At 43.0% G+C, this 72,089-nt stretch overlaps 2 protein-coding genes across 3 annotated transcripts; both read left to right on the top strand.

Moving 5' to 3' along the window:
• The first annotated feature begins 31,513 nt into the window (after positions 1-31,513).
• On the top strand, positions 31,514-33,297 carry LOC129592579 (uncharacterized). The gene is made up of 4 exons (XM_055488646.1): positions 31,514-31,613; positions 31,800-31,958; positions 32,926-33,024; positions 33,083-33,297. The coding sequence occupies exons 1-4, from the start codon at positions 31,563-31,565 to the stop codon at positions 33,089-33,091; spliced, it is 318 nt and encodes a 105-aa protein (XP_055344621.1). The 5' UTR covers positions 31,514-31,562; the 3' UTR covers positions 33,092-33,297.
• Positions 33,298-34,887: 1,590 nt separating this feature from the next.
• Positions 34,888-40,307, top strand: LOC129592516 (uncharacterized). Of its 2 annotated transcripts, XM_055488573.1 has the most exons (3): positions 34,888-35,797; positions 38,832-39,665; positions 39,786-40,307. In XM_055488573.1, exons 1-3 carry the CDS (start codon positions 35,123-35,125, stop codon positions 39,876-39,878), a joined length of 1,602 nt encoding a protein of 533 aa, XP_055344548.1. In that variant the 5' UTR covers positions 34,888-35,122; the 3' UTR covers positions 39,879-40,307. The 2 variants fall into 2 exon arrangements, with proteins under 2 accessions (XP_055344548.1, XP_055344547.1); XM_055488572.1 differs by having other exon boundaries at positions 38,832-40,307.
• Positions 40,308-72,089: the final 31,782 nt, after the last annotated feature.

The raw sequence follows: 72,089 nt of genomic DNA, 5'->3' as shown, positions 1-72,089 counted from the left end.
CTGTCCGTGGCACGAAACTGGTACTAGATACGGCAGAAAGAATGGTCGGTCAATGTCTGTGCAAATGTATGACGGCGACGACGGCGCGCATCGTCTTAGCGAACGCTTCTCACAGCAGCTTCAATGGCTGTATAAAATTAATCCGCGCTTTAAGGAAAGGCCTGCCGCGAGATCTGGGGAGAAATTTGGTTTTGATTATGAAGAACTTCAGATGGATCCCAGTAACAAGTTTTGGCGAGGAGGTCGAGAGTGTTTCCTGCGCTTGCGCTGATGCTGTTGATGCAATTGATCTTCTCTTCTGGAGAAACTGTGCATTTCCAGCATCGTATCCGTATAATCTGAATGGTAAAAGCTTCTCTGGTGTGCTGGATTTAAAATCATTCCATCTGCAGAGTGATTTGTGGAGTCTGGTGGAAGCCGGTTCAGCGGCTTCGGCAATCGATTCAGGGGTTGTTGCTGTGTGGCTGTATGAAGTAGCGCGGGAGACAGATTACTGGCACACCCATGCGCGTATCAAAAGGGTACATAGTATTTATGCATTTTTTCTATAGAAATCAGCCAGTTCTTTTGGAGTGCGTTTATGCTGGCTGGCGCGAATGTAGCATTTAGGTGCTTTGTTAGTTTTTTATGAGCGCATTCAGTCAATTGTAAAGCTAATTTTTCCCCACAGAAACTCAAATCTATTTTCGCAGATCTTAAGCGCCATTCAGTTTTGTGATCCACGGATTCCCGAGCATCAACTAAGAATGATACCTAAATGGGCTGCGTATCCAAAGGTCGACCTGGACGTGTCGACGCTGAATGTACTGACATTAAGCGCCCTGAGCAGTTTGATGGTGGAAAGCCAAAGCAGCGAGCTGTATGCACTGGAACAAAGACATATGGAAGCTCAGAAAAGTCCATAAATTCCGTCAGCATGGTGTCTTTAAAGGGCGTTAACAAGTTTTTCAACGGAAATTATTTTGTAACCACTTTGCGTGGATCGTAAAGGTAATATTTTTGCCCGTTAATCAAGCGGTTCAGGGCTCAAATAAATGTCTTTATTAATTTTCTGGGCATGACAGAACATAAAATAATGAACATTATTCTGGACAAGAAATAATTTTTCTTGGCTTTTGTAAAATATTTAAGTGTGGTGTTACATCGTCGATAGTAGCGAAATGTGCTGCACACTGACAATTTTGTTCGAAGATCGAATCGGGCCGATTGGGCGTAATAAACCGACACATGTAGTTCCATATATTTATCCACATCAAACTTTTTGCTTCCGAAAATGTCTCAGCTCCGCACAACTTATGTACTAGAAGTATCTTATCAGTTGCATTTTTTGATTTATCTATGTAGACTTGTAACCAGATGTAGCCTACTGGTATCTTGAGGAAAGTTGATTACTGCGACGTTTCAGTATTTCGCTGTTGACATTTTTTATGATAACAGAGAAATATTATTAACATTTAAAGTGTTAACCAAGAGATGGCCGGCTATTAAAATCGGCTGAGGCCGACTAATGTGCTTATACCGTAGTCGGTTAACTCGGCGCAACTCGAAGTCTTAGCGGGATAAAGCGGCCATCCAGATTCTTAACCGACTGAGCCGTTTTACTGTAACAAAAATTCTACACTTTTGAGTTTCAAAACTTATTGTCGAAAGCCATATGTTCTGTTCACGCTATATATAAGTAACTTGTGGTGTCTGCATTGGTCACCCGTCAGAAAATGCCATACGGGCTGTGGAATTTGTCACCGCATGGACACATGCGCTGTGGTCGTATATGGACATGTACTCACACCGGATGTAAAATGCAATGGGCCGTTTATACTCAAGGCTTGTGGTATGCCGCTGTTGTCATTCTTTCGTACCGAAGCTCTTTGGTACCAGGGCAATATATTTTCTAACTGTAAGCATTGTCACCATGCAGATATTAATTCCGCTAAAAATACTTTTAAATACTTCAGCCACTGATAAAGCTCTCAAGTTTTCACTGGCTGCAATTCGCACCAGCTCTTCTGCCAAAGGTACTGTTTTACTGTGCTAGTACTACTAAGCTTATCATTGGCTCCTATCGCCAGGTTTCGCAAAATAAAAACAATGAAACGGACCTCTTGAAATGTTCGTTTATTTACGATAATATTAAAATATACAATCTAGTAAAATTACAGCAATATTTATGGCACAATCAAAAACCCGCAAAATACAACCAAACTTTGCCATTGTTTGATTCAGCTAGGGACAGTTGCCTCCAAAGTGGCTCGGTTTCCGTAATGCAAAATTTATTGGGTGTGGATGTTCCCAAAACCCCGCACTACCTTTTGGCTATTCGCACCACCTTTGAAAAATCAATTTTAACACCACCTTTTGGCTTTTGCCACCGCACCCTCTGCATACCTCTTTTGGCTATTCTCACCTCTTTATTGCATTTTTTTACACATAAAAGACTTTGTGACAAAAGGTCAAAGCTTCGCTGTTAGCGGCGCTTTTTTTACGGCAGGGGCCAACGCCGGCCAGAAAAGTATCTACGCGCATCTTCTCCGAGCTGCAGCTGCTTGCCAAATGTTCTCGCTGCTTCTTATTGCTGAATTTGGCTTCTTCCGGTAGCCGTTGGAAAATGATTTCCACCGCAAAAGCAAAGGCGAAAACGAAACAGCCGTATCCATTTCTTTGCTGCTGTACCCGAGGAAATGGAATGTCGATCGACTGGCCTTCTTGGAAATTCAATATAGCTTTTTTATAGCAGCAATATATCATATTATTTTGGCAATCTGCGCCAAATTTGCGAAGCTTCTGTATGCCCAAAAATTAACATACATTGCATGTAAGCCGCCCGGGCGAAACGTTCCGTTTCGCCTGGGCGGCTTACATGCCTTCCACCGTTGCTCCACCACGTCACACTCCAGTCGGACGACGGCAGCAGTACAGGGGAACGATGGAAGACGTTTAGCTTTCCCCTACATGTTATACATGGAAGGCTTCCGGTTGCCGGAAGTCGCTCCTTGTATGGCTAATAATTTGATTCAAGAAGCTTGTGTTTGCCGCGCTTGTACTTATGCTGATGGAAAGGGAAAATCAAATGACTAACACAAGTTCTCTGTAATGCTCCTTCAGCCGACGGGAGCCTGACGTTATATTGCACATGCGGCTAAATCTGGCGCGGTACATAAGAACCATGTGTACCCGCAACGAGATACTCCAGCCGGCTGCAGCAGTAGTACAAAGGAACGGTGTTAAAGGAGACACGAATACAAGTAGCTGGTCCGTTTGCCAGTTGATCGTTGAAACTTCCGGCACTCGTTTTTCGTTTACTTACATCTCCACGGGAGTTCTCAATCAACGTACCAGAAGAAGGACATAAAATTAATATGATCGCGACATGCTAAACGGCCACAGAAATATTTGCCCTCAAAAATTCGTAATTTGTTTGATTTTGAAACGGCCGTATACGGCTCACCAACCACGGCTCAGTCGGTGTCTCAGTGGGTATTCGAGCTTATTATTTGTTATCGAGCCTGTTATAAAGCAGACTTCAATGCAGGTTGGGTGCTCGACAGCATACATTTTATTTGACGGTTGGGTTATCTTTTATTTACATGCGCTAACATAGCGTTGTCATTCTAAAGGCTAATTGAAAATGGATTGTGCGACAAACGGCATGTATGAAGGCTGCCGTAACTCTTTCTCCCTACAGTTATGAGATGGGGCTTGAATTCTGAAATCGCATCGGCGCAATTTTCTATATTCCATTCCGAACGGTTATAAAAATAGGTCTGTCCGTTCAGCTTAACTACTGCTAAAATCACAAATGAAGCGACTCCGGCAGAGCAAAGGAACAACAGAATAATGAGACTGAGAGAATTCTTAAGAAGTAGACAGAAAATTCTAGGGAAAGCTCTAGTCCTCTGCTTCGACTCACTTTCTTCCTTCGGTACGAGTATACGATTGCTGCTGCTGATAGTGATATCCCTTTCAGTCCAAGCCATTATTGAGCAGGCAGGCTGATATTATGAGCTGGAGATGCGGGCCAACCGGTTGCCGATATTTTATGGCCGTAGCCGATATCAGGCCGGCAGGAACTTCAGCCAGCCGGCGGACGACTCGGCTTGAACGGCAGCATTCCTCTGCAACTTTTGGCGGTGATGATGGCGCTACCGAACACTGCGTGCCCGATTCTCTTCAGCTTGCGCTTGCTTTCGTCCGCGGTGTGGTTAAATATGGCTTTTATGGTACAATTTCCGTGGCACCGTCTTTAGAACCTAATGCAGTGCTGCACCCAATACCCCATTCAGTCAGAAGTTCTCGAAAACCGCTCATGTTTGCGCCAAATGTCTGAGACTTCCAGCCGCGTAGAGTTTGCCGGCTAAGGACTTCAGCCGGTCGTCAGCCGAATGGTCAGCCGTTTAGCCGGCCGTTGCCATTTCTATGACAATGTGATTATGTGAACCCCTGTCTCCCTTTGCATGTCTCGGTGGTATTTCATTCTAGGAAAAGTGGATAGTCTTAGCTCATAAAATATTTGCGTCTACCGTTATTGTATGCATGAGCAGCGCATAAGTGAATTGTGTTGCTGTATATCAACCAATGACAACCATCAACTGCACTTACTTCAAGGTGGAAATCAATAAGTCTGCCGAAAATCATTAGCAATTATTTGCTATTTTGCTGTAATTTGCCCCCAGATAATAATTTCCTGTTATTTTTATTTGCCCAAAGCCGAAATTGTGTGCTGAACTTTTGAAAATGCGCTTTATATTTAAAACATCCGGGATATACGGATTGAACAGCGTGGACGTACAGTCACCCGATGGCACACTCCGGCACGGAAGCGTCATTGATACCAATGATAACGGTCTGATTATCGACTTTGGCCGTGAACAGTATCGGGAGTTTGTGGAGTATGGAAAGGGCCGGAAGGTCTTCCACTGTTTGCAGTCAACAGGAGCATCATCTAACAACTACGATGCTGATGGTAGAAAACTAGATATATGGGGTTTTTATTACCAAGTGGTGGGGCGCACGTCTGCCGATGAACCGTGGAGGTGACACTCTGTAAGATTGCTGGTTCCCTGGAGATTCCACAACCGTTACGTTGCCGCTGAGGTGAAGGGTGGTCCAACCATCCTTCACCACGAGGTTATTCCGGTGCATTTGCTGCGTTCCGTGCCTTCATCCAGGGAATTGCACAAACGCCGGGTGCTACCAGGGACATTTTCTCCTGGGCGATGTTCAATGTTGGGACATCGCCCGCCTGTACACAACATCAACAAACCAGTTATGGCTGCATTGTGGAGCTGCTGGCAGGAGGAACTTAGCCACAGTAACATTGTGCCCGTCCGTGTGCTCGACGAGACGCTTGTTCTATATTATACACATAGTTCAACGGTCCACTGACGTCGCTAGTGCTACTCCTGAATTCCTGGTAAGCTTGGCATATGACGAATATGGAGTGAAAGTCAATAGCGCATTCATTACATGTACAGACTGACCAGATTGTTTCGTTTGTAAACTTGTATTCACACGACTATTATTCTGATCATTAAATACCAGAAAAATTAGAATTCCTTCTCTTCTTTTAAGCTGTAGTTGTGTCCTTCTGAACTGGAACAAGCGTTAACGTGAGTGTATAATAATAAGTTAACAACCAATGAATCACGAGCCATAAAGCATGTCGCTTATATATTGCATGCCATATTTTAATGTAGACCGGAAGTGGGCCTGTCGCTTGCCGTAATACTGTAGATTTCCACTGTCATTCGCGCACAGCGCACGTATTCAATGGAAAATAAACTACTATCATAGGCCATGCATAGTTAATGGTGTGACTTTACAGTTTTTGGGTATTATTTGTACAAGAAACAGACTCGGCTTCGCCTCCGCGTTTCTTGTGGTCTGTAGCCACTTTATTTGATTTCGAATGAATATTTGAATGAAAATTTATATCCGCATAACATCTTTTTTTTTACCGAACCAGAATCGGTACATCGCAATTGCGCAAAAACACGGATTTTATATAGAAATCTACTGATGATTCTCTCGAATCAGTATGAATTTTGCCAGCTGAATTCATGATTCTCAACCTCAACCTGCTAATTCGCAGTAAGAAAATTGGTAGTAGGCTGTAGGCCGGTCACCTGGCAGTCGATCACATTCTCGTAGTGGTAGGTCGGTTACCGGTACCCGCTCACCTGACGGGATCCGCACACGGGACAGTACCGGTAGCTCAGTCACTCGTTCACCTAATGGGCTCTGTGCTCTTGCCAGCATTGGTAGCTCGGTCACCCCCCAACCTGACGGGACCTGACGGGACCCCCAACCTGACGGGATCCGCACACGGGACAGTACCGGTAGCTCAGTCACTCGTTCACCTAATGGGCTCTGTGCTCTTGCCAGCATTGGTAGCTCGGTCACCCCCCAACCTGACGGGCTCCGCAAACTAGGAAGTGCTGGTATATGAGTCGGCGCTGGCGCAAAAAAATGCGACTGGCGCGGGCGCACTGGCGCTGGCGCAACGAAAATTACAATAGAAAAGCGTAGAAAAGTGGCTTTTTTGAGCCACTTTTCTACGTTTTCCTGAAATTTTCGGCCATTTCCCAACTAGCGCAGCTGGCTCGAGGTTTTGCGCACCCCCCTTCCAAAAAGCTAAAGACGGGCCTGGGTATATCGGTCACTATAATGTCATGTTCCGAAGCGACACCCGAAACTGTCTTTAATGAACTTTATCGTACTAAGTTCGAAACGGACAGCACTGCACGGTCGTGGTAGTTCGGCCACTCGTGCAGGTAACGGACTCTGTGTACTGCACATCAGTGGCACTTCAATTACTGTACTGTACTCGCTTATCTGCAGTGAAAACAAAAGGTTTCTTTTTTTGACTATAGACATTTTACGGACGTTTCGCAAATCGCACATTTGTTGTCAAAAGTCAAAATACTTCCTACGTTTTGTACCTATTCCAACTTAATGTACAGTATATCTCATTTACGATTAGTAGAATGTATTGTGTTAAAGGTAATTTTAGCTTAGGTGTTGTACTGTTAGATAGAAAATGGTAGTAGGGTTTGTAAATGGGGTATGAAGGGCCATAATCTTTTTAATTTAAATCTTCGATTACGAACATACTCGTAGCAACAGTTACCGGTACTTAATTTTATATTTCAGTAAAGTACTGATGCACTTTACTAAAGTATGGAATTACTTAGGTGGTTGAAGTTTGCCGAAATTATTTGTGTGCTCTGCCAGAAGGAGTTTTTCGAAAAAGTAAGACAATCTGGCCGGGTTTTGGAATATGGGCTTTCATATTAAGAAAATTGTTTTCGCTAATTCTGTACGGTTAAGCTGGGTTGGCGTATCCCTTTTTATTTTTTGTGGTAATAAAGATCCAGAGTCAAAATACTTATGATAAAACTTGTTTATAATTCATTATCGATAGCCAGGAAGGAAATGTACAGAGAATACTCGTACAGTACCGTACTGTAATCACAACAGACGAGCAGCAAACGTTTGCGTCTGCAACCTTTCTGTGCGGGAAACAAACAATTATTCTTTGTTAGAATTCTTAATGCGAACGGGAGTCCGCGACAAAACGTTTTTGCTGGCTACCAAGCTTCATGTTCCATTAAGACGAAGTTAAAAGGGAAGGACATTAAGACAGAGTTAGGTCGAGAGAAATCAACTGAGAATTTATTATTTCATGATTTTCTGAATGGTAAAATGAGCCACCCGGGTGCATAGAGAAGTGCCAAAAATTAAGATATGACGAGCAAAAGAAACATTTCCTGTAACTTACTAAGCAAAAACAAATATTCGTAAAGTTAACGCAAATATTATAAAAAGAATCGTTTGTTTGCGCAAGATATGTACGCTGAAAACGATGCATATGACCACAAGTTAATCTAACTATCCTATCTCAGTACTATTATAAACTTTCATTGCAGGTACGGAGTTTGAGAAATGCAAGGGACGATTTGGAAAAGCGCCTTTCTAAGGGGCTGACGTTCTCTGGCACTCATTGGCTGCCGCTAAAGGAGGCTATGGACGAAGCTTTCCAAGATCTCGCGACAGATCAAGATCTAACCGATTTTTAGCTGCTACCAGTAAATGTTCTCAAACAATTCTTCCAGTTTTTGGAAACCGTCTCCCGCATGCAGTACCGTCAAGTGTGCCCTGTGTGGAATACTTTAATAAATCAGGGAGAACACTCCAGAGAAATTCGGCTGTCGTTTCCTACCGGTGGCACGAAGGTAGCAATAAATGAAGCAGCGCTATTGGCCGGTCAGTGTTTGGCTAATTCATGACGGCGGCGACGGAACGCATCGTCATATCTAATGCTTCTCACAACAGCTTACGAGACTGCTTGTGATGGATTTCCGCTCTAAAGGAAAGCATGCCAAAACGATTTTTTTTGGCGGTGATGATCAAGAAGTTCGTGTGGGACTCGGTAACGACCTTTCGCGAGGAGGCTATCAATATCGCCACCGCTTGCACTGAAACTGCTCTTGTAGTCAACCCTATCTTGTGGAGAAGCTGTGTATTTTCACCATCTTACCCACACAGTCTGAATGGAAAAAGATTTTCCGGTGGGTTGGATATGACATCGCCCAGAAAGCATAGGCTGTTGTGTAATTCCGGTTTGCTTTCTATGGAACTGCCTTATAACTATACGCTGTTGTGTGATTTGTGGAGCATGGTGGAAGCAAGTTTACCGGCTCTGACAGTCAACTCTGGTAGTCTTTCTGTGTGGATTCGGGAGGAAGCGAAGTATTGTTTAACCAGAGCGCGTATCAATAAGGTAATTATGACGTGAATTGTTTTTGGAAAATTAAATAGATGTGCGCCAGTTCGTTGGGATACGGTTAAAGCTTGTGGGAGCGACCAGCCATTTCGTCGACGAAAACTTCTTGGAACAGATACGATATCGACCGGTCATAAAGTCGAGCTAGCTTTTTCCTAGTTCGTTTATGTTGCTTATGTTTTCTAGGGCTCTAATGTTTTCTCATATTCGAAGGTGTTCTTATATCTTGTGTCTTCATGATTTTTCTTAGTTTTCTTAGTCGTCGCGCTGAGGTCGTGCGATCACTGTGTGTCGGTCGACGAATGGTAGTCGACATAATGCCGGTATACTGATTGTGGGTGTCAGTGTGGCGCTGCAGCACCCTGAAGTGTGTCGCAAAAGATTTTTGTGAGCCGTTAGTCCTTGGCGTATTTCTAATATAGAAATCCACGGATGACGCTCGCGTATTCTACTATTGAAACTCAAACTTATTTTGCAGATTTTAAGCGACTTGCAGAAGTGTGATCCAAGAATTTGCAGCCGGGTTACATATCAAGTTTTCAATCTAGAAGTGTCGAAGCTGAACGTACTGACGTTAAACGCGCTCAGTGGTTTAATGGTGGAAAGTCATAGCACGGAGGTGCATAAACTGGAGCAAGAGCAGATGAAAATTCGGAAAGGATAATCGATGCCATCAGCATTCAGCAGGGTTTCTACAAAGATTGTCAGTTAATCTTTTGACGGAAATCAGTTTGTGACAGCTTGTCTCGGTCGCAAGGGTAACACAGTGCACCTGTACAATTTGTATTGCCTATATTTCTGGGCAAGGATAATGGCATTAACAGTGGAGTGAGTTTTTTGCCCTAATACTTAATTGTGGTTAACATAATTAACCTTACGTGTTGAATAATGCATAATGAATATTGTTCGAACATGGAATTTGGCGCGTAACCCGTCATTAACCAACAAATATAGGTATAGGGTATAGGTTCATTTATTTCAGCTGTACATTAAATTTGCTGCTTCCGAAGACGCCTAAGCTTCGTTTAATTTAAAAATCTTAAGTAAATACAGTACATTTTTTAGAATTTTCCGAAGGATTACTTTGGTAAAATACGAACCGGAAGTTACCTACTGGTGAATACTGTCTCTTACGAATAAGGACCAGTAATTACGGCGACGTGCCAAAATTTCGCTGTTTTAATAGTATATCCTTGAACGCGTAGCCATCCATTTACAGAGTACAAGTACCAATTTGTATTAGTAGCATGACGGTACTGCTCGAAGCAATTTCCAGTCCATCATCCCCATCCATGAAGCATTTTTAGGACTGAATGTGCAATTAAAGCGACAAAGCGCTATTGATAAATGATAATGCCAGTGTGCGACAGGGGGGAGCAGACCTGCCCTGAAGGGCAAATAATCTCCATGATTTACTGTGGCAAACGTATCGCTTCATCGTTGACCTAAGTGAACATCAGCTAGCTGCAGCAAAGAGCAAAAGAATTAGGTTTTTTACTTCAAAAGCTTTAATAATAAATGAAAAAAAAAATGTTGAAAAAATGGTACAGGTACATCAGGTACAGATACATCTTTTCGAAGGTACACCAGGCTGACATATTCATTCAATGCAACGGCCGGTTCCGACCGCAGACCATTGTCGCCATCCATCATACACAAAAAATCCTAGAATTTGTGTTTCGCTCTTTTGCGACTTAGCTTCTTTGTTCACACCTTCAATGAAATCCACAAGCATTACGCACAGCAATCTATGGAGCCTACGGACTATAAAGCACTGTGCTGCTGGATGGCTTGTCTCGTGCTGACGTCTGACGTAACACCGGAAGTATGCCTGTCGCTTTCTGCCTTTTTTATGATCTTTTAAGCGGCACCCGGCATGTTCCGTTAAATGCATCTGTGACCAGTGAATTGATTTTTGAGCCGCTCATGGAATGTTTTCTCGGTACTTCAGGTGACGGAGAACGTTTAGATTGGACATGAATCCGAATACAAGTGATTCTTCCGTTGTTTTATGGCAGCCAAATGCTTTACATAGAATTCTGCGGAAAACTGACTGGGAAATCTGCCCGAAATCAACAGACTGGAAGATACCAGTGATGAAGGATTTCCAAATTAAAAGTTTGCATGCCTTTAATCGTGACAACCTTTCAATATTAAGTGACCTCCTTCCAGTTTTGCACAAAAATGCACATAAAAAACAGTTCAGCATTTTTTTACAGTTTTATAAATTTTTAAGTTAAATAAATGGTCCGGGATAAAAAGCAACCTGCGCTGGTTGACTTTCCATAATTAAAATCAATCAGTCATTTTGGCATTTTGCTATCCAGTCGCAAGCAGCACAAAAGAAGCTCCTTATAGTGCGCTGTGATCACATACGTCTAATTTCGGTGCAAAACCATCTAGTATTGTTATGGTATAAGCGTTTAGTTTCTCCCTAACAGAAAACGTACCCGTCTCCTTGGCGTACACTTTAATTTTCAAACTGAATATCGTTCTCTAACAATACCAGCTAAGATTCACAACAACAATTGGAGTTACCGGTTAATACTTTTTGTAACAACGAAACCTTCTTATGCTCATTCGGTCTTTAATAAAATTGAAACCAAAAAACATTGCAGCGATATTTGTAAAAATTCAGCGCTGTGAAGTCATATTTTTCTCTGACAATTTTTTTAGTTTATAAAAAGAAACTCGAAGGAGACAACGTGGTAACCATGCAGTAACTACACACGTTTTCTGCGGTGTGTAAGTACTGTATAGGCAGATCAAAATTCATACATTATAGGTATGTGTTGGTACTACTAGAATAATTACCTACAGTGTACTCCACTCGCTAGGTTTCGAAAATAAAAACTACGAGACCGGACCTCTTAAAATGTTCATGTAATAACGATATTATTACAGACACACAATCTGGCAAAATTTCGGGAATATTTATGGCACAATTAAAAACCCGCAAAATACGGCCAAATTTTTTGATTGTTTAATGCAGTTTGAGATACTGTAGTTGTTTCGAAAGTTACCCAGGTATCCGTGGGCGAAATGTAACTGGCGATTTGCGCCAAATTTATATGTACAGATGTTACACATGCATATAAGGGATTGGGGCGAAACCAAACGCCTTCCAACGTTTCCCTGTAATACTGCCGTCATCCGACGGGAGCGCGACGTTGCGGCGGTACATATGGTTAATTCTGGCGCGGTACATCAGCGCCATGTTCATTCACAACGTCACACTCCCGTCTGGTGACGGCATCAGTACAGGGAAACGGTGGAAGGCGTTGGGCTTCGCCCCTTATATATTATACAAGCAAGGCTTCCGGTTACCCGAAATCGCTGCTTGTGTATGGCTCATTAACTTGTTTCAAGAAGCTTGTGTTTGACAGGCTTATACAATAATTATGCAGATGGAAAGAGGAAAACCAAATCGCTAACACAAGTTTCCTGTACTGCTGCTGCAGCCTGCTGGAGCCTATAAACGGCCACTGTAAAATATGCCTTCCAAAATTCGTACTGTAATTTGTTTGATTTTGAAACATCCGTATACGGCTAGCCAAGCTCTGCTTAGCCGGTGTCCCAGCGGGTCTTCGAGGTTACTATTGTCATCAAGCCTGTTATAAGGCAGACTTGGAACTTCGATGCAGGTTGGTTACTCGACAGCATACGTTTTATTTGGGTTATCTGTTATTTACGAGGGCTACCATACAGCATTGTCATTCTATGACTTACTGAAAATGGAATGTGCGGCAAATGGGATACATGAAGGCTGCTGTAACCCTTTCTCCATACAGTTATGAGATGAGGCTTGAATTCTGAAATCGCATCGGCGAAATCTTTTATACTCCATCCGGAACGGTTATAAAAATAGGTCTGTCTGTTTAGCTTGACTGCTAAAATCACATATGAAGCGATTCGGGCAGAGCAAAACGGACAAAGGAATAATGAGACTGAGAGAATTCTTAAGAAGAAGACAGAAAATACGAAAATCTTTATTCCTCTGCTTCGACTCACTTTCTTCCATTCGTTAAACGATTTCTGATGCTGATAGTGATATCCCTTTTAGTCCAAGCCGTTACTGAACAGGCAGGCTGATACTGTGAGGAAGAGATGGCAACGGCTTAGCCGCGTCCGGGCCAACCCTCTGACGATATTTTAAGGCCGTAGCCGACATCAGGCCGGCTTAAGCCGGCTGGTCAACTTCAGCCCGCTGGCGGCCGACTCGCTTTGAACGGCGGCATTCCTCTGCAACTTTTGGTGGAGATTATGGCGCTATTAATTAACTGCGTGCCAGAATTTTGTTCAGTTTGCGCTTGCTTTCGTCCGTGGTATGGATTAAACATAGTGTTATGGTTCAATTTACGTAACATCGCCTTCACAGCAGAGGTTGCCCATTTCTGCTTTTTCCATATCCCATCCATACCCCATTTTCTACAGCTTTCCCACCCATTCCCTCTCCATAACCTTTGGATCAGACCCATTTTCTTCCATCCCCATTTCAGCGTCCCATTTTTTAAAAATAAAATTTAAACATACGACCAAAAACTTGCTGACGCCGGGTAAGGGAAAACCTTGTTGGCAATCAGCTATCCACGCAAAGCGTGAATTCAGCGCTGTTTTTGTCGGAATTTTTGCGATCCTGCCATGTAAAAGTTATTAGGATTTCGCGCGAAGCGCGGAGGTGTCGGTGGTTTTTGTAAATTTTGCCAACCAAAATGGTTACGAAAATGCATTAATTTGTCATTTTCATCCTATTTTCTAATTTCCCGTTTCCGCCCATTTCTTCGTTTTTCCATCCATACCATTTTAGTATGGAAAAATGGTAATGGAGATGGGCAACCTCTGCTTCACAGCCTAATGCGTTCCTGCACCCATGCAGTCAGGAGTTCTCGGAAAACCGCTCATGTTTGCGCCAAAAGTTTTTTGAATGCCGTTTCTCGCAAAGTGAACACAGCAACTGGTAATGTTCTGTGATTTTATTCCCACTGATGTGAAGATGATTCTTTCAGTTCCGACGTTTTTAAAAAAAGAATTTAATTATTGGCAAAGTTTGCACGTAAACAGAATACGCCGTTCGGCGAAGCTTTCTAGAAAATCTGGTTAGCCGCACCAGCCGGTTAAGACTTTCAACCGCGTTACGCGTTGAGTAAGCCGGCTAAGAACTTCAGCCGGACGTCAGCCGTTTAGCCGGCCGTTGCCATCTCTATCAGACAATGTGGGTGTTTCATTCAAAGGAAAAATGGAACCGGTGGTCCAGGCTTAGCTTATAAAATATTTGCGTCCACCGTTATTGTATGCATGAGCAGCGCATAAGTGAATCGTGTTGCTGTAAATCAACGGCATTTGCTTGAAGCTGTAAATCAATAAGTCTGCTGGAAATCATTAGCAGCAATTTTGCTGTACAATTTTCCCCCAGTTAATGATTTGCTGTTATGCTTTAATTGTCAAGAGTCGAATTTGTTTTCTGAACAGTTGAAAATGCGCTTTATATTTAAAACATCCGGGATATACGGAGGGAACAGCGTGGACGTACAGTCAACCAATGGCACACTACAGCACGGAAACGTCATTGATGTCAAGGATAACGGTCTGATTATCGACTTTGGCGGCCGTGAACAGCACCGGGAGTTTGTGCAGTACGGAAAGAACCGGAAGATCTTTCACTGTTTGCAGTCAAAAGGAGCATCATTTAACGACTACAATACTGATAGGAGAGAACTAAAATTTAATACACTTGGTTATTATCACCAAGTCTTGGGGCGCACGTCTGCCGATGAACCGTGGAGGTGGTACTCTGTAAAATTACTGGTTCCCTGGAGGTTGCACGACCGTTATATTGCCGCTAAGGTGAAGGGCGGTTCAACCACCCTTCGCGAGGTTATTCCGACGCATTTGCTGCGTATCGTGCCTTCATCTAGCGAAATGCGCAAACGCCGGGTTCTACCCGGGACATTTTCTCCTGGGCGATGTTTAATGTTGGGATATTGCCCGCCTGCATTCAACAATCCAGTTATGGCTGCATTGTGGAGTTGCTGGCAGGAGGAACCTAGCCGCAGTAACATTGTGCCTGTCCGTGTGCTCGACGAGACGCTGTTCTATATTACACACATAGCTCAAGGGTCCTCTGACGTCGCTGGTGCTACTCCTGAATACCTGGTAAGCTTGGCATATGACGAATATGGAGGGTTATCAATAGCGCATCGTCACACACTGACAAGAGTCTTACGACTGTAATCACACGACTGTTATCCCGATCTAAGTTATCACAGTCACACGACTGCATGAACACTGTAAACAGGCATGACGCGAATTTTAAAATTTTGTTTTTATTTGGCAACTGCCTCTACTCAATGACAAGAAGCCTGCGCAAATTTAAACTAATTAAAATGATTGAATTTTAAAAATTGAAAAAACATCCAAAATCGTTAGTATCATTACGAGCGCGTAGCGTGCCCAAAACGGCCGCTGCATTTCCTCTGACTATAGCCAGGCTTAAACGTTGTCTCAAAAAGGCCGTAGATCGAGGTTCCCCGGTTACTTCGCGGATCTTCCGGCCGACGAATCGAATCAACTCCGCAAAAGACACTCCAAATGTCCCGAAAGTCTCGACTGCCAGAGGATAGAAGAGATATCCCAACTCTTCTACGAAATCGTATTTCCCGCGCTTACTGATTTCCGCCATTTGGGCTACGCTCCCGGCTTTTCTCGAGCTAGCGTTCACGTGAGACACGGCCACGGTGTCCCAGCATGTCGCATCCCACACCACCGCCTTGCCGTCACGCACCGGTATCAGGGTCATACCGTCAGGTCGCTTGCCGTGGAGATCTGACAGTCCGGAAGGCTCGCTTTTACACGGATAGCCCGCGGTCTCCAAACCACGCTTAATCTCGTTATTCAGCTCGACATGGCGCGACCACCTACCCTTGCTGCTTGAACAAGACAAGCCGTGATGACCGTTTATTTCTACATGGCTTCCGCAATTTACACAGTCGTGTTCCGCAATTTACACAGTTTACAATTTTAAAATTGATGGATATCTGGAGAAGTACCATACCAACTCGTATGGTCGTTTAAGTGAAACACCCGAAATAATAAATTCCATAAACCCATTTTCCTTCAGTTTTTTTCTTTGTCCAATGAAACAAGATATACCCTTTACAGAGTACTTGAAATTTTTTAAATAGCTTAAACCGTTTTTTTGCTATTGCGTCGTAAAGAAATCAGTGACGACAGCGCCTTAGCCACGCCAAATGAGCCACTGCACCACGGTCAGATAACTACCGTCAGAACCACCTGCGCGGCTGTTAATTCTGTTCAGTTAAATTTAAGTTTACTTCAATTTGTTTACTTCATTTCTTCGAAGCTGATGTCTTTGAACTGAATTCGATTTTGTCAAAATCAACTTCTGGCACGGTGATCCCGCAGCCGCCCATGTATGGTGGTTACTTAAATTATCTGAGCGTAGTGCGGTGGCTCATGTGGCGTGGCTAAAGCGCTTTCGTCACTGATTTCTTTACGACGCAATTGCAAAAGAACGGTTCAAGCTATTTTTAAAATTTAAAGTACTCTGTAAAGGGTACGTCCTGTTTAACTGGATGAGGAAAAAATCCGAAGGAAAATCGGTTTGTGCAAAATAATATTTCAGGTGTTTCACTTAAACGACCATCGTCCATTCACTTATCATAGTGTTTCACTTAAACGACCATACGGGAAGTACATGGTAAGCGTATAACGCACTATTGACTTTCCTTTACGCTGGACATCGCGGCTAATGCGAATATTTTTCGCGAAATTTCAGTTATGCGCGATAAATGCGAAACAAAAATTTTATAACGCTCCACACTGAGTCCAGAGTAAATCAAGTTACTAGAAAATTCAATGCAACGGTCAGCTAGGCCTCACTAACCTTGTATGCCAAGAGCACACAATTTCTCTTTTCTCAAACTTTTGATTTCTTCAGCAGTACTGCAATAACACACAAATTACACATGGAAAACCAGAAAAATTAGAATTTTTGCTCTTTCTTTTAAGCGGTAGTTTTGTCCTTCTGAACTGGAACAAACGTTAACGTGTGTACTGTGATGCAAGTTAGCAACCAGTGGATCCTAAAAGCCATAAAGCATGTCGCTTATGTATTGCATGCCATATGTTTATGTAGACCGGAAATGGGCCTGTCGCTTGCCGTAATAGATTTCCACTGTCATTCATGCACAACGCACTAAACGGAAGATAAACTACTATCATTGGCCATAGTTAATGGTTTGTATCAGATTGGTTACTTTAGTCGATAGTTTATAACTTTATGGGTATTATCGTAGTTGCATAAAGCATATTAATAGTCGCGTATTAATAACTCTTCTGTTAAGTCTCCTTCATATGCACTACGGTATGATTTGTGTAATTTACCTACACCCTGTCCATGGTAAGTTGGCGACATGGCATTCTGATTTTTTGCCGGACCGTGTCGTGCACTTTTTCCCGAACTTTTTTTAGTTTATGGTGTAGTTTTCTTTTGGGCATTTAACGAACAAAAACTCATTCGGTTTTCGATTGCGATGTCGCCAGAAACGCCTTCCTGAGCGAAGGCATTGATCAATGGGTCGGGGCAGTGCTGGAAAAGAATTTAATTCAAAAATCCAGGGATGACGTTTTGCGCTTGGAATTAGAGTCAGTTTAATGATGACCGAGCAAGTGTTTTGTGAGCAAAAACTAAAATTTAACGGCTGGAACAAACCCGCAAAACGCCTAGGGGAGCCAAATCGTTTTTTCGTCCAAACAAAGCACTGGTTGAAAAAAGTGATGGTGGTCACTGGAAACTGTTGCTTGGCGCATGTTTTGAGTACGAACCGACAAAAACTTGATCTGATTATGTGATAAAGAAAAACAGCCGAAATTGCATTCGCCCGTGTAATTCGAGACCCTTCATGGGCAATGATACTGGCACGCAACACAAGTTTTTGATGGACTGTGGTCTTCTGCTGTTCAACTTACAGAACCCGTGTTGGTCGATTTGAGAGAGAGAGCGTTGTTAATTGTACATTGTTGATTTATCTCCGGTTTAATTGTTCATCCACTAAATAGTCAATTACCAAGACCTACGAGAGCCTGGAAAATCCGAAATTAGCCATTTTCGCGCAACTGTCATTTGTAACTAACTTGAGATACAAGTTTAATTTATGTTTTTTCTGTTGCTTCTAAGTCACTTATTGCTAATTATGCTAACTGATATTCATTAGCTGTTCCCACTCACTGGGGAAAAAATTCGGAAAGCCATGTTGAGCCCTGACGTCAATGGCCGTCAACTGGTCAAGACGAAGTTTAAAGGGCACGTTAAGTCGGAGAAATCAACTGAGAATTAATTGTTCCACGATTTTCTGAATGGTAAAATGAGCCTTTGGATGCATAAAGAAGTGTTAAAAATTAAGACATGATTCGCAAAAGGAACATTCCCAATCACTTTCTAAGCAAAAACAAATATCTGAATAGTCAACACTAATATCAAACAAAGAATGGCTTGCTTGCGCAAGATACATTGAAAACAACGCATCTGCTCTGTACCTACCCTGTCTAAATACTATTTTAATCTTTCATTGCAGGTACGGAGTTTGAAAAATGCAAGGGATGATTTGGAAAACCGCCTTTCTAAGGGGTTGACGTTTTCTGGCACACATTGGCTGCCACTGGCGGAGACTATGGAAGATGCCTTCCAAGAGCTCGCGATAGAACAGGATTCTGCCAATTTTCAGCTGCTGCCCCTAAACATTCTCGAACAAGTCTTCCAGTTTCTGGACACTGTCCCCCGCATTCAGTGCCGTCGTGTGTGCCCTGTGTGGAATAATTTAATAAATCAGGGAGAGCACTCCAAAGAAATACGGCTATCGTTTGCTGCCCGTGGCACGAAGGTCGCAATGAATAAAGCAGCGCTATTGGCCGGTCTGTGTTTGGTCAAATTCATGACGGCGACGACGGAACGCATCATGATATCGAATGCTTCTCTCAAGAGTTTACAAGACTGCATGCGATGGATTTCCGCTCTAAAGGAAGGCATGCCAAAACGAAAGTATTTGGTGGTGGTGATCAAGAAGTTCGTGTGGGACTCTGTAACAACCTTTGGCGAGGAGGCTCTCAATATCGCCTCCGCTTGCACTGAAGCTGCTCTTCAAGCCAAACTCATCTTGTGGAGAAACTGTTTATTTTCAGCATCATACCCATACAGTCTGAATGAAAAAAACTTTTCTGGTGGGATGGATATGACAGAGCCCGCAAGGTGCAAGTATCTATATCGTTACTGTATGCTTGCTTCATCATCGTCCTGTAACTATACGCCGACTTGTGATTTATGGAGCATGGTGGAAGCAAGTTTACCGCCTCCGACAGTTGATTCTGGTGTTCTTGCTGTGTGGATTCGGAAGGTAGCGAAATCTTCTTTCACCAGAGGGCGTATCAATAAGGTAATTATGATTTGAACTGTTTTTGGAAAATTAAATAGATGTCTGCCAGTTCGTCGGGATACGGTTCCAGAGACCAGTCATTTCGTCGACGAAAATTCGTTTGCCTTCACTTCGTCGAAAAAATACGATGCCGACCAGTCTTGAAGTCGACCTTGCTTTTTGCTCGTCCGTCTTTTTTTCTTATGTTTTCTGGGGCTCTTATGTTTTCTCATATTGGAAGTTGCTCTTGTATCTTTCGTTTTCCTAATTTTTCTTAGTTATTTGAATCGCCGCCCTCGTGACGGCTGATGTCATGCAATCGATTTTGTGTCGGCCGACGAATGGTAGTCGACATAATAAATGCTGTGTGCCGATCGTGGCTATCAGTGTGCACTGCAGCATTTTGATTTTTGAATTACTTCGAAAGATTTTTGCGACCCGCTTAGTCCTTGGCGTATATCTACTATAGGAACCCGCAGATGACGCGCGCGTTCTCTACTATTGACACTTATTTTAACTTAACTTACTTATTTTTGCAGATTTTAAGCGAATTGCAACAGTGTGATCCACGAATTGGCAGCCGGGTTGTATATTCAGTGGCCAATCTGGACACGTCGAAGCTGAACGCACTAACGTTAAACGCGCTCAGTAGTTTAATGGTGGAAAGTCAAAGCACAGCTGCATAAACTGGAGCAAGAGCAGATGACAACTGGGACAGACTAATCGATGCCATCAGCATGGTTTCTCTAACGATCGTCAGTCAATGTTTTGGCGGAAATCAGTTTGTAACAACTTACCTTGGGTCGTAACGGTAACGCAGTGCACTTGAACAATTTGTATTGCCTATATTTCTGGGCAATGGTGACAGGATTTAACAGTGGACTGTGTTTTGTTGCCATAATACATAATTGTGGTTAACATAATTAACGTTACCTGCATAATGCACAATGAATATTTTTCGAGCATGGAATTTTGGGCGTAACGCATCATTAACCAACATATTTTCAGGTGTACAATAAATTTGTTGCTTCCGAAGACGCCTAAACTTCCTTTTAATTTAAAAATCTTTAATAAATACAGTACATTTTTGAGTGTTTTTCGAAGGATTACTTCGGTAAAATGGGAACCGGAAGTTACCTACTGGTCCCTTAGGAACAATGGCCAGTAATTACTGTGACGTGCCAAGATTTCGCTGCTTTAATATTATTTCTTTGAACGCATTGCATATACAGAGTACATGTACCAATTTCTTGTAGCATTACGGTACTACATACTGTAATCGAAACAATTTCCAGACCATCATTGTTCTCCATGAAGTATTTTTAGTACTGAATGTGCAATTAAAGCGACAAAGCGCTCTTGATAATGCCAGTGTCTGGCAAGGGGAGCAAACGTACTGCTTTAAAGGACTCGTAGGCTCCATGGGCTGCTGTGACAAACGTATCGCTTCATTGTTTACCAAAGTGAACCTAATATAACTGCCAGCGAAGAGCAAAAAAATTTTTGGTTTTTGGTTCACAAACTTCGATAACAAATGCAAAATCAGAATGTTTCCACAGAGGAACAGGTACATCAGGTGCAGGTCCAGATAAATGTTTTCGAAGCTACATAAGGTTAGCATACGTATTCAGTGCAACCATACTTGTAGAGGCAACAATGTATGAGCGGAGCAAAGTGAAGCGGCGTATGTTTGTTGCCTCCATGGTGCAACGGTCTGCGGTCGGTCCCGACCGCAGACCGTTGCCGCCATCCATTAAACATAAATCCTAGAATTTTTATTTCGTTTTTTTGCGACTTAGCATGTTTGTTCATACCTTCAACAAACCCACTAACGTTACGCACAGCAATCTATGGAGCCTACGAAGTACGGACCATAAAGCATTGTGCTGCTGGATGGCTGGTCTCGTGCTGACGTAACACCGGAAGTAGGATTCTAGCTTTCTGCCTCAACAGTATAATACTGAATTGACTGTGCTTTGTCTTATCCGGCGCAGCTGTGTATTTCAGCCGCCTTGTCTTTAAAGCGGCACCCGGCATGTTCCGTAAAATGCTTCTGTGACCAGTGATTTAATTTTAAGCTGCTTATATTTTCTTGGTACTTCAGCTGACGGAGAACGTTTTGATTGAACATGAACGTGTAAACAAGCGCCTTTTTCATTGTTTTATAACAGCCAAATGCTGTAATACATAGGTATTTGGCTGCTTACATACGAACGAGCCAAATAGCTACAGATATGTACTTGGCTCGTACGTATGTTTGTGCGTTTGTGGGAACGTTTGTGCGGAAAACTGCTGGGAAATCAACAGACTGGAAGATAAGAGTGAAGTAAAATTTCCAAATTCAAAGTTTATACCCTAGCGGGCGTGGCAATCTTGAACTATGAACTGACCTTCCAGTTTTGCCCAAAAATGCACATAAATAAAGAAATAGTTCAGCATTCTTCCAGTTTCTTACATTTTCAAGTTAAACAAATGGTAGAGCTTTAGTTCCGGTTTAAAATCAACCTTAATGTTTATGCGCGTTGGTCAACTTTCCATAATTAAAACAATCAATCCACAGCTGGACGGTTAATCCATAATAAGGCGTTTCGTAAACCTGTTTCTGATTACTTAAACCTTTTGAATGCTTTTTTACTTATGACTTCATCAATATCGAAAATTGCGCGAACAATGGATTTTGACCATTTGACGTTCCTGTATACAAGCGATTTGTTTTCACATGTGTAAAGTCACTTTAGCAATGCAAAAAGTATGTGGTAGGACGGAAATCCCAAGTTTTGGGAGACTGTGTGGAAATAGAGTACAAAAAATTGAGCTAGCGAAGGAATTTGTGCAAAAGCCTTACAGAAACCTCCATGATACATTTCACATTGTCTAATTCAACGCACCCATCAATTTGCTTGAATTCACAATGCATTGTGTGACGCTATCCAAAATTTGTAGCCGCATTAAATGCCAGCAGAAAGGTTAAAGCAGTTCGGCGGAAATGTTTATAGAATGTAAACCTTTTTGCGGGATTTCAGCAGAAAGTTTTAGGCGGCGTCTTTGATCGTAAACCATTAACCCGTAAACCTTTCTGCCGGTTACACGCGGGTACAACAGGTTCGTTTCCATTGAAATTAGCTACAGGTATTTTCTACTAGAACACACCATATTGCTTTACGTTTCAGCTTTCCCGCTGCCATGAACTCGAAGACACTTCGCACCAATAAATAGTGAAATTTCTAAGTTCCTTAGATAATCGTAGGTACCCATAAACTTTCGGTTACACCGACAAAAACAAAATTTTTCAATTTTCACGCCTGCTGCCGTTCGGCTGTTGAGAAGCTTTGCCTATTGGGAGATAGACCGTCAATTATTTCCCGAAAACAGACGTTTGAACTAGATCTTCTGTTTAATAATTCAGCATGGATGATAAGAAAATTTTGAACTCAAATGAGTTTTGTGCTTCACGAAAAGTAAGCGCGAACAAGGAAAAAAAATAATAAAAACTGTTCCAGTAAACCGCGAGAAAAAATGCCGACAACGTTAGTTCTCCTTTCCAGCAGTTTTTCTCAGTGTGATTGTAATCTACGTAATCCATTTGCTGTTTCGATTCATATGAACAAATGTAACGATATGGAAATTAGTGGCTGAATGCGCTTCTGACGGGAGATACAAATTAGGAAAAGTTACTTTTGGAATGTCCTTTGTAGTCTTGTAGATAAAGGCTGCCCTTTATTCACCAACCGGAAGCGGTTGGAATTCGTAGTTTCAAAGTTTTCAGTTTTCAATTTTTAAAGTTTTCAATACACCCACTCGTGCGAGAATAGGTGTATGATTTGACTTGTTGTCTATCTGTGAATGTTTTTGCTTTTTATGTTTACCTGCTGAATGCACACTGCCATGACGTTTGTGATTGTGAGTGATACCTCAAAGAATTGTTGCATAGAGCTGTCCTTTTTGTGACAGCTGATCTTGAATGGTTGTCTACAACAACGTGCAGGAACTATTCCTGATTGTTGTAGACGTTAAGCTGATCAAAAAAACAAACAAACAAACAAACAAGTTCATTTATTTTTACTAACTGTTTGAAGAAGTGAAAAGCAAACAAATTGTTTTATGAATTTAGGTTGCCAGTGTCAGCTGCCAATGTAACGTCCTACGAATTTCTCAATGATTAAATGTGCTTCTCAGGCACATAATCGAGCGTGAGTGTTAACTGTTAAGATATTAACAAGAGACTCGAAGGCGGCCGTAAAGGTTTCTTTTCAGATGTACTGCTTTTGTAGATTATATTAATAGATAGTTAATATGTGCTGGCAGAAATAAAAATATTAAAAAACTATTGTCGCTTTTGCGGCGCTATTGTACGGATGTGTTTTGAATAGATGTAATTTACGCATGCGACATGCAGATACACAAAATAATACTTTTTCCGGTTGCTGGAAGTGGGTTTACCGTTTGTGTTTTTAGCCGTATCGCGGCTACCAATAACATCGGCAGCTTTGCAATTCGGCTTTGGTCATTTCGGTTAATCTTTTTTCAGTCGCCGTTAACTTCGGCTGCCGTTGATTTCAGTCACATTAGATAATCGGATTATTATTATAATCATCAGGCGCACTTGTAATTCGGACAGCAAAATTGTAGAAAAACAAACTGCCGGTCAGCAAGTTGTGAATCAGCAACAAGTTGGAAAGTCGAGTCAGGCGCTTAACCCGTTGTAAACCGACATACAGATACATACGTAACACGTATTTTCAACTGGCCACATTCGCACTGAATTTTTCGCTTCCAAAAATTTCTCATCTTCGCGTAATTTAAAAAACTTCATTAATTACATTTTCGAGCTTCCTATGAGCGATCAAATTGTAATGTAGTGTGGTTGTGTAACCAGGCGTTGCCTGCTGGTATCCTGCGGAGAGTTGATTCCAGTAATAACTGCGACTAGCCTCAGGCGCCAGGCGGAGCACAGCGAACAACAGGGTAATCAGACCGAGAGTTCTTATGTAGCAAATAAAAAACGCTGACCTACTTTCTTCCAATTGAACGAATTGATACACAGACGATTGTTACTGCGGCTATTACAGGAATTTCAGTCCAAACCATCACTGAGGTGCCGGGCTTGTAAAATAATTCTCCATCTCTCGTGCCGGTCACAGTGTTGCATCATTCAAGGAAAATTGCTAACATACGCGTATTTTCCTGGCCACCTTTGTCCTTTTCTCCATTGTATGTACCCAGTAACCGGCCTCGTTATTTCTCGAAACCACAAAGATAATGATTTCACTTTCGCTTTGCCTAGCTGAAATCGCTCCACTGAGCAACGCATATAAGTATAGGCCGGCCTGAGATCTGCGGCCGATAGCTTATTCGTTCCTCATAAAATGTTCTGCAGACCACATTTTCATTTTATATGATTAGAGAAAGAAGTGAATCTCGTTGCTGCGTATCAGTGACATTTGGTTAACTCTGGAAATAATTAGTGCTTATACTGACTTTGAAATTTTTCTTGTTATTGAGTCACTGGATTTATTTTACCAAGAGTAGGAATTTGAATTTGTAGAACGGTTGAAAATGAGCCTTATCTTTAAAACGCCTGGAGTGGACGGAGGGACCTGTGTGGACGTACAGTCATCCGACGGTATTCTGCTGCATGGAAACGTCATTGATTTTAAGAACAACGGTCTGGTTATCGACTTCGGAGGCCGTGAACAGCACTGCGAGTTTGTGGAGTATGGAACGGACCGGAAGGTCTTCCACTGCCTGAAATCAGCAGAATTATCATCAAAGGACTTTGAGGCTGCGGAATGGAAACTGGATACACCTGGCTTCCAAGTGGTGGGGCGCTCGTCCGCCGATAAGCCGTGGAGATGGTACTCCGTAAACTTGCTGCTTCCCGGCTTGTTCTGCAACCGTTATGTTGCCGTCGAGGTGCAGGATGGTCCGACCATCTTTCAGGTGGTTATTCCGGCGCATCTGCTACGTGAGATACCTTCGTCGTACGAATTGGAGAGGCGCCGCGCTCTACCCGAGCATTTCTCTTCTGGCCGCTGCTCAGTGTTGGGACAACGCGTGCCTGTACACAATAATCCAGCTATGGCTCCATTGTGGAACTGCTGGCAGGATGAACTTCGCCGCAGTGATATAGCTCCTGTCCGTGTGTTCAACGATACGCTGTTCTACATGCACATACCGGTAGACCCGGAACAGTCTCTTGAGGCCATTACTACTGATTTCTTGGTAAGCTTGACACGTTTTACTAATACTGGGGAAGACAATAGCGCATTATATATACACAGACAACACAGTACACTTACTCTGCACTGCACCATATACACACTTACGCTGCAATGCACCAGTATGGTGTGTTAGCTGAATATCGCTCGACTGCATAGTCGCTATTCGCGGCTATGCCCAAATCTCTGGGCTGACTGGGCGGATAACTGGAGCACTACAGGATAAAGTTTGTAATACGTCATTAACCTTCTTCTACGTTGTACAAGCTTGTCCGGTAATTTCTGACGAATCCATACAGCGAAATACACAAATTTGCGTGTTACGCCAAACTCCATACTACGGCGCGCCACCCCACGCTGCCTAAGCACGTAACCTTCATTTCGCTGGCTGGGCTTGGTGCACACCAGATAATTTAATGAGAATAATAGTAATTGCCTGGCGAAAGGTGGCTAGGAAATGGTCGGTGCAGTAAGCGACAACCTAACTGCTGTGCGCATTTACGAAATTCAATGAACGTAGCGAAGCGGCCATCGCTATAAGCGCAAACTTCACGTTATCTGTACCTTTACGTAGGAAATTACCGGACAAGCTTGTACATGCGTCGCTAGACTTGCCACTCACGCAAATATTGCTTGCGAAATTTTGACTTTAAACTTGCCAGTTTTGTGCCGCCATCTTTCGGGGCGTCCGCAGTCGGTTGCACGCAACTAACTCGCACAATTTAAGTAGGGAATGGTTTATTATAGCTTAACAGCTACACTGAACCACCCCCCCCCCCCTTGTTTACAGCCATGGCAGTCACTAATAAGACGATAAATCGCTGTACAGGGGGTGCTTCCGCTAAGTTGAGCCAGCACTAAAAATAATTCCTAATAAATTTGAAATTAATAGTTATTATTTATCCGCCACTATGGTATCGCTATACTGTAGCCGCGCGAAGTTTGCACCACAGAGTCTGGTATACGGAAATCCTCATACACCTGCAGCACATTCTAACTGGCGCTAAGTTTGATGAGCTACGGTTTCAGGTTTGCTAACCCTGAGTTTTCTTACTTCGACAAGTAGTGTACAAACTGGTTTCAAAATTTGTCCACTTAGTTATGCCTTTCCGCTAATGAAGAAAACAGAAAGAGTAGCTTTTAGCTCGGCAGAATGAATTTGAAAAGAACTAAATTGCTTCAGGAAAATATTTACAGCAAAGTCTAACTACTGTACATACATACATAACGACACGCAACTGGATCACTTTCAATAAGCATAAATAAATGTTAGTAGAACTAGACTCTACGCAGATTTCCTACAGAGAAGCGTTTCTTTGCGCAAGACCTGTGGAAAACCATGCATTTTACTATCCATGTAATTCTTGAATCGTCATTGTAGGTACGGAGTTTGACAAATGCTAGGGAAAATTTGAAAAGTCGCATTTCGGATGGGTTGACGTTTTGTGGCACTCATTGGATGCCACTGACAGAGGCTATGGAAGAAGCAATTCAAGATCCCGCGACAGCACAGGATCCAACCGAAATTCAGCTGCTGCCGTCAAAAATTCTCGAACTTGTCCTCCAGCTTTTGGACACCGTTCCCCGCTTGCAGTACCGTCGTGTATGTTCTTTGTGGGATTCTTTGATAAATAAGGACGGGCACTTCGAAGAAATTCGGGTATCGTTTGCTGCTGGTGGCAAGAACAGTGCAATAAAGAAAGCAAATCTAATGGTCGGTCGATGTTTGTGCAAATGCATGACGGCAGCCACAGAGCGCATCGTCATAACGAATGCTTCTCACACCAATTTACCCGATTGTGTACGATGGATCCGTGCTTTAAAGGAAGGCGTGTTACCAGAGTCGGAGATGCCCTTGGTAGTGATTGTCAATAAGTTCGTGTGGAATGTGGTAGCGACATTTGCCGAGGAGATTGTGATTATCACATCCGTTTGTGCTGATGCTGCAAATGCGATCGATCTTTTGTTATGGACAAACTGTGAATTTTCAGCATCCTACCCATATGATCTGAATGAAAAATGCTTCTCTGGTGTGCTCAATTTAAAATCTTCCAGTCTGCTGTGTGATTGTTGGAGCATGCTGGAAGCAAGTGTAGCGACTTCGGCTGTCGATTCAGATGTTCTTGGTTTGTGGCTTCCGGAGGCAGCAGGATCTTATTTCGTCTGGCAGCGTGTCAAAAAGGTAATTGTGACCGCTCCGTACACTTCATTTCACTACCTGTGCACTACCTTTTCGCGCTATCTTGTATTAGGTACACTATCTTTTCGAGCAATATTTATGACCCGGGGCATTGACCCCGTACACTACCATGCGACACAACCTTTGTCTGTGTGGAGGATGATTTCGTAATGAAGTTTTTTTCGGGAATTACCTTTTTTTCTGGAATTACCGCCGTTAACAACCATGATTGCTGCTTATTTTAAAGTATCGTCAGCAGTTAAAATGTCGAATTTCCGTGAGTAAGTAACTCTAGGCGTCCGTGCGCCGGTTATTCTTCACAGGATTTAAACAGTGCCGTTTCGGAACACATTTTCGGCCCGGTTTCGCAGTTTCTTATGTGGATGTTAAAGATTTAATTACTCCAGATTACCAAAAGTTCACATAACATTTATTACAGGGTTTAAAGGACGTACTGCAGTAAAAGCTTAATAAGACTTTTGCCTATTGATCGTGGGCTGTATCTGAACAGTTCTATCCGGATGGTATAGGATTCATTTCCTCTGAAGTTTTGTTGTGTGGCGTTTTGTCCATGCTCAAATGCGTACTTTTAATACAGAAACGAGACTTTTTTCAGATCTTAAACGACTTACAATACCCTGATCCCCGAATTCCTGAAGATCATGATCAACCAGAAATACAATTCAGCTGGAAAGGAGATCCAGATGTGTCGACGCTGACCACACTGACGTTGAGCGCTCTGAATAGTTTGATGGTGGAAACTCAAACGGAACTGTATGAGCTGGAACTAGGGCAGATGTGAGCTCGGAGAGGCCAATAGGCACCATCAGTGTCGTTTCTGTAAAGGTTTTCAGCTAACTGTTCAATGGAAATTATCTTGTGACAGCTAACTTGGGTTGCGAAAATGACACAGTGCGCGAAAATGACACAGTGAAATGAAGCGATCCAACGCGCAGTGAGGGTTCCAGAAGTCAGCAAGACTCCACAGCACAGATCCTCGTTCTTCGGCCGCATTTACCACAAAAGCAGGGTTTAGGGGATTACCGAATGCCGCGCTGATGAGATCACTGGTTAAATGGGATTGTGAGTTGTCACATAATGACAGCTGATTAATTATGACACTGACACAAATAATTGTTGCAGAACGATAATCTGGCGCTTATCCCGTTGTTAGAATTTATATTATGAGATTATTATAGTCACGGGAACAGAAACCGGAAGCATCGCACACACTGGTGTTGTTCTGTTCATCAACGTTATACAAGCAGGTTTCTTATATAGCACTAGGTACATTCACGATATTAGTAAGTTACTGCACCTAAACATCTGATAAACAAGGGGATTGGTGACCTGGGTGCACCGTACACTCATAGATCAGTTAGTAGGACAATGGTCATAGTTCACAAGTAGATGACACATTATGAGTGTATATTATATTGGTAATATATTTTCTAACACCCGTAATGAACCGGAATATTTTCATCTTTTCGTATCTACATTAAAGTTTTGCTTCCAAAAATGGCAGCTTTGCGTAGTTGAAATTAGGATAGTAGGTCATACAACCGTGGGCGACATATTGATGTTGAACAGCATTGCCAGTACCCGCAGATAATGTACGAGTTTATATACTCGCAGTTCCACACCTCCTCGGTCTCTTTCAGTGACGGAAACCTAATACGAAAGCACCACAGAAAAACCATTGATAATTTACCCAATGATGATTTTTGCAATTTAAACTCATCAGCTGCCTGAATCACAAAACATTGCGTATTTAACTGGATGTAATTGTTTGCAGCATGCCAATTTTATTGACAACTTTGAGAATTTGTTGTGCGCCTTTGGTTGGTCTGTTTTCGAAGTGCAAAGATTCATTAGAAACCTTATAAATTGCACTTTTTAACATATAAGTTTTTAAAATGAAGCCTAAAAGTGCAAACGGGATATAGAATTTTATGTTGTAGTTGCCCCAAAAAAACTGCGCTGAAGCACCCAATGGGGCAACTTCAAGTTTGCTGTTTCTAAATATAACGTATAATTTTTTTACATATTGGATTTATTTTGAAAAAATCTTGTGTAAAAAACAGTAAAGATATAAATTTTTAAACATGAAACTAATTCCCCTAACTGAGAAAACCACTGATCGTTGGAATTCGAATGAATGGCTGAATTCCAAAACCAAAAAAACTTAGTATGTAAAATAATTTTGTCTTTCCAACGGTACCAAGAACAGCCAATTCCATTGCGGCAATGGATTATAAGGCGCGTAGAACTGTCCAAACTTTAATTCTAGTAAATATGGGTTTTTGTTTTTCGAAAATGGTCCTCTGCATCGGCGCAGAAAAGTAAACATACCACCACGCTACCTGCAGGCTGCATATAGCGTTCATCAAATCGCAGTCTGCGCGCGGTAGCAGCGCAACGCAGACACGCAGCCCGCGTGCGGTTGTTTGCGGTTCGGTTTGAGAGGAGTTGGCAGTTAAGTGAATGGAACGTACTGCTGGACCCGAGCGTCGTTTTAGACCCACGGTACCTTTTGATCTTTTACACAGTTGTGCTTTTATTTGGATCTTCGACTTTCGAAAAAACATCCATTTTAAAGAGCATTTTTTTCTATCTGGGAAACTGTAGCTATTGTAACTCCTCTGAAAATGAAGGCAAAACAATTACCTCGCCCTAACTGAATTTGAGCGCCTTCGTGGCTTGTAAGTGTCTGCGCAATTGCTTTCCCTTGTGTGATGTGCTAATTCCAGAAAAGGTGCTAGCAGTATTCGAGAGAAAAAACCTGGGGGCACGTTGCATTCTTATTTTACCAAACGACTGTACATACAGAGATGATGCTCGCCAGTTGGCACACATCATCATGCATTTTGACAAGTAAAATAGTCGTGCTGTCGAGTGTCGATCAGGTATCAATTTCATAGCCCGTTTAGCAAGTGGCATGACAATGCCTAAACTGGCTAAACACATGTCATTCCGCAGTTCTTCCAAAAATATTGGCCTTTCGGAGAAGTGCCGGTAAAATGGCTTCCTTAAACAAGAAATGGGATTTACAACATGAATCACCAACTAAAAGCATTCACGGGAAAAGTGTGCACCATGGTTTAATGTGGAAGAGCGTCATGATTTGGATTATATTACTGCAGATCTGTGGCTATGCTTTCTTCCCGCTAGAATGCCGCACTATTCCGGCTGGGTTGTTACGGTGTTTTATGTGTTTTTACTGCGCGCTTCTAATAATCATTAATTCATTCTTCTTGTACGAAAGTACCACGTTCTTTTCGTCAAACTTGTCGAACTGGTTCACCTCCGTAGTCATGCAAGTGATCAACGCCTCGAATAGTGTCATCTCCTTTTTGTGCTTGATTCTCGTGTGGTTATCCAGCAGAAAATTTCTAGATTTGTTAAAAATGTTGGATCAATTTTCGTTCGCCTCCGTAAACAGAAGACGAGCTTATGCAATTATTGTCGGTATAGTCTTTTATGTCTTCCTAACTATTGCAAGAAACGTTTATCGCACAAAAACCGAACAATCTGACGCTGCCATACTTCTTAACGGAAATGACCTTCAGCGTCTGTATTTCTCGCATCTGCCGACATCTTCTGTGCAAGCTCTTGCTCGCTTGTATTCGGCTGGTCTCGGTATCGCGGTTATTGGTCGAGAAATTTTATTGGGTTGGATGCTGACGGTTATGCTTTTTACCAGTGAAACGGTGCGTGCAACTGCGTTGAACTTCAACACGCAGCTGCTGGCGACAGGAACTGTCAGCTTGGATGATTACAACCATCAGCTTCAACTGATCCAGATCGTTAAGGGTTTAAACAGCTACTTCTCGGTGTTGCTGGGCATTCTGAGTTTTTCCGCGTTAACCGGTACAATCAGTGTCACCTTCGCATGCGGTCAGTACACTGCTGATCAGCAGCCTCCCGTTGATGCGATTATAACATTGGTCAAGTATATGTTCTCGTTTTGCCTGATAACGGCTGTCTGCATCTATTCCACCGAACAGGTAATCATTAATCAGCAGGAATGTACATTATAATGGTTATGTATCTTGGTACTTCCACAAAAACTGCAATAATCAGATGTAATAGTTATTGCGTATCTATCTGCTGCACAGCTTGTTCTTTGAGTGATGCTCGCCTTCGAATAGAAATTAATATCATTTTTAAATATCCTTTATCGGTGCAACAAGGGTCAAAGATTGCGGGAGGTTGCCGATATATGTCTGAGCATCGGAGAAAAAAACTGGAAGAGGGATGAATGGAATGCGGTGTTTGTTCGCAGCAAGACGAACGGTCCAGGTTGCTTTACATTGGCCGGCGTTGTCATCACACGCGAAAGTGCCATGCAGGTACACGGTACTCGACAATATCCGTTAAGGGAAGTGGCCCGGTACATGGTACCAAATTCGTGTACATGCACGAAATCATTCACTTTCGCGCACTCCCAAACCCTTTTTTCCCTTGTTTTATGACAATCTGTAGTAAATGATTTGTATACACAGGCCTGAAAACCGTTTGCGCGCGCAACATCCGGTTCGCGAGTTATGGCTGTTAGAAAATTCCAAAAAGTTTATAATCATTCAGGTGTACCAAAAGTCTCATTATGGACCGATCTCTTTCAGATTTTGCACGTAAATGCACATATCCACGAAGAACGTTTTTACACCGATCCACTGTTCTAGCATGTTTTTCAAATTTTAAAATGAATTTCAAAAATTTTAAAATTCATTTTAAAATTTGAAAAAAATCGTGGAAGTCTGGATCGGTGTAAAAACGATCTTCGTGGCCGTATGCATTCACATGCAAAATTTGAAGGAGATCGGTCCATAATGAGACTTTTGGTACACCTGAAAGCATTTAAACTTTTGGGAATTTTCTTACAGCCATAACTCCCGAACCGGATGTTGCGCGCGCAAACGGTTTTAAGGCCTGTGTATACAAATCATTTGACTACAGAATGTCATAAAACAAAAGAAAAAAGGGTTTGGGAGTGCGCGAAAGTGAAAGATTTCGTGAATGTACACGAATTTGGTACCATGTACCGGGCCACTACCTTTAACAGCCGCTTAAAGTTGGGACGTCCTATTGACCTGCAGCAGGTTTTTTAGTTCACGGTGTTTGTAGCGAGTGCTATGTAGCCGAACTTTAACATAGTCATAACAGAACAATTTTATTCGGCTACTTCTACAGAGAATTCATTGTAAACAGAAGCGCTACCGAAAGTACTGTATACGTGACTTTTACTACTACGACTTTTACTTTCACGTGAAGTAATGCAAAATACCTGAACGAATTAACCTCTATTGATTACAACAGGCTTGGGCAGCTTTGGTCAGCGCATTATTAGTTTTCGCGGAGTTGGCTCGGAGCTCGAAAAACGCAGAACTGGATTTAGGCGCGATCAATACAACCCAGGTTTGTATGTAATAATCATTTTTAAGCACAGGATATGCAATGTTAATTGGCATTACAGATCCGCTGACCACCGGGAAGAAATCAGCTAAGGTGCTTACTTCCTTCCAAATAGGATTCCAGCATCTAAGAGTAAGAGCCTGCTTGATCAACCATGGAGCAGTGAAGTTTCATTACTAATTGGTGTTTACAAGATTTGCGAAAACAGTCATAGAAAAATAACTTTTGTTTAAAAAATAACAGTCATAGAAAAATAACCAGTACGAACTGGCCATGAAAAAGATGCTAGCGCACAACTGACGTAAAAAAATAAATGATTATTAAACTTGCGTCGTAGCTGTTGTTTTTAAAAGACACCACTGACGTAAGAGAACACCGATATTAAAAAAGTTAGGAAAGTAACTTTTCTTGTGACTCAGTATACCAGTACCGTAAAATAATTGGATGCCGTGGTTACGTTACAAATACGCTGCACGGTCCAGAGTTATGGCCGTCTATGAGGTGATTTAATGGTTTCTGACCACACCGGCAAACCAGCTGCTTTGGCTTTTCCGGTTTACCGACATGCAACCAAGACGTCCTGCAAGTACAGCCTGCAGCCACTGTTGCACTGTCAGAATTTCAGGATCAGCTAGTAACAGGAAAAACTGAGGAATTCCACTGCGGGCATCAAGTATGACGGCCCTTTAACTCTGAATTGAAAGATATCAGACTGCCTAGTAAAAACTTAAAAATTTAAAGTACAGTACGTTCTCCACTGTATCTGTATGCCTGAAGTTTCCGATTATCGTTGCATTTTATCATTTGTATCAATTGTATGTATACCGTGCGATTATTTCTTCTGTAAAGGAACAGAATTATGTGTTACGCCAAACTCCAAATCACGGCCGGTCACGTTGTTTTCGCGATACGTGCAAGTCAAATATTTACATCGTATAAACATATTTATCGTAAAATCGAAGAATTTATTAAATGAACTTTTTTGTAAAGTAATAATTCATTCATATTAATTCATAAACATTAACTGCGCGATAGTTGTAGTGGGTGGCTGCTTTCTACTTAAGCGCCAATCTGCAGCCTACACCTCTACGCAAGAAAGTAATCACTCGGCTTGTACATTGCTACACGTATTGATGAACATATATATGTAATAATGATGATGTAATTAATTATTTAGGTTCTGTCGGTTCAAGTATATAGAATTTAATCTGCTAACGGGTTTCGCATGTACATCCGGTATGGTTTTACTGTCGTAGCTGTTTACTCGGCTGCTCTGTTGCAAGAAAGTACAGCAAAGTGACATAATAAATAGCAATTCTATGATTAGTATCCCATCGTTTTGTTTTCGCATTATGGGAATTTAAATGGTGATCATTGCGTATTGAACAATGTAAAGCAAGAGTTCAGTTAATACAAATTCTTCATTAATTTTGCATTTCCGTTCAGCTAACTGAAAGGCAAAGTACACTTTCTCCTTCTCTACCATGTCGCAAAATGTACCGAACTGAAACTGAAACTGAAACTAGAACTGAAACTGTATTTCGACGCTGAATCTGGATACCACCTTTTTGGCGTAAAAACTTTCCTGAGCGAGGTCTGATCGTGGCCTTCCATGTTCGACTTGTATCTGGCTATAAACAAAGACCAGCGTAATCATAATCATACGCACAAAGCATGTGCAAGAAAACGAAAAGACAGTTTTGGCGGTCAACACTCAACAGCGCATCCTGAAAGCCATCTGAATTTCATCGAATTACGGTGAGTGCCGACTCAAGTTGCGTAGCAACTAGCAACACTCTTCTAAACTTTGCCTGCTGCAATCGAACGCACATTGACACTGCGGCAGAGAAGTCTCGTATTCGGCTGTCATTTGCCAACCAAATTTACAACCTAGTGTTCAAACTTCAAATGGTTTGCCTTGGCTTGGCTGGCTTTATAATCTTCAAAAACCATTTGACTGAATAGAATTAATTCTGTTTGCTAGCTCGTGAATGTGGCTGATGCTATAATTTGCTGAGTGCAGGCCAGTAGAGCGAAATAAAAGTACTCATAGTCTTTGGTTGATTTAGCTGGTTTTGTGGGAAATTTTCTGCGGTGTAAAATGCCTTTACTCTTCAAGACCTCGGGAGTTTATGAATGGAACAGCGTGGACGTCCAGGGACCCGCTGGTCTCCTGCAGCATGGCAAAATCATCAATGTTGTGGATAACGGGCTCATTGTGGATTTCGGCTGCCGTGGACGGCGTTCGCAGCTTATAGAGTACGACAAGGTTTTCGAATGCCTTAATTCAGCGGGTGAAACCTACGAGAGGGACGTCGAAGCTGATTTGGATACTATTGAGGAGCTGAAAAAGTTATTACGCAAGCGTGGTACATCCCAGATCCAAGTGTTAGCGCGAACCTCTCACGACGAACCATGGACGTGGTACCCAGCGAAATTCGCCGTTCGCCATCTCTTCCATGACAGCTACGTGGGCATTACGGTGCAGTGTGGTTCGACGGTCTTCCAGGAGTTCCTTCAGGTCCATCCAGTCCGCACCGTGCCGTCACCAGGGAACTTGCAGGAGCGATGTATTCGGGCAGGTCAGTTTTCTTTGCGATCCTTCGCGTTGCCGGAGGAATACTGGAACGCCAACGAAGATCCCGCAACAACTGCTTTACTGAGTGTTCTACAGGAGAAATCACCGTCATGGCATGTGTTTCCAGTCTGTCTGCTTGGTGATGCGCTGCTATATTTGACGAAGTCGGATTACGGAATCCTAAAGCAGGATGGTTGGGTGAGTGGAGAACTGAAGAAGCCAATTATTTACACTTGAAAAAAAATTCTCGTTTCCACTAATTTATCTGAATCTGTACTGCACTCGGTTCTGCCGCAGTTTGCAAATCCAAATAGCTTATTTCCATGAATTTTACCATTTTCTTCTTAAAATAAAATTGAAACCATCTGCGCAAAAAATTCTCATTTCTTGTCATTATTTTGGCTTTTTCTCCATTTTGTCTTATTTTTTTATTATCGTTGAAGTGTTGTTTCAGATTTGCTTAGCATTACAGTTACTGTAACAGATGGTCCAAAAAACGGTGGTTTCGTCTAGCTTGTATCTCGAGAATTTCTGGTCGCATCGTAAATTGTTTGTGCTAGATCGATAAACAATTTTATAAGCTTTTAGAAACAATAGGACATTTTTTCAAAACTAACTGTGCTGGTTACATGGATGCCAAACGCAAACATGTCAGTATTAATTCAGGCCCAGCTCGCAAAATCCGAATTCTCGGGACATTTCTTTCCCGTAATAATTACTACATTTTTTTCAGTTGCTTATTTAGAGCAGGGATTCTGTTTTAATAGCCAAAGAAAAGATCGTTGACGTGATGTATAAACTGCAAAGGTACTCGTAATTCAGTCCGCGAAATGTGTGACTTTCCGGAATAAATGTCCTTTTTTTTATTTTGTTTAGTGGTTTAGTCGCAGTTTTTTGCTGCAGAACAAGCTGCAGCGAAAAATATTGTTTCCACTGGAAATGTAGGTAAAACATTGCTCTTGCATATCCAGTTTGGAATCCGATAAGTTCCTTGTGTGTCGATAAGAAACTAATTTTCGAAACCCATTCGTGTTGATTTCATGAGGTTTAAAACTTGAAAGTGTTGACAAATTAAATAAAACTTACATAGTCCCAATCAAACACTGGACGTGCCCAGCGCACCGTAGCAAAACAGACCGCCATTCTGTTGGGCCTCCGGGAAGCTCTGCCGGAAAGTATACGGGCCACGAAAATTTAAAGGGCATAAATTAAGCGTTAACCCGTTCCCGACCATCCCTGTCAAATGGCAGGGTGGCGGACTTAATTCCTGTAGCGGCCCACAATGCAGTAAACTCGTTATTAGTGATTCTATTCTAGAGTAGGAATGTTTCTGGTCATTTTAAAATTTGGCCATCGAATTCAACATTTTTGTGGCCACACAGCAAGTGACCAAAGAATACCAAAATGACACCTTTGGGGTTCGCGGAGGTCTTGGCTGTACATACGGCCTCCCCAGCACCCGATAATTCACATATAATTCACTGAAACCCACCCTGTGGCACACATTGCAAAAGCATTGCATGGCCCAAAAAATAGCTGGACAGTGGACAAAGATGGTCATTCGAAAATTTCCTGCCACGTTTGACAGGGATGGGCATGGTGCAACTTTAACAATAAATCTCATAAATTCCATATCAAATCTTAGAAACATAATGAAAAACCAAGCTTAGATTCAATAAATCAAGAAAAAAGAGTAGTTCCAACTTTAGTGTTCTGATGGTCATTCAGATGACCAGTGGTCAGCAAATCAAAAAAATGCTGGAAAATTCACTTTTTTGTATGATAAAACTTGTACAATTATACAATAATAAAGTGTAAACTGTAAAAACGAACGTTAATTACTGAGAGATAAGTGTTTTCGTATTTCGGCAACGAAATTTTGGAGACTTATCCCTAATGTACATTCTGAAAACAATGATATACTTATTATATCTAGTCCGGGCCTGTCCGGCATATGGCGGAACGGTACCATTTGAATTATTGTGAACGTGATTTATGTAAAACGTAGTTATACAGCTTCTCACAAATTGCATATGGTTGCTGCGTTCAGCCGCTGTGTCACCTTAGAGAGTTGCCGAGCTCTAGCGGAAATGACCAGGTGGAAATAAATTATAAAGTACCAGTGCGCCGTAAACCGCACACTGTTGGTAGTACCAAGGCATAACACTACACTACGTGGTAGCAGCGCTGTTTAATCAACCGCCTGAAAATGATGACCGCCAGTCGTAATTGGAAGAGCAAACAAAGCTGTCTTCCGTCCGTTTCTGCACATATGCTCAGCCAGCCGCGTGCACCTGCGCGACTGCTCGATGCCCATTGCCGCTACGTCAAAACTTCCCTGGTCAGCGCTAGTGCTGCGCATCGGCCGTTCACAGTTGCACACAGTGAAACGGACGGAGGGCAGCGATGTTTACCTACTTCGTTAAGGATTGAAGCGTACATCGGTTGCAGGTTGAAAGAGTACAGAGAGAGAATTTCATTGCTATCACGTAGTGTATATTTTGCCATGGTAGTACTGTGCGGGTTGTCGCTTGGGTGTTCGGCTCAAAGACTGCTTATACAGACTGTAGGCTGCTTAGAGTGTTAGTAGTGTACCATTTACGCACTGATAAGTCCACAAAAAGTCCACGAATAAACGGAAGCGGGAACACCGAAGGGGGGCAACACTGTTCTTAACACGCAGTTAAGCACGGGCTTCGGAGACAAACACCGTACATTCACTGGAAACGATGCAAATTGCCGCTCTTGTCTGACTCAGGATAATTTTGTACGTTTCTTTATTTAAGCAAAGTGCACATCGTATCTTTTTTAACAAGTTGCCGCTCAGAAATGCATTTATTAACATTTTTTGGTATTGCTGACCACTGGTCATCTTGATGACCATTCTAAAGTTTGAGAACTGTAGGAATTTTCTAAACCTTTCGTTTAAGTGGTTGTTCTCCGCAGTGCCATCTTTCTGTAATTTTCTAGAAATTTCGCCGTGTTACCTGCCAAATGACAGGATGCCCATCCCTGTCAGTTTGGCAGGCTATCGCCGTGCTTGACCTATGGTCACGAAAATTCCCAAAAAATTAATTTTCCTTAATCAAATTATTTCGTTACGAAACACCAATTTTCAAATCGCTATTCGCACTCCTTCAGGTAGCTGACTTTGGTGGGTTAAGCGCATAATTTTTTTATGAGGATCAAATTAGCCATGTCATAAAGATTCATTTCAGCCTTCCAATATTAGGTGCATTTATTACAAGACGCGGAATTGGATATCAAACGGCGCCTTTCTGAAGGCTGGACGTTCTTCGGCCTAAGTTGGTTTCCACCGGATGACTACTCCGACGAAGAGCTGGAGGATGTGGAGACAGAACAAGATCCGACTGATCAAGAATCCCTGGATACGTTACCCGTGGAGATTCTCGAAGGCGTTTTCGAATTTCTGGACAGCGTCGACCGCGTACTATACCGACGTGTATGCTCGCTCTGGAATGAGGCACTCAGTCAGAAGAGAGCTTCGCGGGATATTTGGGTATCTTATGCGGTTTGTGGAGCAAGGCCAACTGCCAAGCAGACACCGGCCGTGATTGGCGCAACTCTCTGGAAATGCTTTACCGCGGCGACCCAACAGATCACCATAGCCAACGCCTACCAATGCGACGATGAAATCGCGCTGGGAGACTGCTTGCGTTTCATCCGCGCCATCTGGGACTCGTTGCCGCACACGGCGGGACACAAGCTGCTGGTGGTGGTCGATCGGTTCGTCTGGAATATGGCGCGGGATTTCGGGTGGGAGATATCGAATATCGCCGAGCCTTGTGTCAATGCTGCTTTTGCGATTGATCGGATCATCTGGAGGGACTGTAAATTTTCACCACCCTTCCCATATATGTGGGAAGACCGAATACCGTTCTCTGGCGTCCTTGGTTTGAAACCAGACAATCAGCGAAAGGGGTTACGCGATCTGCTGGAGGAAAATTTACCGGCTGTGCCAGTCAATCTGGCGGCCCTGAAAGAGTGGATACGGGAATCAGCTCAGCATGAGGATCACGAATCCAAATGTTTGCATATTATAGAGGTGCGTGAGTCAGCGTTAAAATTCCCACTACGTTTTTCTACAATCTCGACAATTCTGTCAGACGATAGGTTGACTAGTTTTCCTTTTTATTTTTACAAACGAGAGCGTTGATTGCCCTAGATGTTTGTCCGTTACGGTAACCCCGCTCTTGTTGATTTTGCTGGATTTACAATCTGGGAACGAGCAGCGGCAGTTCTTTTGGACACAAGATGAACTGAGCAGTCTGGATGTGTCCCAGCTCAACAAATTAACTGTTATTGCGCTGAATCGGCTAATGATCGAAACCAAGCGCGGTGAGGAGCGTGCAGCGGAGTACAGCCAGAGGAAAAAGTTGAAAATGCAATGACTTAACTAAATGCACTAAGCTATCGCGTTTTCGTTGACTTTAGCGGTACTATTGATACTTGTATTTTTCGATTACTAGAAAATAGTAATTACCCATTCTTTGCATTTTAAAGCAGTTATTAGGTATTCTCATGGCCTGCCTAAGTTTTCCTGGAGCGAAATGTTGCTTTGCTTTTTTAACATTATTCTGTTCTTAACAGTGCGCATTTGACTCGGTATCTTTCTGATGTTTATCGCGAGTACCGCTCACTAGTTTAGTTTGTGTTTTGCCGCTAACCAGCCGTACGTCGTAGTTTGTTTTTGTACAGCACTTTTCTAATTAAAATGTTTCCTGATCTGTTTTAACTGAATGATATTTAAAGCTGAGAATTTCGAACACATTTGATATTTTATTCATGGATTTTGCTGACCATGCGGTCGATTCGCAACCGACCGTAGGAACTTCTTTCCGCTGCGATAGATTTAACGTCGGTAGATTTCCGCTGTGATCCAAAAATACTTCACGTGAAAAATTAGATTTGGCACTGACGTAAAAATGCTTCTACTGCGGTGAGGGTACAATATTTTGACTTGAAGCTTCCCCGTTCCGTAACACTTAGTAATCGCTGGCTCTGCAAGAAGAAGGATATGTTCTTCCATTGGAACTAGAACAGGACACTTGAAATTGTGTCGCAACACAGTACGGTTACGCCTTGCAGTCAGTACAGGTACACAGCATTTAAAACATTCCAGAGCCATGCTTACAGAGACAGTATCAACAAAATCAACTTGGGAAAACGTTCCGACTATGAGAAAGGACCGGCATAAACACAAGCATGCGACATCCGACCGCATAAAATTAGAAAAGGGAAGAGGTATGTAACACGAGTGCATTGCACAACACAAACCGACAGACTGGTCACAGAATCTAGAAATTATAAAGTTAAAAAACGTGCACGATGCCAACATTCGAAACGCGAGTATTGCTTCATTTATGAGTATTACATCCGAGGAAAGGGCCAAATGGGGTCGGTTTGTCCCATATAGCAGCGGACACCGGTAACCAAGCGCAAGCACTTGTCCAGTTCTCCGACGACGCTAGTTAACTTTGATTGACAAATATGCTCTTCCAAAGTTACAAACTCGTTGTGGAACAGCTGTTTGTGGAGACGGAGAGCAGTAGTGCGGGAAATTTTCCCGACAACTGAGATGATGAAAATGATACTTCACGTGAAAAATTAGATTTGGCACTGACGTAAAAATGCTTCTACTGCGGTGAGGGTACAATATTTTGACTTGAAGCTTTCCCCGTTTGTGGAGACGGAGAGCAGTAGTGCGGGAAATTTTCCCGACAACTGAGATGATGAAAATGATACTTCACGTGAAAAATTAGATTTGGCATTGACGTAAGTTGCTTCTACTGCGGTGAGGGTGCAATATTTTGACTTGAAGCTTTCCCCGTTCCGAAAGGTAATACCGTGCAAGGTAATACGTGCAAGGTAATACCGAAAACGGTAAAAATAACACGAGCAGACCATTCCACTACAATGTTAGGGATCGGAATATTGAGAATAACAGCGATTTTCCTTTCGTCCGTGTAATCTTGTGGATTCCATTGCTCCACGATAAACCAATAAGCGTTTTTAAACACCGCGGAAGCGATATAGACTACTGTTCCGGCAATGCTGATACGAATTTCTTTTTGCGTCAGCACTGAGCCGTGCATTCGGTCCAAGTTACCAATCAGTTCCAAAAAGCGTTGGTTGCAGGACCACATGAAGAGCATACATAACAGATCGGCAATCCGCTCTGACGCGTCCATCATCTGGATTAAGATCGCGGTGAACCAGTTGGATGACTGTGGCAGTTCGTCGTAATACGCCCAATCATCGTACAGTATATAACAATTAGCGGATAAAATAAGCGCTATATAAATGTACATTACACAGCGCAGGAAAACTGACCATAGCGAACGTTTGTTCACCATGATAGGAAGGTAACCGCACATCTGCAGTAACGCCACCCAAATGGTAGTGACCTTCCAGATAAAACCCTGCTTAATATGCAGAGCGGCCATTCTGTCGATGGCTTTCGTGCAATCCGGTCGTTTATGTAAATGTTCACAACGCTTACAGCCTGCTGACTTCGCTGTGATTAGAAATGTTTCTAGTTTCTACACATCAGCTTTATGTACTGTAGAAGCTCACAGTCAAAGAGGTACAACATTGTGACGACACATTTGCCAAGAATCCACGTCACTCATGTTTGGAGTGCTCGTGGTCAGTTAGGCCCTGTATTTATTTTCAGATTTGACCTATCTGCATTTCCTTGCCGCCTTTCCGTAATTTGCTCTCTAAACCCGACAGTGAATGGAAACCTCTTGGACAGCGTAGCCTTTGTTTGGTACTATGACTACGGAGCATTCTTCCTAAAGGTTAGATTCTGCTGCTGTAAATAATCATCCACCGGCACACACCCACTAACTCAAGTGATTAAGGAACGTTTTGGCCCGGGCTACAACCATACTGCAAGTGCAGGTTAAAGTGGCGATCAAAATAAAACGGAGGACACCTTCGCAGAAAACAATTACAGGCAGACGACGGCGTCCTGCACATAAAATAATAATATGCAATACGTTTTCATCTTGCGCTAGGTGAAGACACGAGAAGTACTGTTTTGGGTACAACTGACACTGTTTTCGAAATAGGGTAAACTTCTTCGCCAAAAGATATTATTTTTTCTCAAGCTTAAGGATAGTAAGAGATTATACATGTATATACGTACTAGTTGCTAAATGACCGCTTCTGTCCGCGCAATAGTGTAAACAATGGAAGAATTTCAGGATTCTGTTATCTACAGTAACATCTTTGCTGTTTTCTTACACGAAAGCGCAGACATGATCACGGCAATACTATAGGGGGAAAAAGTAACTTGTTCCACCGTTCCCCTGTATTTGCTGCCGTCATCCGATTGGAGTGTGACGTTGTGCCTGAACATGGCGCTTATGTACCGCGCCAGATTTAGCCATATGTATTGCCGTAACGTCACACTCCAGGCGGGTGACGGCAGCAATACAGGGGAACGGTGAAACGCGTTTACTTTTTCTCCCTATATAATTTGATGCAGTAGTAATTAATCCCACCCTGCACAGAGCATTTTTCTATATTATTTTTATGCAAACAACAAATCAAAAAGGTGTGTCGAAAATTCGGGCATACAAAATGGTACTATGCTACTGTATTTAAAGAAAACTGCTTGATGCCTGGCTGTTAAGCAGTTTTCCTGAAAATATTTTGATATTGAGCGTTTATTGAGCGGGGTAACCAGGAAACGAGGTGTGGCTTCACCCAGGAAATTTATTGGTTCATACTTCGACAGGAACAGTGAACAGAATCGATGGCCTAAAGCTCTCATGGCAGTCTGACCGAGATTTAAAATGTACAGTAAAATCGCAGAGCAACGGATTGCGGTGTCAGCGAAATCCAGGGGATGACGCCAGCAACGTAAAATGGTTCTTACACACACACTTTGCAAAGTTGAAAAAATGTTTATTCTGCTGTTTTTGTTAGAATAAATGAGTGTAACCGTTACTAATGTCTGTTACTCATGTTGGCACCCAGCCCCTTTGTCATACACCGGCCTTAAAGGCGAAGTTGTTACTCAGAAGTTTAGTCAATCTGACTGTTTTACTGAGTATATAGGATGCTACAATTACAATGTTAACGACACTTGAATTACTCTTCATTAAAGCAAACTACCAAAACCACCTTAATTGTATCAGATTATGAGACCTGCTTGTCTCTAAGCAGTGTTTAGTTTGTTTTATCATTGTTGTGTGGATACTACAATGGCGCAGTTGAAGAGTATTAAGGTCACCGAGTTGAACGACTCCAATTACTCGCGGTGGCGGGTACAGGTGGAGGATGTGTTGACTGGTGAGTCCTTGTGGTCTGTTGTGAATGGGACACTGACGATGCCCCTAGATTCGGCAACGGATAAAGCGGCGCATGAGCACCACCTGAAGTGGATAGCTGCCGATAGAAAAGCCAGAAGCATTTTGCGTGCTACCGTGGATGATACCACCTTCAGTCAGTGTCGGGACTGCAAGACGTCCGCTGAGATTCTGAAGAGGATCCAGGAGCTGAAAGAGCCGAAGACTGACAACGACTTGATGTCGGCGATGACCGAATTTTTCGAAGTCAAGTGGAAGGAGGTAGACGACGCAAATTCGTTCATGGCATCATTGTATGTTCTAGCGGCGAAGATAGACGCGTGCGGGAAGCCGGAAAAGGTTACCGACACCTGGTTGATCGGTAAGACGCTGGCCAGCTTGCCCAAACAGTACGCCTCATTTGTGTCGTCGTGGAACATGATGGCCGGTCCTAATCCTGAGATGTCCAAGTTCCGGGAGAAGTTGCTCCTAGCGGAAAAGATGATGAAGGGACAGGGAGAAGGAAGCAAGTCCAGTCCAGCTGGTGAGTCGCTGTACGCAAAAGGTAAGCGACTACCAACTGGAGCGAAGAAGAAATTCACCGTAAGCTGCCACAACTGCGGCAAAGCGGGCCATAAGGAGGCCGATTGCTGGTCGAAGCCAAAAGGGGAAACAGTCACCAACAGGCGACAGGACAAGTCCGGTCACGGTTACAAAAAGGAATCCATGATGGTATCAGCCATGCATGCGACTGGAAGTGAGGATGTGATCATCGCCGATAGTGGGGCAAGTGACCATATCACGAATGAATGCAACTGGTTTAAAACTCTAGTTAAGCTAGATGTTCCCAAATCGTTCGTGGTTGGCAACAATCAGAGCATCAAGGCCACCCATATTGGCACGATTGACGTTGAAGTGTCCGTCGATGGGAAACAGTGGCGGGAAGTGGATTGGAAGAATGTCTTCTATGCACCCGATGCATGTGACACTACGCTGCTGTCCACGGTGACCTTGGAGCGAGAAGGATTCGCATTTTCCCACGCTGAAGGCAAGATGACAATCAGCAGAGATGGCAAGCCGTTCCTGGGTGGAGTGCGAGGTGACGGTGCAACGTACCGACCTTTCATACGTGTGGTGCCGCCAAGTGGAGGTGCGCTGAAGGCGCAGCCCGTAGGAATTTGGCACCAACGACTTGGACACGTCAGCGACGCATTGGTCGACTCCATGGTCCGCAACAAGGTGGTGGACGGCCTGGAGGTGGTGACCTCGAGCGCGGTGACTGTGAAGCGTGTCATATGGGAAAGCAAACGGCTAACACCCATGACAGCAGTGCTGGAAGGAAATGTCTACCAGGTGAGAGGTTCTATAGTGATGTGTGTCATATGGGCGCAGACTCCTGGGAAGGACATCGATATCTCTTGACGTTCAAAGATGAAAGCAGCGGATACAGAATGGTTCGAACACTACCAAGTAAGCACTCTGTGGGTAATGCATTCAAAGAGTTAATTATCACAGCAGAAAGGGAAACTGGTAGAAAGGTGTTGTCGATTCGCACGGACAACGGGACTGAATACATCAACCAGGAGGTTGAAACGCTGTTTCAGAACAGAGGGATAAAGCACGAAAGAAGTCCGGCGTACGTGAAGCAAGCAAACGGCATGGCAGAACGGGAAAACCGCACGCTCTGTGACAGTGCGCGAACGCTGCTCTACGATGCGGACATCACAAAAAGTGAGAAAAATCTTCTGTGGAATGAAGCCATCTCAACCGCTGCCTACCTACGGAACATTGTGCCAAATCGGGGAAAGCTGGAAATTACTCCGTATGAATTGTGGCACCGCCGGAAGCCAACAGTTGACCACCTGAGGGTATTCGGATCAACTGCCTACGTGAAAGTTCCGGAGGATCAGAGACGGAAGCTGGATCCCAAGTCGGTAAAAACGCTGTTTGTAGGTTACGATTGGGATACCACGAAAGTGTTCCGGGTGTTCAACCGGGAAACGAAAAAGGTGGAGCGGGTTGGAGATGTGGTTGTCGCAGATGGTGGCGACGAGATTCCCGAAGTTGCTCTACGGTATCCTGCCTCAAGGGGGGATGAGAACGAGCGGGATGATGACGAAGAGTGGGAAGATGCGGAGGATGAGCCGGGAAGCGAGACTGCTGTAGAAAAGGCAGCAGTTGAGAAGCGACGGCCAGGGCGACCACCGGGATCGAAGAATCTGGTGAAGGATCCGCCTCTTCCGCATCCCATGGAAACCAGAGCCAAGGGAGCTGCGTTGAGCGCAATGGCCACGGCCGCAGATCCAGTTGATGTCCAGGATGCGCTGTCGAGAGCAGACGGGCACCTGTGGAAGCAAGCAATGGATGCTGAAATTGAAGCGCTGTATAAAACGGGCACTTGGACTTTGGAACAGCTACCAGCAGACCGGCGCACTGTGAAGTGTAAGTGGGTTTTCAAATCGAAACTGCTTCCAGATGGCGAGCTGGATAAGCGGAAAGCGCGGCTTGTGGCATGCGGCTACTCACAAGCGCAAGGCATTGACTATGGCGAAACCTTTGCCCCCGTCGTACGACACGAATCGGTGCGCTGTGTGTTAGCGGTGGCTGCTGCACGCAACCTGGAAATGGTACAGTTTGACGTAAAGACTGCATTTCTGAATGGTGACTTGGATAAAGTCATATATATGGACCAGCCGGCAACGTACGACGACGGTAGTGGACGTGTATGCCGGTTGAAGCGTTCAATATATGGCTTGAAGCAAAGTCCAAGATTGTGGAACGAGCGAGTGAACGCAGTACTCACTGGACATGGATTTGTTGCATGCAGTGAAGATCCATGCGTCTATGTGAAGAAAGGTACGAGTAAAGAGTACATGGTACTGTGTCTGTATGTTGATGATGGGCTGGTATGTGGTGCGACGCGAAAAGTGGTGGATGATTTCCTGAAGAAACTGAAAGAAGATTTCGAACTGACGGTTCATGAGCCAGACTGTTATGTGGGCATGGAGATCGGTCGGAACAGGAAGATCGGCACCATCAGCATCAACCAGCAGGGATACATCAATCGCATGCTGCAACGATTTGGACTACAGGAGAGTAAAACCTATACGTCTCCTCTGGATCCGAATGTCAAGCTGATGAAATCTGAGGATGGAGAAGAGCCATATGACTGTCCATACATGGAAGCGATTGGCTGCCTCATCTACATCTCTTCCATATCACGACCAGATATCACTTACGCAGTGAACCGCCTGGCGTCGTTTGGGAAGAAACCGGGATTCAACCACTGGACAGCTGTTAAACGGGTAATGCGCTATTTGAAAGGCACATTAACTATGGCTTTGACGTTTGGCACAGCAAGTATGGAGTTGACCGGATACTGTGACTCGGATTGGGGAGGTGATCCGGATGAGCGGAAGTCAACTTCCGGATATGTATTCACCCTGGGAGGCGGACCTGTTGCCTGGAGTTCCCAGCTGCAGAAAGTGACAGCATTCTCCGCAACGGAAGCTGAATACATGTCACTGGCCGAGGCGGTAAAACAGAACGAATGGTGTAGACCGTTTGTAGGTGCACTCGGAGTGGACATAACAAAAGCCACTGAGATGTACGTGGACAACCAAGGAGCGATTGCGTTGTCAAAGAATCCGGAATTCCATAAGCGATCGAAGCATGTCGGAATTCGCTACCACCGGATCCGCCAGGAGGCACAGGCCGGGACCATCGAAGTGAGCTACATTCCCACGGATCAAAATCCAGCGGACATGCTAACGAAGGCGCTTGGAGGGATCAAGGTCAAGTTCATCACCGGACTGATCGGGATGCATGGACTGAATGACCGCGGACTGGGTGAAGGGGGGTGTTAGAATAAATGAGTGTAACCGTTACTAATGTCTGTTACTCATGTTGGCACCCAGCCCCTTTGTCATACACCGGCCTTAAAGGCGAAGTTGTTACTCAGAAGTTTAGTCAATCTGACTGTTTTACTGAGTATATAGGATGCTACAATTACAATGTTAACGACACTTGAATTACTCTTCATTAAAGCAAACTACCAAAACCACCTTAATTGTATCAGTTTTAGCCGAACTCATTGGGTTTCAGTTGTTGTATGTGGTTAAGAAAAGCTCGGTACTTTTTCTGGCAAGGATCATTCGGCGCGGAATAATACGTTAAATGCAGTTTGGCCAAGTTTTCTGGATTCGCTTCGGATATTACAGTTCTTCCGCGTTGGCAAACACCAACAACAGCCTTTTGAGCATTACTATACCTTGCTTCATCCTGTACCACGGACCCTTCAACTTCAGTTAAGTATTTGTGACTAGTGATAACGAATTCTCGGCAACGAAATGACGAATCGCCTCGGATACGAAGGATGGTTGATCTGGTTTGGTTTAACTGTCTCTGCGACAGCACCACTTTTCCTTTTGTGCAGTTGATACTCGTAAATAAGGGGGCACCAAGCGGACAAGTTAAGTGGCTCCTGATCCAGGTCTTAACAGGGATTATCGGGCTGGATACTGGCGGTGTCACGCTGGTGGCTTCCTCGGTCAGGATATCATTGCGGACAAACTGCAAAAAGGTCATACGGACGTTGTGGCAGGGTGGCGTGAGATCCTTGTCAACAATGACCTTTAGCGGATTGGTCATTTCGGGATTAGGACCCCACTCGGCGGCCAGATTGTCGCGGCAGTACAGCGTTACTGCAGCGGACGAGCCCGGTTGCGGTTGCGAAACGTTCACCAGCTCCAATATTTTGTGGTAAAGGTCGTGAAAAACGTGGCTGCATCGCAGTGTGGTGTCGCTTGTGAAACGGATCAGTAAAGCGTCTGTTTGCTCCAAATAAGGGTTTGATAACGAGATGGATCCCTTCTCGCACCGGATATCCAACGGATCCGGTTTTACACATTTCGGGCCTGTAATTTCAGGAAACCAACTAAGATGACTGCGTTGATTCGTAAAGTTAAACCGATTTGTTTGTTAATAACTTCACTTTTTCTTTTTAATTATTGGTATAATTGTTAGATTGGTTTATTTTTTATTGATAAGTCTGGGCTTAGATGTTAGATCTCGAAGTCTGGGCATCGACTGTGCGAATTCAGCTGGCATCCCAGTGATATCGTTGCCTTCCATGGTAAGGACTTCCAGGGCGGTAAATTCAAAGCTGCTGCTGCTCGCATGCAGCATACGCATTGGAGGGATTTGCCATGCGAGATTTAGCCGATGCTGCAAACAGGCAACCTTTAAACTTTTAAATTTAATAAAAGTTGACAAACAAATGTAGCAACACTAAAATCATACTGTGCGTTGTCGGAGTGGTTTGAACACCTGGAAATCGAGGTCCAGTAAAGCGTTTCCTTGTAGGTTTAGATACAATTTGCCTTGTATTGTTTCCATTTGCTGGAACGTATCCAGAGAAATATCATAAATATCGTTATGCGACAAATCGAGCTGGCGCAGTTTCTTGAAGGGCCAAAGGAAATCAGAATCAAGCTAGCCAATCCTGCAGTAATTAATTGAAAGATCCGTGATTGTGTGTTGCAAGTATTTCAGGAAATGCTTAAAGGGCGGTCTTTCACTGCCTGTGCCAGTGAATCCCAGTAGCACTAATTTGGTTAAGTAGTTCCTGAATGGAATACTCTTGTGGTCATCTCCCAGTATATAGCAATACGCAGGAGCACTTGAGTCTGTGTGTGGTGCATCATGGTCCGTTTGCTGAAATTCAAACAGCAATTCTCTGACGTCATTGGGTATTTTATCAACATCGAATGAACGGGAAAACTCAATGTATTTGGTCGAATTGCATACACAAGTAAAATCCGAATAAGATTTCACACATGTTTGACCGGAACTGCTTCCAACAGTGGCAATCCAGTAGATAAGCAAAAGCGTTTTGATAAGACTAATACATATTCCAATCGAGGCGGTCATGGTGCTTAATAAAGGTGTGCAACCGTTGTAATTTGCCCAACGCCGAGTCTTTAAGTTCTCAACTGCGGTAACACAAAGAAACGCTCAACTGGAAATTAGACTATACTTTTGTCATCGAAGAACGTTTGTACTCGTACACATGTTGCACAAATGTTTGGTTTAGAAACGTTGGTGTTAAAGCTTGTGTTTTGCGTTAATAGTTAATGGGGACAGCAAATACAACGACCTGTCAGAAAATTCAACGCAATAACAAGCAAAAGATACCGATCGCGCTTTGGTTGTTGTTGACCTGCTTCCGTTGCAGTAGCATGAGTCATGCATGACGGGATATCCGGCCACTCCTGCGTATGTTGCTGATTTATTGCTAACATCCCAAATTTTTCTGTTTCTTGTGTGATACAACAAAATTCAAGCGAAATTTTTGAAACAGGTTTTGTGCAAAACTGTGCGATATACTCTGTACAAAAAAAGTTGGATTTTGTTTTCATGAATCTCCTCAAATTTCTAGATTCCATCCATGAAACTGAATGGGTAGGAATGAGGTCTTTACGGTAGAATAATACACGCGCTTACTGCGGAGATGGATTAGGGCTTCTCCTCGTACCCAAATTAGATAGGGCACGCTTTGTACACGACTATTTTCTGGGTTGCATATAAAAAATTTTGAGTTGAGCTGAAGTAGCGAATTGTCTAGCCTCTGCAGACTTTGTATTTCCCTGGCATCTCCTGTGGTAACTTTAAAAGAGTGAAATATTGCGAGTAGAGTGACTAACAAATTATATTGCGGTATGCCGGTACCACCTCTCTCGATCCAAAATTCATAATTAGCATCAGCGAAAAAACGGGTAATTTCGTAGTTTTGTTCGCATTAGCTTATTTTGGTTTCAGCAGACGTGCGTTGCTTCGATCAACATGTTACTGATTTCATGGAGTCAGCTCGCGGTTTTAAAAACGAACAACTAGATCAAGCGAGATCAACGATGCAGCATTAAGTATTAAGGAGAATAATTTTCGTACAACCAGATGTATCGTTCTTCAGTAGTACATAGACTCAGTTAGACTGCAAGCAAAACATGTTTTTGCTGCAGTATAGAATTACAATGCGCGCAAGTACGCGTGAATCTTGAATCTTTCTCGCTTTTCATCCGTCTAAGCACTCGTTTTATGACAACGTGATGGTGCAATTTCCAGTGTTGCGGAGTACACAGCGTCATCGGCAGTTTCAGAGTGCCTTTTGCCTAATTGTCGCCACACATGCTCGCCCAGTATCCGGTTAGAGTACAAGGACGGATTACACTCGTTACAAATAAATCTATAGTAGATACGAATACGATTCGATTCTGTATAAGCTAGGTTCATAATGGGTTGCGTAAAGGTACAGCGAAAATACAGGTTCGTGGTTTACGCTGTATGTGTAATGCAGTGGTTATCACTTTAAGCGCCAATATTGCACCACCTGTATCTTTACGCAATCAGTTGTGGATCTGGCTTGTACATTTTTGATGAGTTGTACAGCTTTTTTTGTACAGCTTTCTGATTTAGAGGTAGCGAACATCCTGAAAGTAGTGTACTCGTCCTTTCATCGAATCCGTGTGCTTGCCAGAGCAACTTCGTAGCTGTGCTTTTTTACAAGTTTACTTTTTACAATCCAACACAGCCTGCCTGGCATTTAACCAGAAACAGACAGTTATGGTTCATTTACGGCAGCCATTTGCACGTATTTGAAAGTCTTGAAACATACGGTGTTTGATGGTGTATTACAACTGCTGTCGCACGCTACTGATATCTTATTCATTTTGATGTCGTTTCTCTGCTGGATCTTGAAGATTTTATGATTGTTTTCGGATTGTTTTCCGAGAAGAGCTTCTGTGTGTGAAAATGCCTTTACTCTTCAAGACCGGGGGAGTTTACAGTTGGAGCAGCGTGGATGTATTGGGACCCGGCGGCCATCTACAGCATGGAAAGGTCATCGACGTCGTGGACAACGGTCTCATTATCGACTTCGACTGCTGCGGGAGGCGTACAGAGTTTGTGGAGTGCGACAGGGTGTTCGAATGCCGGAGTTCAACAGGGGAATCCTTGGAGACAGACTCCGAAGCCGATCTGGAGACTGTTAGAGAACTCAAAAAGATACTTCGTATCCGTTCCACGGCTCCTCTTCAAATCCTTGCCCGGACCTCTGCCGATAAGCCGTGGACGTGGTACCCAGCGAAATTTGCCGTGCGTGATCTCTTCCGGGATAGCTATGTCTTCGTAGAGGTGCTCTGTGAATCGATGGTCTACCAGCAGTCCTTCCCAATCCATTCAGTCCGTGTTATGCCGGCACCGCCCGACATGCAGGAGCGAAGTGTTCCTGTGGGTTGCTTTTCTGTGCAATGCTGCGCGTTGCCGGAGAACTGTGAGGTCATTGATTCGGCTGCTGCTTGGAACGTGTTTCAGGAGAAATTATTGCTTTGGGATATACTGCCAGTTCGCCTGCTCAGTGATGCGATGTTATATATCAGGAAATCGGCCCATGGAGGAATAAAGCAAAGCGTGGTGAGTAACTGAGTAATAAGTTGCATTGTATGTAATGGACTGGAATGGGGCAGGCCGAATGCGTGGATAGATGCTCTTTATTAACGCACTTTAGAAAAGGGTTTGGCTGTAGCCACACATCGCACCATTTTGTGGCTACTCTCACCACCTTTCAGTGGTTTTTTGAAATTTTGAAATGAATTCTAACACCACCTTTTGACTAGTGTCGCCGCCTTCGCACACCTGTTCTGTGTTTTCCCAACCTTTTTTTTGCATTTATTGCATTATCAGATGTTTATTGCGGCCGCGCAAGGCGGTGCCATTTCGTAGCTTTCGGCCGCAAAAGAATCGCAGCGGTGCCATTTCGCAGATCGGAAGAATATTTCGATAAAAATGTTTGCATTCGCTCCGTAAGTTCAGAAATCCTGACGGAAGGGAAGACCAGGTGCGAGTGAGGAGTGACCACATTTCTCTAGTACAACTGAACCGATTGATCGCCATGGAGGACTGCCGATAACATTAATTTCTTCCGATAACAGTGCAACACGCAGTTTTGCTCGAAAGTTTCAGCCGTGCTGCTGCATAGTGCAAAACACCAGATGCAGTACGTACTAGCAGTTTAGCACTATCGGCGTTTAAAGGTCGTTCACCTTTAATGTTACATATCACTTTTCAATAGTTTTAGTAAAGTCTGTGAAAGATTTCCATTGCAAATTCAAGTACAGAATAAGAACAAGGTGGGAATAGCCAATAAGGGAGTACCAAAAGGGTGGTGCAGAAATTATTTTGAAAGCGTGCTGCGAATAATCAAAATGTGGACGAGGTGTGGACAATAGCCAAAAGTGGTGGCAATGTAGTGAGAATAGGTACTAATAAAGCGTAAATTTTTGTATATAAATAAAACATTTTTAAATGTAAATATTTATGTATATAAAATATTTTATATAATTATAAAACCGACACAAATGTGCACACTATCAACTTGAGTGGATCATTCGCTAGTAATCATGCGTTGTAATGTCAGGCAAAACTTCTGCATGAGGCCAATTTGGATACCGAGAGGCGGCTGTCTAGCGGCTGGACATTTTGCGAGTAACAGTGGTATCGAGTTCTACCGGAAGACGAGGCCGAAGCAGATATAGTGGATGATATGGAGACCGGAAAAGAGCCGACTGAAACATCTGATAATGAATCTTTGGGGCTATTACCAATAGAAATCCTTGAAGGCGTTTTCGAGTTCCTAGACAGCGTGGAGCGTGCTCAAAGCCGCCGTGTGTGCACGCTATGGGATGTGATACTCAACCAGAAGAAATTCTCGCAGGAAGTTAAGGTTTCCTTTGCCTTTTATGGAGCGATGCCATCTATAAAGCAGACAGTTATCGCTGTTGGTACAGCACTGTGGAAGTGTCACCGTGACGACACAGCACATTGTTATAACCAATGCGTACGAGCATGACAAGGAGACCGCTGTCGGCGATTGTTTGCGCTTCGTCAGCGCTGTTTGGGACGCGCTGTCGCAGACACCGGGACACAAGCTGGTGGTTATATTCAATCGATTCGTCTGGAATATGTCACGGGATTTCAACTGGGAGATAGCAAAGATCCGCGGGGCTGGTATCAATGCTTCCTCGGCGATCGGACGTATAATTTGGAAGAGCTGCAAATTTTCACCGTCTTTCCCATTCATCTGGGAGGACCGATTGCCCTTCCACGGTGTGCTGGATTTGAATCCGGAAATTCGGAGTAGCGAGATTCGCGATCTGTTGGAGGCAAATTTACCGGCACTATCATTCGATCTAGCGGTCCTGAATCAGTGGATCCGGGAATCTGTTCAAGTTCAACGCCAAGATCACAAATCCAGATGCCTACATATCATGAAGGTAAGGAAACGTTATAACTTATACTAAGTTCTTTCGTCCTCCTGCTTACAATTCCGTCAAACGCCAAACAAGGTTATCGGCTTTTTCGCGAAGTTTAATATAACTGTTGTTGAATTCCCAATGAGTGTGTGTGCTATTTTTGTGTTACCCTTCTTCAGCTGTGCTTTTTTGCAGACTTTAGTGAAGTTGCAATCTTGGAACAAGGAGCAGAAGTTGTATTGGACCCTAGAAGAGCTGAGCTGTGTAGACGTTTTCAGTCTTAACAACTTGACAGTTATCACACTCAATCGGCTCATGATCGAAACCAAGCGCGGTCAACGGTTTTGAAGCGGAGCATGGGCGAAGAAACTGAAGTCATACTGAATCTCCATCAAATTGAGTTGCGGCGCTTCGTTTAGGAGTGTTAATTATATGTTGTGTTCGACAAATAGTCATTGTACATTACATTGAATTTGGAAGCGTAAATGTTGCTAAACAAGTTCATGGGCAAACTATTTATATTGATAGCGGACTTGTGGTGGGCTTTACATTGTCTATGAGTAAATATAAGTACTGTTACTATGTCGTAAGAATTATTACAACTACGACCGAATAAAATTGTTAAGCAACGTGTACTTGTACTAATAAAATATAAAGATTTTATCGTTACAAACCGAAAAACGGAATCATGCGCCCAGGAAACTTAAGACTAATAGTGTACCGGCGTGATTGCTGTAATTCCGGATTATGGCTTATCATCTCGGCCCTCGGGTAACGTTGGGAAGGTAAACCAGAAGTTGTAAAAGTGGGAGCCATTCCTGGCCGTTTTTCTCACTTTGCTGTCCGTTTTTGTTCCTTTTTGACCTACTGGACCAATAAGTGTACCACATTAAATTTTGGAAGACCATCGCACTGCATTGTATAATGCAGACATAACTCTTGCGGCATAACTCTCTAACGGCAAACCACGCTGAGTGCTGCATCCATGGATGGACGGCAGAGATGCGCACAAGGACTCTGATGTGAGCCGTGGAATAATGATGTAACGCATCTCTCCGCTCTCTGATCCTTTCCAGTTTTCGTACGAGTACTTACGCCTTCTGCATCCCATGATTCTCCCACCAAATCCAGGCGCTCGAAGCCTTTTCGTATTCAAGACGCTCTGAACGTGCCGTCCACTGCATCTGAAATGGACAATAAGGCCGTTCGTTGTCTGGACGTGGTAGCCTTTCTTTCAGCATTCCGTCCTTTTCCTTGGACGTCCATTTTTTCACATGTAGACTTTCGAGGTTAATAATTGCATTCTCAACTACACCAGCACTTCTCATAAAACTAATCAAAAACTGGACGACACATTTGGCGTGCATTTACTGCAACATCAATAATATTGCGAGTACTAGCAATCGAGTACTGCACAGCAAAATAAATTGTTAAGGAGTGATACGTAGCTGGCTTGCAACTAAATGCCTGCTAAAATGACGATCATTCTCTTTATGTAAATATCAAAGTGCATTACAAATCGTCTAAACTTCACAAAAGTGAAGCCTGCTCCGTGATTTGGTGAAATGACACATACGGTGATCACTTTCAGTATTGAGTTTTAGATACCCGTTAACCTGCAAATCTGTTGGTATAGTAACTTATTACAGTGGAGCAGGCCGTAAACAGGCACAGACTTACACTTCTTTCGAAATATATGGTCTCATGGCTGGTCTACATCGAAAAAGGGCCACGAGGAAGTTCTCGTAATGGTTGGATCGCAAAAGTCCAGCATTGTTTTGCATCATATGTCGATACAAATAAGGAGAAGGAGGAAGACAGCGGTAGTTATATGATTTGGGATCTGTTGCTGTTAGCGTGCTGCATAAAAAATCTACCAAATATTTTTCTGTCGATACTTAAAAACTTTCAATCGAAAAAAGGGTACTACAAATTTCGCCCTGCCTTGGGAAGTTTACAACACATAATTTGTTGTTGTAAAAGGTGTTTGTTAACTGTTGCACTTCTTGATGTGAAACACTTATTGGAAGTATGGCGAATCGGTGCTGTGAAGCATATATTAACCGTGTTGCGGCGATCTTTAAAAGTTACATATCACAGAACGACCGTTACATCGCAACCGCTGCCGCGTGATATGAAAAAGCATCTCTGGCCTTCTTTTTACCAGATCCTTGCGAAACGAAATCACATATAACCAGCACCATCACATACAGAAAAGGTAGTAAAAGAAAGGAAAATAGACTGTCCCATTCATGTGGCAACTTAGACCATATGCATTTTGACCAGTCTGACCAACTCTGCCCTCTCCTGTGTCTTTTGATAGGAAGTAGAGAGGTGACCAGGTGATCAGGACCTATCGGTTCAAAAAGGCGAATTGGGCAGGGATGCAGAGCTAAACAGCGAACGGTTATCACACAAGAGCGGGTCTGATTCAGACCGCTTGCCATTTTTATAGCACTTGCGATGATAAGCATCGGTGATATGTGACGGTTTGAGAGTCATCGCAACACGGTTATTGGCTAGGATAAGTGCAGCAAAACAGTCACGAGGTGGCCGTAGGGTACCTACGTTTTGTAATTAGGGTAGGGCTACTTTTGGCCAGTGGCGGTGCATTACTGTGCGACTATGTTACAGTATTTCTGTCACCTGCACACGTAACACGAGGCCCTTACTTGAATGCGCAGCACTTTTAGGGAATGCGTGGCAAGGATAGAAAAATTAAAATTCTCGCAAATGTGCCATGAGTACTGCGTACAAAAACTTCCGGTCAGTAAACGGGTGGTGCTTATTTCTGCAGCCAATCCTGGTGCTTATTTTCTGCCGAGGAGTACACCGCCTGCGTTATATTACTGGCGCTTGTCAGTGTATACTGCAGCCAGTAGGGTAAGATTAAGACCTATTTTATCAGTTGTTCGTCGGGATTATAAAGAGGCTGGCCTTTGCTTCCTAACCGTGCGCTCAGTAAAAGACCCAAAAGCAACAGATGGAATTCAGCCATGATTCCGTAACAGCCCAGAGCAACGGGGCAATAAGACTACTGCAGTCTGTATGTTCATGCCGCTATAAATACATACTGGCGTACAGTATAACGTACCCTTCAAAAGTGTGTATTGCACCGTCTTGCTTGCATCCCGCGTAATCCTCAGGTATTTTAGTTTTTCTTAATTTGTCTTAGCCTGCACAGTCAGAATACCCGTGAACTATGCAGGATACAAGGCCCTCTGCAGAAAGACACTTAATGGATGCGGAACGGGCGAGCCGGAATACAGGCGGAACATGAAAGAATACCGGTGGAATACGCGGGAATACTAGAAACACAGCGAAAAATATTTAGTCGAACTTTTGGAATGGTACGAGTCCGAGATAAAACAGTTTTCCCTCTTGTTGACCACCGATCTGATTGCTGATCACTTAAATAGCCTGCCTCTTCAAGGCTTTTTTATTCAAGCCACACCTGGCTCCTGTATCATTTTTCTGAGAATTGTTACTGAAGTAAAACTGGACTGTGCCCATTGGCGTACTAGTTTCCATACGTGCCAATTTGGCACGGTGGCGTAGTGCTGGATCTATGGTCCCTAAAATTCTGCGAAAAGTAAGTTTCCTGAACTGAATTTTTTGGTCGAGGAACATCAGTTTTCAAAGCGTGAAAACCGTTTGTGCGCGCAACACCCGACCGGAAGTTATGACTGAAGAAAATTCCAAAATGTTTAAACGCATTCATATGTGTACCATAAGTCTCATTATGGACTATTGTCTACTTCAAATTTTGCACATGCAGTGAAACTCCTCTTAACATTCACTTTCCTATAACATTCACCCCTTCACTGCATACACGAGGCTGGGAACCAAACCGTCCAGTAGACTATAACACAGGGGCAGTTCTCTGTATAACATTCACCCATTTACAGCTATAACATACACCTTTTATGGAACCGGTAACAGTTTTACCAGCTTATTCAACCCCAGCATAATATACAGTTGGCTCCGCTGGTAAAAAAAACCATTTCGGTGACTTTAAAACCAAGTTCCGGCTTCTATTTGTAATCCGTTCAGTACCGGATTTTCCAACTCCAGGCATACAAAAGGGCAGCAGAACCAACATTCAGACCGAATAATATCCACACTCTGGTATTTTGTTAACCTTTTGGTAAAGTAAAACCCTCGGAGGCTACGCACCTAAGCCCTTGAGAATCTTTTGGTAAAGTAAAACCCTCGGAGGCTACGCACCTGAGCCCTTGAGAATCTTTTGGTAAAGTAAAACCCTCGGAGGCTACGCACCTGAGCTCTTGAGGGCAGTTCCCCTGGCGGCAGTGCTCCTATATAACATACCTCTCTGTAACATTCAGAAAGCCTGGAACGGAGGGTGTATGTTATAGAGAAGTTTCACTGAAAACGCACATAAACGTGAAGATCGTTCTACACCAAACCACGTTTTTAGAAAATTTTTCAAATTTTGAAATGAATTTTAAACTTCAAGAAATAATTTGAAATTTTAAAAAATGCAACTTTGATTTTGCGTACGAACGATCTTCAAGCATATGTGCGTTTTCATGCAAAATTTAAAGAAGATTGGTTAATAATGAGAATTTTGGTACACCTGAATGCAGTAAATTAAACCTTTTGAGATTTTCTTGTAGCCATATCTTCCGATCCGGATGTTGCGTGCACAATCGGTTTTCACGCTATGTATACGAATCATCTGACTACAGAATGTCCGAAAATAAAGCAAGAAAGTGTTTGGGAGTGCGCGAGTGTGCAAGTTTTCGTGCATGCACTCGAATTTGGTACCATGTACCAGGCCCCTTTCCTTAAGAACACCTCATGAGTAAAGGCGATTTTGACGTGCTTTGCGGGTCATGACATAACGAAATTCACATTCGGTGATCAGTGAGACTCACAATTCGATCATATGCTGACGGAGAGGCCATGTTACTTCGCTGTACGATGCTATCGAACGAACAGAAGTTACGCATGCACATATACATGTAAGGTTTCCGGTCGCCGGAAGTTGGCTCGAGTGCATAGCCGTATGGCGGCTACCGGCGACATTTACATTCCGATTGTACTGATTTTGGCTGCCGTTCACTTCAGCTGTTACTCATCACGTCTTTTCATTACTCTTGAGCTACTGTAATCCTTTTTTTTATATTATAGTATTTAGATACCAAAAAGGCTTCTGGGTGAGCAAATAAGAGCAAGCGGTATTTTATCTTGATTTTGCTTCCGTTTTGTTTACAAAACTTTCAAAAAAGAATGGGTTATGGCCTTATGGGTGATTTTCCGTCTGAATTGTAAGTAATAACGGTGTTTTGTTGCAGAGCAGCAAAGGAAACTCAATAAAGTTTAGGGTGCAAAATCACAGATATACCTAGCTTCCTTTTAACAAAGTGCGGTAATTTAATTTGGTTGTTTCGCCGTAGTCTAGCTGAACAGACAGACAGACAGAGAGGTAGAGTACAGAGCAGGCAGGTTCAGCTAGACTACGGTTTCGCTAACAACAGAATAAGGAAACGGACAGAATTCTTAACAAGGAAGAAGACAGAAAGCATATACTCAGACATGCTCCGCTTCGACTAATCTCCCTGCCTTCTTCTCATTTGGTACGATTGTTACTAAGGACATCGCAGGCCTATCAGTCTTAGCCGTTTCTGACCAGCCAGTGTGACTCCTACTCTCCCTTGCCCGTCTCTGTGGTCTCTGGGGCATACTTTGCTGTCCACCTTTTATCTGTCCTGTCCTTTGCTGTCCTGTCTTTTCCACCATATGGATGCAGTAACCGGCCTCAGTTGTATCGTAGTCTAGCTGAACCTGCCTGCTCTGTATTACATAGCAGGTCTTCTCACTGTATAGGGAAGCTTCGCCTGATGCGCTGTAAGAGCACAAGCCCCACCTCAGAACTATATAGAGGGAGGGCTAATACAGGCTTCACGTACGTATTCCAGTTGGCTCACATTCCATTTACATTTAGCAGTTGTTAACTACGTATGACAACAACGCACACATTCGCACTCGTTAAAGTAAGTTATCATTTCTATAATATAGCATTATTAAATATTTATTAAAACCAAAACATTAAAACTGCGCTGCGTTATAAACATTCAAATTTATGGGTGGAAGTCGTTTCAGGAAAGTACGTGCGTAATACTATTCAATTAAAAAGATTAAGTATTGAAATACAGTATACAGCATTACACATAAAGAAAACCTGTACAAAACTCTACAGATAGCACCTTTGCAATCACTACTGAAATGGTAGTATTATGGCTTATGCCGTATACAGCATATAAAAAGTGACGAAGTCATTCCACAACCACTGCTTCATTGGAAATGTGCTTGGTTGGTGTTTCCAAAACGATATTGGAACTGCATTTACCGTTTGTCATTGGCCAACCAACGACGAATGACAATTGCCGATTCCAAGGGATCCCTTGGTTTATGACTCAAGGGGTCCCAAGACAATAGAACGGTTTGTTTGCACAGTCATCGCATCGGCGAAGGCTTTAACATATGCGCGGCTGGACCGACCTCTCTCTGTCTCTGTTCAGCTAGACTACGGTTGTATCAATGAGCGAAGACGACTGTTATTGCACGCCTTCTTCGCCTCCGGTAGCCGAAGCCCAAAAGTGCTCCACTGTGCAGCGCCGTTTAACAGCGAGCGTGAGTCGTGTATTTAATCTATTTTTATCCTACAATATTCTACAAGAACCCATTTTGCAAACATTCTGAATGAGTAGCCGAAAACTGTACCTTAATTATTTTCCTGTACAGCCAATGAGTCAAGTAAACAGTATTAATCATTTGGTGTTTTACTATGCAGTACGTAAATTAATAATTTACAGCTATTCTTTTTACCGAGAGCCGAATTCTATTCTCAACGGTTGAAAATGCGCTTTTTCTTTAAAACATCCGGAGTGTACGGAGGCAACGGCGTGGATGTAATGTCATTCGATGGTACACTAGAACACGGAAACGTCATTGATACTAAGACCAACGGTCTAATTATCGACTTTGGCGGCCGTGAACAGCAGTTGGAGTTTCTGGAATATGGAACAAACCGAATGGTATTCCATTGTATGACATCAACAGGAGAATTACACGAGACAGCGACCGACCTCGACGCCGTTGTGGAAAGACTGAATATATTGGGTTCAAAATTTCAAGTTGTGGGGCGCCCGTCTGTCAATGAACCGTGGAGATGGTACTCTGTAAATTTGCTGCTTCCCGGCTTGTTCTGCAATCGCTACGTCGCCGTCGAGGTGCAGCATGGTTCGGCAACCTTACATGAGGTTATTCCAGCACAGTTGCTACGTGTCGTACCCTCATCCTACGAACTGAACAAACGCCGCGTTCAACGCGGGCATTTTTCTGCTGGAAGTTGTTTAATGCTGGGACAGCGCGCGCCTGCGCACAATAATCCAGTTATGGCTCCATTGTGGAACTGCTGGCAGGAAGAACTTAGCCACAGTGACATTGTGCCTGTCCGTGTACTCAACGAGACGCAGTTGGATTATGTACACGTAGTTCAACGGTCCATTGACGTTGCTAGTGCTACTCCTGATTTCCTGGTGAGCTCAACTTAAGCCGTATTACTGGAATAGGGAAGGGCAAGTCAACATCCCATTATACACTGACGTGTGTAACCGAGCAAAACGCCCGGCGGACCTTTTGGTTGGTTACAGACGTGACTGACCCTTTAATGTAACAGTCATCCGAGTGGAGTGTTCTGAGTGTAATCAAACGACTGCATAGTGCATAGACGCTAGGTGCAACCAGGCCGGAAAAATCGGGGCGGATGACTGGGGCAGTCAAGAAAGCTCTGCGTTGTACGTCGCGAGTCGCGACCAATGCGAAAACTCAACAAAATTCTTTTATTTTGCCTATGGGCAGCGCCAGCCCGATCCACCACCTAAGCCTTGCGTAATATCTGAACGACGCCTTAGGACCTTACTAGTCCTGCATCATTTTTCGGAGAGGACTGCCACCCGCAGTCTGTTACATTGTAATAATTAGTTGATTACACGTATACATCCGAAAATTAGAATTGGTTTTTCTTGGTTTTGAGCTCTAGTTTAGTCTAGTCGTATTGAACTTCAACTCCATCAACGGAATTCTTTATGGCTCGTTCTCAGCCACGTAGGCTGCTTAAGTTGTTATTAAAACCACGCTAGCGTGTGCTTCGGTCCTTTATACTTAGTATAAATTGTCTTCGAAAACTGCCAGCATTATTATTTCTTTTTATTTAAAATAGATAGCAGTTGCTTTCTGTTTAGCACAATAATTTCGAAAAAGGTGAGTGCTTCAAAGAAATTTTTCAACTGAAGCCAAATCACGCAGAGGCACTGAGGTGGTTGCCATTCGCTCGCCCACCTGAAGGGATGGGAATTGTAACCTGATTTCCTGGTTCACTTAAAAAGAGGTTAAAATCTAATAAAGTTACAAAAAACTCCACGTCAGCTAGAGCTAGAGAAAACTAACTGTTAATTTCATGTTTCATAAATTTGTGAGTGTTAAATAAGGCTTCCGGGAGCATGGAGAAGTGCCACATACAAATAAGCGACGTGCAAAAAGGACACCTACAATAACCATAAATAAATGTTCGTAGACTTAATGCTGACATCGAACAGAGAAACGCTTTTTTTTGCGCAAAATGATAAAAATGATACATCTGTCTAAGTACGATACTATCAAAGTATTTGAGTATATACCTTTACCATCCAAGTACCAAGTACTGAAAACGATATACTATCAAGCATTTTAAACTTTTGTTGTAGGTACGGAGTTTGACAAATGCAAGGGACAATTTGAAAAAGCGCCTTTCAGATGGGTTGACGTTTTTCGGAACGCATTGGCTGCCGCTGACAGATGCTATCGACGAAGCCTTCCAAAATGCGACAGAACAAGATTCTGCCGCTTTTCAGCTGCTGCCCCTTAACATTCTGGAACAGGTCCTCCAGTTCTTGGACACCGTCCCTCACGTGCAGTACCGCCGGGTGTGTCCATTGTGGAATTCTTTAATCAAGCCGGACGAAGACTCCATAGAAATTCGTGTATCGTTTGCTGTCCGTGTACCGAAAATGGCAGTACATAAGGCAGCGTTAATGGTCGGTCGATGTCTGTGCAAATACTTGACGGAGATGACGGAACGCATTGTCATTGCTAATGCTTCTCACAATAGTTTACCAGACATTATACGATGGATCCGCGCTTTAAAGAAAAAGTTGCCACAAAGGTCGGGAAAAAATTTCGTGGTGTTTATCAAAACGTTCGTGTGGGACAGTGTGACGACCTTCGCCGAGGAGGTTGCGAATATCAGGGACGCCTGCTCTGCTGCTGCTGATGCGATCGACCTCCTCATTTGGAGAAAGGGCGCGTTTACAGCATGGTACCCATATAATTTTAATGAAAAAAGTTTCTCCGGTGTGCTTAATTTGAAATCGCCCAGTCTACTGTGTGATTTGTGGAGCATGTTGGAAGCCGGTTTAGCGGATTCGGCACTCGATCCATACGTCCTAAATGTGTGGCTCCGGGAGGTAGCGAGCGCTACGCTTAACTGGTCCATCAATAAGCGCATCAAAAAGGTACGAATAACATTATTTTACGCTAGCTGTTTTTGAAAAATTGTGGAGAATCTGCCAGTTATTTGGGGTGCGGTTAGGCTTGGGAACGAATTCGACATTTTGAAATACTGTGCAAGTTTTTCTTAAAGGTGGACATCCAGTCCATTGTCAAGCGCGTATTTTTGTTACAAAAACTGTAATCTGTTTTTGCAGATCTTAGACGGCCTGCAGTGCTGCGATCCACGAATTTCCGAGCATCAACTGAAAACGCAAGTCAGCTGGACTGAATATCCAGTGGTCGACCTGGACGTGTCGACGCTGACCCTACTGACGATGAACGCTCTGAATAACTTGATGATAGAAAGTCAACGCACGGAGCTGATCTGGGACAAGAGCACATGGAGACTCGAAAAGGCCAGGGGATGCCAGAAGTAACGCTTCTATAGAGGCTGTCAGTTAATTTCTAAACGGGAAATTATCTTAAACTGATTGTTGCTTGAATCATAAATCCCGCGTAGTGATCTGTACAATGTTTTCTGCTATTTTTTTGACGAAGGTCAACGAATTCTTAGCGGGGTGAATTTTGCGGTTCAATATTTGTTTGCGGTGCTACTGCTACATGATTGTAGTTAAGAAACGTTTATCGCACAATGGCCGTACTGTTCGAAAATCGAATTTGGCGCTTAACCCGTAATGAATCGGCATATTTCCAAATGTATCTGTACAGTCACTACAGTGTTCAAACACATTAAATTTTTGCATCCGAAAATCCCAAAGCTCCGCATAATATATTTTAATATATTTTTTAGTTTAAATTTTTGGTTCTGGATCCAGATTTTCTACAGATTTTTCTGCAAATCCATTAGTTCGCTGTTGTTACTGCGGCGATCCAGGATTTCGCTTCTGATAATACCTGCATACAATGTCAGTGCAACAATCGATCCAGACCACAGACCGTTGTTTGGGAATTACACATATTTAACATTTTGGAAACAGTTCGTTTACAGGTGCCATACACACACACACTGCGCATCAGAAATCTTTAAAAGATTTTTTTTCTTTTACCGTATATAGCCTGTTTGTTCTGAACTTCAACAAATCTAAAAGCGTTACACACAGCTGCCTTTGAAGCATACGGGCCATAAAAGCATCTTGCAGAAGCATGGCTCTTCCTCGTCGCAACGTACCACTGGAAGCAGGTGTGCCGCTTTTTGCCTTAACAGTACACACACCAGTACTGTACTGGTTGTACGGTAGTTATATCCGGCGTTGTGTAACTGTATTTTGTGAATGCATTTCATCCTGCGGAAACGTCTTAAGCGCATGTCGGTGTAGTTTGTTTGTCAATTGCAAGGATACACCTGCTGGATGATGCAAAATGTGTAACGTACTGCACAGTCCAATTCTCTCGATTACTGTACCAATGTACCCTTCATTTGCGCATGCACAACGCTGCCGAGATTAGGCTAAAAATGTATGGAAACACATACTCGTATACATATATACGACATATTCGTATATACAAACACATATTCGTATACATATATACGAATGTAGGGAGATTCAGAACCACATCATTCATATATATATGTATGAATGATGTGGTTCCGAATCTCCCTACATTTTCCGATTTCCCGGCGAAATCCAGGGGTAAAAACGGACAGAATGAAATGGCTCATTTTTAAATACGTTGTATACAGATAGATCCACCTGCAATATATCCAGAACTTTTGTAGTTTTGAAGAATGTCATTTACAATATGATTCTCCGTTGTAAAAAGAGAATAATGATATAATCCCTAGATTTGTCGACATCATCTAAATGCACGGACAATAAAAACCGGACTGTTCGGCATGCTGCGCAATGGTAGTTCTCTTTACAACATTCCTCCGTTCTGTTTGATGAAGCTTTTATTTTACCATAAATTAAGTGAGGTACCTCGGATCGTGCATGTCAGTATAATTATATGTACCGTAGACTAAGACAGCAGATCTCGGTTTGAAAATATTCCTCAACCCTGAATAACTCATGAATAGCGAACATGTTTTTCCACACCGGAAACTCTCGTGACGTACTCGTATAATGCTGGATTCATGCTTATTTGTTTCCCTATCGAAAAAGTTGAAACAGTTGCACTGACTCCCAACAGCAAAAGTCGTCTCCGGTGGCAAAATTTTATTTACGCAATTGATAAAAACTACGCAGATATATCTGCGTAGTTTTTATCAATTGCGTAAATAAAGCAATAATAATAATAATGATAATAATAATGATAATAATGATAATAATAGGATATATATATATATAGGATATATAATATGTAATTATATAATTATCTGTACATATATATGTACAGATAATTATATAATTACATATTATATATCCTATATATATATATATATCCTATTATTATTATCATTACGGTACTGCAGACTGCAAAGTATGTATTGATTGGTAATGCGCTTTGTCATTATTACATCCGGAGACCGGAGTCTGCGGATAGAACAGTGCGGACACTGGACATACAATCTGATGTTTGATGTTTAATGGTTTAACGTCGGCACACATTCAGGGGAAGGACTAATTCGAGGCAGACGACTTACAATAACAAAACATGTACAATATGAGTAAAATTCAACAAGAACGATTTAGGACATCAGCAGATTCAAAAAATAAGACTCAGTACACCCACTTTGGCACAATTCAGCATGGAAAGGCCATTAACATCGAGGACAGCTGCTTTACTGACTTTGGCCGCATGAAAAGCGCCACAATTTGTGATGTATGGAAAGGACTTCCAATATTGACGGTCGACACTCGAACCATGTTTTAGAGCGACAGATGAAAACCATGCTCACCAGTGGTTCTATGGTAATTTACCACACAAAAACGTCCGGATATAAAAGGAATGATTATTGCTGTGCAAAAACAATATAAAAAAGGTCTATGAAAACAATATAGGTAAACGCTATTTACCTGTACACCAACTCTGTGGTACAACTGTTGCACTACAGAGTTTAAACTACAAGTTGTTAGGATCGGTACAGTATGCATTAATTAATAATGTTTAACTGTAAAAAGTGGGGCATCATCAGTTTAATATGAAAATACATCCAGTACATATAACGGTGCTATTTATTGTTATTATCCGCGATAAACATTAAATGACAACTGCAAACGAACAAACAAACTTCTGCGCACTACTAAATTCTTGAGCTGCCAACGTTAAAAAAACCAAGCTACAGTTTGCACCGCAAAAAAACTCGATAAATTAGGAGAACGCCTTATGAACTTTTCTTCAAGAAGCAAAGAATGGATAATGCCAACAACGTATCATTAGCACTGCTAAACATTCGATATCTCTCAGCGGAATCCTACCGCCATATTGTAGAATCCAGACACACCGATCGACCCCATCCAAAACGCTTACGAAAAAATAATAACACTGTTTAGTATTAAATTGATAAAATACGGTATTGTGAGGCTTTAAAATACGATTTTTGAAAAGGGTGCCATTCCACATCATACTGTAAGTGGCGTCGGTCTTTTTGTGTACTACTCCCATTGCCTTTGGACCGCGATTGATGAAATGCGGTCAGTACGACAGCGAGCGGTGACATCATACCTGTCAACTGTAGTATTAATGCTAAAGTTACCGGTACTTTTATACTTCGTAGCGAACATGAAGCAATGAAGACCTGCAGTATTTTGCATATACCAGGTAGCCCCGCTATGTGTCTTCGGTGAGCTATGATATCATAGCTTTGGATTCCGGTGATATCAGAGCGCTCACAATGAAGTACAGATACTACCAAATAAAGGGATCAGATGATTCAGATCATCAGAGAGGTCAGGCAAGTAAGCGCTTTCCCTATGAGTCATGCATGCTCTCTGTCAGCGACTCAGCATATTTAAAGAATTTCGCCGTCTTTTTTCTTACGAAATGGTGTCAAGTGGACTCGACAATTACAGTATTATATTGGTATATCATTCTGTTGGTGTTCTCGCTCTGTCTGTCAGTGTCTGAGACGGGCAGAAATCGCTTGCGAGTTGCGAGCTGTAGTACTCGTCCCTTTTTGGGTCATTTTTGTAATTACAGCCATTTACAAGCTGCTTTTGCACGGTGTTTCACTGCCTATGTTACCATCGTTATTTATTTTTAACGCTGCCCGAAAAGTTCTCGTGATTTACTGGACTAGTTTTTTATGTTTAACTGTTATTGTTCAAATTTTTCTCTTGTAATGTATACTTCAATAAACTTAACAAATTTCATTTTCATAAACTTAAATTCCATTTCCGTTCTTCGTCAAGTAAATTCTAAAACTAACCTTTTACTAGTGTTAGCACCGTGCCAGCGGGAACTGCATGCGAGGTTTCTAAAGATACGTACAGTCGTTCACCAGTATCAGTTTTAGCAGACAGATGAGTAGGATGTAAAAGATGAGTAGGATGACAACAAAGGTGAGGTAGCGCACCCATTCACGGTTTATTAGGGGTCAAGTCAACTACGGATTGGTAATTTCCCACGGCTAACCGTAAAGTCAGTCGTCTTTTCACTCAGTATAATTCGAAGAGTCTCGCACAAGGGCTTGCGCTACTGGAGATGTAATGATTTCCGCCACAAATTATCACTAGTTTTTTTATCTTACGGTCCGAGGGACACGCTGAATTAGATAACTTCCTCTTAGGTACGTAAGCGGTATGCCCACAAAATCATATTTTTGGACAAAGGCACGAAGGTCTTGGTAACTGAATTAATCCATTGACATTCAAAGTTTCCGGTTGCCGGAAGTTCACTTGTGCTTATGGCCATATGGCTTCTACCAGCCACTTTCGTCGTTCACGTTCCGTCTCTGTTCATCTCGGCCGCCGTTCACGTAGGCCATCAGTGTCCATCACCAATCCCTTGTTATCGTCTTCTACTTACGCTTAGGTGCTACCATACTTACCTCTATTTAATAATTTTTTTTTAAATACGAAAAATGATTTTGTGTGAGCAGATAAGAGGAAGCTGTCTTTTGCTGAATGTTTTCTTCCGTTGCATCTGTCTGAAATTTTGTTAACAAAACTTTCATCCCCCCTAAATCTTAATAGCAGTTTTTTGCTGCAAAACAGCAAACGAAACTCAGTAAAGGTTGAGTGTGGTAATCGTGTGGTAATGCACTTTCACAAAATGCAATGGAGGTTGTAGCGTTGCATCTGATAGACCGAAATCTGGAAATCATCATCGAATAAGACAAGGAGCAATCGCAAGCGCCCGATTTACACATGAAGGGGCTCACTCAGACAGAGCAAGAACAAACACAGAATGATCAGACTGAGAGAATTCTTGACAAGTGGACAGCGAAAACACTATTCCCGGAAAAGCTAAGCTTTGACTGATCTCCCTGCCCTCTTATCACCGAGTATTCTTGGTGTTACGGACAGCATAGGCCTTTCAGACCACGCAGTTTAATACTGACCAGCACAGGGTGGTAATGCATCTCCTGCGCCCGTCTTCGTTGAGTCTGATTCAAGGAAATGCGCTAACATACATTACTGCACAATGTGCATACGCCTTTGTCCTTTTTTCCACCGCATGGACGCAATAACCTGCCTCGCCTGCTTTTACGAGCCACGGCAGTTCAGTCGCAGCACGCCTGCTTCGGTAAGCTGAAGCCTGCAAGTGCTCCACTGTTCAGTGCCTATCAAGATCGACCATGGGCCCGTTTTATCTAATTTTATCTCTGAAAATATTCTGCAAACACCGTCTCTTTTAATAATTATCAGAACCGAAATAAGTGAGCCCTGCGGCCGTATAGAAATACTGTAATTGCTAATTATTTGGTATCTTATTTGGTATTTACTTTTACTTACTACTTACCTATTCTTTCACCAAGAGTCGAAATTTTTTTATCGACGATTGAAAATGCGCTTTTTCTTTAAAACTTCCGGAGTGTACGGAGGAAACAGCGTGGACGTACAGTCATCCAATGGTATACTCGCGCACGGAAACGTCATGGATACCAGGAATAACGGTCTAATAATCGACTTTGGTGGCCCTCAACAGCACTGGGAAATTTTGGAGTATGGAACGGGCCGAACAGTCTTCGACTGTTTGACGTCGACGGGAGGATCATATGAGACATGTTTCGACCTCGACGCAGTTGTAAGAAGACTGGATACACTTGGTCATCCCCAATTCGAAGTGGTAGGGCGCCCGTCTGCCAATGAACCGTGGAGATGGTACTCGGTAAAATTGCTTCTTCCCGGCTTGTTCTGCAATCGCTACATCGCCATCGAGGTGCAGCATGGCTCGACAATCTTTCGCGAGGTTATTCCGGCACAGTTGTTACGTATCATACCAGAATCATACGAATTGGACGAACGCCGCATCTTACCCGGGCAGTTGTCTGCAGGACACTGTTCAATGTTGGGACACCGTGCGCCGGCTCCCGATAATCCAGCTAATGCTCCATTGTGGAATTGCTGGCAGGAGGAGCTTAGCCGCAGTAACATTGTGCCTGTCCGCCTCCTCAACGACACGCTGTACTATATACAGATAGACCAACTACAGTCCCCTGGCGTCGTTTCTCCTGATTTCCTGGTAAGCTCGACAGAAAAGATATTATTGAAATATGGGCGGGGGGGGGATGGGGGTCAGTCGCCTGTCAACCGGGCGTGACTGACCCTGTATTGTACCAGTGACTCCACTAAAGTGTTAATTATGACAGCACAGACGATAAGTGCATCACTAATGGGAAAATGGCCTAGACTCCAACTCTGACTCTGACTCTGATTCTGACCACTCAAACTCTGACTCTGACTACTCAAACTCTGACTCTGACCGCTCAAAGTCTGACTCTGACTCTGAAGGTTTCTTAGGTTTCTTAATAGGTTTCTTAGGTTTCTTAGGTTTCTTAGGTTTCTTAGGTTTCTTGGGTTTCTTAGGTTTCTTAGGTTTCTTAGGTTTCTTAGGTTTCTTAGGTTTCTTAGGTTTCTTAGGTTTTTTAGGTTTCTTAGGTTTTCTTAGGTTTCTTAAGTTATTCTTAGGTTATTCAGTCAGAGTCAGAGTTTGGACAGTCAGAGTCAGACTTGGAGTAGTCAGAGTCAGAGTTTGAGCGGTCAGAGTCTGAGTCAGAGTCAGAGCTTGAGCGCGGGCCTGGGAAAATCTGGGCGGATGATTATAGCAGTCAGCACAGGGCAAGCATATAATGCGCTACTGATTCCCCTATCTTGTACGTCGCAAGTCAGAAAACAACAAAATTAAAAACACCACACTGAAACAACAGTTTTCGAACACCAAATTTAAAAACATTATTTTCTTATCGACGAATAAAAAATCGACTTAAAAAACACGATTTCAGAATTTCAAGAAATAAAACTTAAAAATTACAACTTTTATAGCATCAAACAACAAATAGAAAGATAGGATCACAAAACCTTTTGGCCATTTTGAAATCCATACAAACGTTCGAGTAAAACATTGAGTCTAGACCGCACAACCGTTGAATGTAAGTAAATTGAGCACAGTTCGCAAAGTTTCTGAGATTAATCGGCTCCAGTTTCATTGAAATTATACCTTTTATAAGCTTTCATTGTAGGTACGGAGCTTGAAAAATGCTAGAGACGGTTTAAAAAGGCGTCTTTCTGATGGGTTAACGTTTCTGGGCACGCATTGGCTGCCACTAACGGAGGCTATGGATGAAGTTTTCCAAGATCTCGCGATAGGACAAGATTCTGCCAATTTCCAAATGCTGCCGTTAAAAATTCTCGAACAAGTCTTCCAGTTTTTGGACACTGTCCCCCGCGTTCAGTACCGCCGTGTGTGTCCTTTGTGGAATTCGTTAATAATTCAAGACGAATACCCCAAAGAAATTCGGGTATCATTTGCTGACCGTGGCCCCAAGCTGGCAATAAATAAGGCAGCGTTGATGGTCGGCCGATGTCTGTGCAAATACATGACGGAAACGACGGAACGCATTGTCATTGGGAATGCATCTCACACCACTTTGCCAGACTGTCTACGATGGATCCGTGGTCTAAAGAAAAACCTGCCACAAGAGCCCGGAAAAAATTTGGTGGTGATTATCGAAACGTTCGTGTGGAATAGTGTAACGACCTTTGGCGAGGAGGTTGCGAATATCAGGGACGCTTGCTCTGCTGCTGCTGATGTGATCGACCTTGTCATCTGGAGAAACTGTGTATTTGAAAAATTATATCCATATAGTCTGAATGAAAAACGCTTCTCTGGTGTGCTTGATATGAAATCGTCCAATCTGCTGTGTGATTTGTGGAGCATTCTGGAAACCGGCTTAGCGGCTTC

This window comes from Paramacrobiotus metropolitanus, unplaced genomic scaffold, assembly GCF_019649055.1.
Source record: "Paramacrobiotus metropolitanus isolate TYO unplaced genomic scaffold, Prichtersi_v1.0 Parri_scaffold0000053, whole genome shotgun sequence".
NCBI classification, from domain to species: domain Eukaryota; kingdom Metazoa; phylum Tardigrada; class Eutardigrada; order Parachela; family Macrobiotidae; genus Paramacrobiotus; species Paramacrobiotus metropolitanus.
Note: the sequence above shows the minus strand (reverse complement) of the source record. Positions and strands in the feature narration are given on the sequence as shown.

What these genes read in the sequence shown, in the direction of transcription:
- LOC129592579 (XM_055488646.1), top strand. Translation starts at nt 31,563, where the DNA reads ATGTTCTCGTTTTGCCTGATAACGGCTGTCTGCATCTATTCCACCGAA. An exon ending in GCATCTATTCCACCGAACAG is followed by an intron (nt 31,614 to 31,799) that starts GTAATCATTAAT and finishes CGGTGCAACAAG; the next exon opens with GGTCAAAGATTGCGGGAGGT. An exon ending in CACGCGAAAGTGCCATGCAG is followed by an intron (nt 31,959 to 32,925) that starts GTACACGGTACT and finishes TGATTACAACAG; the next exon opens with GCTTGGGCAGCTTTGGTCAG.
- LOC129592516 (XM_055488572.1), top strand. Translation starts at nt 35,123, where the DNA reads ATGCCTTTACTCTTCAAGACCTCGGGAGTTTATGAATGGAACAGCGTG. An exon ending in TCCTAAAGCAGGATGGTTGG is followed by an intron (nt 35,798 to 38,831) that starts GTGAGTGGAGAA and finishes TTCCAATATTAG; the next exon opens with GTGCATTTATTACAAGACGC.